Consider the following 60,948-nt stretch of genomic DNA (forward strand, 5'->3'; position numbering starts at 1 on the left):
AATAGAAATTAGTGTGATGCACAGATATGTTTACCGTTCATAAATTCAGTTGGACCTCGTATTAATTGGAATCTCTTGATAACTCGATATGAGAGTTTAGGTACACAAATCAGGCCGTTACGCTAAGTGATTTGGTTTGTTTTTTTAACTATTGATTAATAGAAATTAGTGTGATGCACAGATATGTTTACCGTTCATAAATTCAGTTGGACCTCGTATTAATTGGAATCTCTTGATAACTCGATATGAGAGTTTAGGTACACAAATCAGGCCGTTACGCTAAGTGATTTGGTTTGTTTTTTTAACTATTGATTAATAGAAATTAGTGTGATGCACAGATATGTTTACCGTTCATAAATTCAGTTGGACCTCGTATTAATTGGAATCTCTTGATAACTCGATATGAGAGTTTAGGTACACAAATCAGGCCGTTACGCTAAGTGATTTGGTTTGGTTTTTTAACTATTGATTAATAGAAATTAGTGTGATGCACAGATATGTTTACCGTTCATAAATTCAGTTGGACCTCGTATTAATTGGAATCTCTTGATAACTCGATATGAGAGTTTAGGTACACAAATCAGGCCGTTACGCTAAGTGATTTGGTTTGTTTTTTTAACTATTGATTAATAGAAATTAGTGTGATGCACAGATATGTTTACCGTTCATAAATTCAGTTGGACCTCGTATTAATTGGAATCTCTTGATAACTCGATATGAGAGTTTAGGTACACAAATCAGGCCGTTACGCTAAGTGATTTGGTTTGGTTTTTTAACTATTGATTAATAGAAATTAGTGTGATGCACAGATATGTTTACCGTTCATAAATTCAGTTGGACCTCGTATTAATTGGAATCTCTTGATAACTCGATATGAGAGTTTAGGTACACAAATCAGGCCGTTACGCTAAGTGATTTGGTTTGGTTTTTTAACTATTGATTAATAGAAATTAGTGTGATGCACAGATATGTTTACCGTTCATAAATTCAGTTGGTCCTCGTATTAATTGGAATCTCTTGATAACTCGATATGAGAGTTTAGGTACACAAATCAGGCCGTTACGCTAAGTGATTTGGTTTGGTTTTTTAACTATTGATTAATAGAAATTAGTGTGATGCACAGAGATGTTTACCGTTCATAAATTCAGTTGGACCTCGTATTAATTGGAATCTCTTGATAACTCGATATGAGAGTTTAGGTACACAAATCAGGCCGTTACGCTAAGTGATTTGGTTTGGTTTTTTAACTATTGATTAATAGAAATTAGTGTGATGCACAGAGATGTTTACCGTTCATAAATTCAGTTGGACCTCGTATTAATTGGAATCTCTTGATAACTCGATATGAGAGTTTAGGTACACAAATCAGGCCGTTACGCTAAGTGATTTGGTTTGGTTTTTTAACTATTGATTAATAGAAATTAGTGTGATGCACAGATATGTTTACCGTTCATAAATTCAGTTGGACCTCGTATTAATTGGAATCTCTTGATAACTCGATATGAGAGTTTAGGTACACAAATCAGGCCGTTACGCTAAGTGATTTGGTTTGGTTTTTTAACTATTGATTAATAGAATTAGTGTGATGCACAGATATGTTTACCGTTCATAAATTCAGTTGGTCCTCGTATTAATTGGAATCTCTTGATAACTCGATATGAGAGTTTAGGTACACAAATCAGGCCGTTACGCTAAGTGATTTGGTTTGGTTTTTTAACTATTGATTAATAGAAATTAGTGTGATGCACAGATATGTTTACCGTTCATAAATTCAGTTGGACCTCGTATTAATTGGAATCTCTTGATAACTCGATATGAGAGTTTGGGTACACAAATCAGGTCGTTACGCTAAGTGATTTGGTTTGTTTTTTTAACTATTGATTAATAGAAATTAGTGTGATGCACAGATATGTTTACCGTTCATAAATTCAGTTGGACCTCGTATTAATTGGAATCTCTTGATAACTCGATATGAGAGTTTAGGTACACAAATCAGGCCGTTACGCTAAGTGATTTGGTTTGTTTTTTTAACTATTGATTAATAGAAATTAGTGTGATGCACAGAGATGTTTACCGTTCATAAATTCAGTTGCTCCTCGTATTAATTGGAATCTCTTGATAACTCGATATGAGAGTTTAGGTACACAAATCAGGTCGTTACGCTATGTGATTTGGTTTGTTTTTTTAACTATTGATTAATAGAAATTAGTGTGATGCACAGAGATGTTTACCGTTCATAAATTCAGTTGGTCCTCGTATTAATTGGAATCTCTTGATAACTCGATATGAGAGTTTAGGTACACAAATCAGGTCGTTACGCTAAGTGATTTGGTTTGTTTTTTTAACTATTGATTAATAGAAATTAGTGTGATGCACAGAGATGTTTACCGTTCATAAATTCAGTTGGTCCTCGTATTAATTGGAATCTCTTGATAACTCGATATGAGAATTTAGGTACACAAATCAGGGCCGGTTACGCTAAGTGATTTGGTTTGTTTTTTTAACTATTGATTAATAGAAATTAGTGTGATGCACAGAGATGTTTACCGTTCATAAATTCAGTTGGTCCTCGTATTAATTGGAATCTCTTGATAACTCGATATGAGAGTTTAGGTACACAAATCAGGTCGTTACGCTAAGTGATTTGGTTTGTTTTTTTAACTATTGATTAATAGAAATTAGTGTGATGCACAGAGATGTTTACCGTTCATAAATTCAGTTGGTCTTTCGTATTAATTGGAATCTCTTGATAACTCGATATGAGAGTTTAGGTACACAAATCAGGTCGTTACGCTAAGTGATTTGGTTTGTTTTTTTAACTATTGATTAATAGAAATTAGTGTGATGCACAGATATGTTTACCGTTTATAAATTCAGTTGGACCTCGTATTAATTGGAATCTCTTGATAACTCGATATGAGAGTTTAGGTACACAAATCAGGTCGTTACGCTAAGTGATTTGGTTTGTTTTTTTAACTATTGATTAATAGAAATTAGTGTGATGCACAGATATGTTTACCGTTTATAAATTCAGTTGGACCTCGTATTTATTGGAATCTCTTGATAACTCGATATGAGAGTTTAGGTACACAAATCACGCCGTTACGCTAAGTGATTTGGTTTGGTTTTTTAACTATTGATTAATAGAAATTAGTGTGATGCACAGATATGTTTACCGTTCATAAATTCAGTTGGTCCTCGTATTAATTGGAATCTCTTGATAACTCGATATGAGAGTTTAGGTACACAAATCAGGCCGTTACGCTAAGTGATTTGGTTTGGTTTTTTAACTATTGATTAATAGAAATTAGTGTGATGCACAGAGATGTTTACCGTTCATAAATTCAGTTGGACCTCGTATTAATTGGAATCTCTTGATAACTCGATATGAGAGTTTAGGTACACAAATCAGGCCGTTACGCTAAGTGATTTGGTTTGGTTTTTTAACTATTGATTAATAGAAATTAGTGTGATGCACAGAGATGTTTACCGTTCATAAATTCAGTTGGACCTCGTATTAATTGGAATCTCTTGATAACTCGATATGAGAGTTTAGGTACACAAATCAGGCCGTTACGCTAAGTGATTTGGTTTGGTTTTTTAACTATTGATTAATAGAAATTAGTGTGATGCACAGATATGTTTACCGTTCATAAATTCAGTTGGTCCTCGTATTAATTGGAATCTCTTGATAACTCGATATGAGAGTTTAGGTACACAAATCAGGCCGTTACGCTAAGTGATTTGGTTTGGTTTTTTAACTATTGATTAATAGAAATTAGTGTGATGCACAGAGATGTTTACCGTTCATAAATTCAGTTGGACCTCGTATTAATTGGAATCTCTTGATAACTCGATATGAGAGTTTAGGTACACAAATCAGGCCGTTACGCTAACTGATTTGGTTTGGTTTTTTAACTATTGATTAATAGAAATTAGTGTGATGCACAGAGATGTTTACCGTTCATAAATTCAGTTGGACCTCGTATTAATTGGAATCTCTTGATAACTCGATATGAGAGTTTAGGTACACAAATCAGGCCGTTACGCTAAGTGATTTGGTTTGGTTTTTTAACTATTGATTAATGGAAATTAGTGTGATGCACAGATATGTTTACCGTTCATAAATTCAGTTGGTCCTCGTATTAATTGGAATCTCTTGATAACTCGATATGAGAGTTTAGGTACACAAATCAGGCCGTTACGCTAAGTGATTTGGTTTGGTTTTTTAACTATTGATTAATAGAAATTAGTGTGATGCACAGATATGTTTACCGTTCATAAATTCAGTTGGACCTCGTATTAATTGGAATCTCTTGATAACTCGATATGAGAGTTTAGGTACACAAATCAGGCCGTTACGCTAAGTGATTTGGTTTGTTTTTTTAACTATTGATTAATAGAAATTAGTGTGATGCACAGATATGTTTACCGTTCATAAATTCAGTTGGACCTCGTATTAATTGGAATCTCTTGATAACTCGATATGAGAGTTTAGGTACACAAATCAGGCCGTTACGCTAAGTGATTTGGTTTGTTTTTTTAACTATTGATTAATAGAAATTAGTGTGATGCACAGATATGTTTACCGTTCATAAATTCAGTTGGACCTCGTATTAATTGGAATCTCTTGATAACTCGATATGAGAGTTTAGGTACACAAATCAGGCCGTTACGCTAAGTGATTTGGTTTGGTTTTTTAACTATTGATTAATAGAAAATAGTGTGATGCACAGATATGTTTACCGTTCATAAATTCAGTTGGACCTCGTATTAATTGGAATCTCTTGATAACTCGATATGAGAGTTTAGGTACACAAATCAGGCCGTTACGCTAAGTGATTTGGTTTGGTTTTTTAACTATTGATTAATAGAAATTAGTGTGATGCACAGAGATGTTTACCGTTCATAAATTCAGTTGGACCTCGTATTAATTGGAATCTCTTGATAACTCGATATGAGAGTTTAGGTACACAAATCAGGCCGTTACGCTAAGTGATTTTGTTTGGTTTTTTAACTATTGATTAATAGAAATTAGTGTGATGCACAGAGATGTTTACCGTTCATAAATTCAGTTGGACCTCGTATTAATTGGAATCTCTTGATAACTCGATATGAGAGTTTAGGTACACAAATCAGGCCGTTACGCTAAGTGATTTGGTTTGTTTTTTTAACTATTGATTAATAGAAAATAGTGTGATGCACAGATATGTTTACCGTTCATAAATTCAGTTGGACCTCGTATTAATTGGAATCTCTTGATAACTCGATATGAGAGTTTAGGTACACAAATCAGGCCGTTACGCTAAGTGATTTGGTTTGGTTTTTTAACTATTGATTAATAGAAAATAGTGTGATGCACAGATATGTTTACCGTTCATAAATTCATTTGAACCTCGTATTAATTGGAATCTCTTGATAACTCGATATGAGAGTTTAGGTACACAAATCAGGCCGTTACGCTAAGTGATTTGGTTTGGTTTTTTAACTATTGATTAATAGAAATTAGTGTGATGCACAGATATGTTTACCGTTCATAAATTCAGTTGGACCTCGTATTAATTGGAATCTCTTTATAACTCGATATGAGAGTTTAGGTACACAAATCAGGCCGTTACGCTAAGTGATTTGGTTTGGTTTTTTAACTATTGATTAATAGAAATTAGTGTGATGCACAGATATGTTTACCGTTCATAAATTCAGTTGGACCTCGTATTAATTGGAATCTCTTGATAACTCGATATGAGAGTTTAGGTACACAAATCAGGCCGTTACGCTAAGTGATTTGGTTTGGTTTTTTAACTATTGATTAATAGAAATTAGTGTGATGCACAGATATGTTTACCGTTCATAAATTCAGTTGGACCTCGTATTAATTGGAATCTCTTGATAACTCGATATGAGAGTTTAGGTACACAAATCAGGCCGTTACGCTAAGTGATTTGGTTTGGTTTTTTAACTATTGATTAATAGAAATTAGTGTGATGCACAGAGATTTTTACCGTTCATAAATTCAGTTGGACCTCGTATTAATTGGAATCTCTTGATAACTCGATATGAGAGTTTAGGTACACAAATCAGGCCGTTACGCTAAGTGATTTGGTTTGGTTTTTTAACTATTGATTAATAGAAATTAGTGTGATGCACAGATATGTTTACCGTTCATAAATTCAGTTGGTTTTCGTATTAATTGGAATCTCTTGATAACTCGATATGAGAGTTTAGGTACACAAATCAGGCCGTTACGCTAAGTGATTTGGTTTGGTTTTTTAACTATTGATTAATAGAAATTAGTGTGATGCACAGATATGTTTACCGTTCATAAATTCAGTTGGACCTCGTATGAATTGGAATCTCTTGATAACTCGATATGAGAGTTTAGGTACACAAATCAGGCCGTTACGCTAAGTGATTTGGTTTGGTTTTTTAACTATTGATTAATAGAAATTAGTGTGATGCACAGATATGTTTACCGTTCATAAATTCAGTTGGACCTCGTATTAATTGGAATCTCTTGATAACTCGATATGAGAGTTTAGGTACACAAATCAGGCCGTTACGCTAAGTGATTTGGTTTGGTTTTTTAACTATTGATTAATAGAAATTAGTGTGATGCACAGATATGTTTACCGTTCATAAATTCAGTTGGACCTCGTATTAATTGGAATCTCTTGATAACTCGATATGAGAGTTTAGGTACACAAATCAGGCCGTTACGCTAAGTGATTTGGTTTGTTTTTTTAACTATTGATTAATAGAAATTAGTGTGATGCACAGATATGTTTACCGTTCATAAATTCAGTTGGACCTCGTATTAATTGGAATCTCTTGATAACTCGATATGAGAGTTTAGGTACACAAATCAGGCCGTTACGCTAAGTGATTTGGTTTGTTTTTATAACTATTGATTAATAGAAGTTAGTGTGATGCACAGATATGTTTACCGTTCATAAATTCAGTTGGACCTCGTATTAATTGGAATCTCTTTATAACTCGACATGAGAGTTTAGGTACACAAATCAGGCCGTTACGCTAAGTGATTTGGTTTGTTTTTTTAACTATTGATTAATAGAAATTAGTGTGATGCACAGATATGTTTACCGTTTATAAATTCAGTTGGACCTCGTATTTATTGGAATCTCTTGATAACTCGATATGAGAGTTTAGGTACACAATCACGCCGTTACGCTAAGTGATTTGGTTTGGTTTTTTAACTATTGATTAATAGAAATTAGTGTGATGCACAGATATGTTTACCGTTCATAAATTCAGTTGGTCCTCGTATTAATTGGAATCTCTTGATAACTCGATATGAGAGTTTAGGTACACAAATCAGGCCGTTACGCTAAGTGATTTGGTTTGGTTTTTTAACTATTGATTAATAGAAATTAGTGTGATGCACAGATATGTTTACCGTTCATAAATTCAGTTGGACCTCGTATTAATTGGAATCTCTTGATAACTCGATATGAGAGTTTAGGTACACAAATCAGGCCGTTACGCTAAGTGATTTGGTTTGTTTTTTTAACTATTGATTAATAGAAATTAGTGTGATGCACAGATATGTTTACCGTTCATAAATTCAGTTGGACCTCGTATTAATTGGAATCTCTTGATAACTCGATATGAGAGTTTAGGTACACAAATCAGGCCGTTACGCTAAGTGATTTGGTTTGTTTTTTTAACTATTGATTAATAGAAATTAGTGTGATGCACAGATATGTTTACCGTTCATAAATTCAGTTGGACCTCGTATTAATTGGAATCTCTTGATAACTCGATATGAGAGTTTAGGTACACAAATCAGGCCGTTACGCTAAGTGATTTGGTTTGTTTTTTTAACTATTGATTAATAGAAATTAGTGTGATGCACAGAGATGTTTACCGTTCATAAATTCAGTTGGACCTCGTATTAATTGGAATCTCTTGATAACTCGATATGAGAGTTTGGGTACACAAATCAGGTCGTTACGCTAAGTGATTTGGTTTGTTTTTTTAACTATTGATTAATAGAAATTAGTGTGATGCACAGAGATGTTTACCGTTCATAAATTCAGTTGGACCTCGTATTAATTGGAATCTCTTGATAACTCGATATGAGAGTTTAGGTACACAAATCAGGCCGTTACGCTAAGTGATTTGGTTTGTTTTTTTAACTATTGATTAATAGAAATTAGTGTGATGCACAGATATGTTTACCGTTCATAAATTCAGTTGGACCTCGTATTAATTGGAATCTCTTGATAACTCGATATGAGAGTTTAGGTACACAAATCAGGCCGTTACGCTAAGTGATTTGGTTTGTTTTTTTAACTATTGATTAATAGAAATTAGTGTGATGCACAGAGATGTTTACCGTTCATAAATTCAGTTGGTTTTCGTATTAATTGGAATCTCTTGATAACTCGATATGAGAGTTTAGGTACACAAATCAGGTCGTTACGCTATGTGATTTGGTTTGTTTTTTTAACTATTGATTAATAGAAATTAGTGTGATGCACAGAGATGTTTACCGTTCATAAATTCAGTTGGTCCTCGTATTAATTGGAATCTCTTGATAACTCGATATGAGAGTTTAGGTACACAAATCAGGTCGTTACGCTAAGTGATTTGGTTTGTTTTTTTAACTATTGATTAATATAAATTAGTGTGATGCACAGAGATGTTTACCGTTCATAAATTCAGTTGGTCCTCGTATTAATTGGAATCTCTTGATAACTCGATATGAGAGTTTAGGTACACAAATCAGGCCGTTACGCTAAGTGATTTGGTTTGTTTTTTTAACTATTGATTAATAGAAATTAGTGTGATGCACAGAGATGTTTACCGTTCATAAATTCAGTTGGTCCTCGTATTAATTGGAATCTCTTTATAACTCGATATGAGAGTTTAGGTACACAAATCAGGTCGTTACGCTAAGTGATTTGGTTTGTTTTTTTAACTATTGATTAATAGAAATTAGTGTGATGCACAGAGATGTTTACCGTTCATAAATTCAGTTGGTCCTCGTATTAATTGGAATCTCTTGATAACTCGATATGAGAGTTTAGGTACACAAATCAGGTCGTTACGCTAAGTGATTTGGTTTGTTTTTTTAACTATTGATTAATAGAAATTAGTGTGATGCACAGAGATTTTTACCGTTCATAAATTCAGTTGGTCCTCGTATTAATTGGAATCTCTTGATAACTCGATATGAGAGTTTAGGTACACAAATCAGGCCGTTACGCTAAGTGATTTGGTTTGTTTTTTTAACTATTGATTAATAGAAATTAGTGTGATGCACAGAGATGTTTACCGTTCATAAATTCAGTTGGACCTCGTATTAATTGGAATCTCTTGATAACTCGATATGAGAGTTTAGGTACACAAATCAGGCCGTTACGCTAAGTGATTTGGTTTGTTTTTTTAACTATTGATTAATAAAAATTAGTGTGATGCACAGAGATGTTTACCGTTCATAAATTCAGTTGGACCTCGTATTAATTGGAATCTCTTGATAACTCGATATGAGAGTTTAGGTACACAAATCAGGTCGTTACGCTAAGTGATTTGGTTTGTTTTTTTAACTATTGATTAATAGAAATTAGTGTGATGCACAGAGATGTTTACCGTTCATAAATTCAGTTGGACCTCGTATTAATTGGAATCTCTTGATAACTCAACATGAGAGTTTAGGTACACAAATCAGGCCGTTACGCTAAGTGATTTGGTTTGGTTTTTAACTATTGATTAATAGAAATTAGTGTGATGCACAGATATGTTTACCGTTCATAAATTCAGTTGGACCTCGTATTAATTGGAATCTCTTGATAACTCAACATGAGAGTTTAGGTACACAAATCAGGCCGTTACGCTAAGTGATTTGGTTTGCTTTTTTAACTATTGATTAATAGAAATTAGTGTGATGCACAGAGATGTTTACCGTTCATAAATTCAGTTGGACCTCGTATTAATTGGAATCTCTTGATAACTCGATATGAGAGTTTAGGTACACAAATCAGGCCGTTACGCTAAGTGATTTGGTTTGTTTTTTTAACTATTGATTAATAGAAATTAGTGTGATGCACAGAGATGTTTACCGTTCATAAATTCAGTTGGACCTCGTATTAATTGGAATCTCTTGATAACTCGATATGAGAGTTTAGGTACACAAATCAGGCCGTTACGCTAAGTGATTTGGTTTGGTTTTTTAACTATTGATTAATAGAAATTAGTGTGATGCACAGAGATGTTTACCGTTCATAAATTCAGTTGGACCTCGTATTAATTGGAATCTCTTGATAACTCGACATGAGAGTTTAGGTACACAAATCAGGCCGTTACGCTAAGTGATTTGGTTTGGTTTTTTAACTATTGATTAATAGAAATTAGTGTGATGCACAGATATGTTTACCGTTCATAAATTCAGTTGGACCTCGTATTAATTGGAATCTCTTTATAACTCGACATGAGAGTTTAGGTACTCAAATCAGGCCGTTACGCTAAGTGATTTGGTTTGTTTTTTTAACTATTGATTAATAGAAATTAGTGTGATGCACAGATATGTTTACCGTTCATAAATTCAGTTGGACCTCGTATTAATTGGAATCTCTTGATAACTCGATATGAGAGTTTAGGTACACAAATCAGGCCGTTACGCTAAATGATTTGGTTTGTTTTTTTAACTATTGATTAATAGAAATTAGTGTGATGCACAGATATGTTTACCGTTCATAAATTCAGTTGGACCTCGTATTAATTGGAATCTCTTGATAACTCGATATGAGAGTTTAGGTACACAAATCAGGTCGTTACGCTAAGTGATTTGGTTTGTTTTTTTAACTATTGATTAATAGAAATTAGTGTGATGCACAGATATGTTTACCGTTCATAAATTCAGTTGGACCTCGTATTAGTTGGAATCTCTTGATAACTCGATATGAGAGTTTAGTTACACAAATCAGGCCGTTACGCTAAGTGATTTGGTTTGTTTTTTTAACTATTGATTAATAGAAATTAGTGTGATGCACAGATATGTTTACCGTTCATAAATTCAGTTGGACCTCGTATTAGTTGGAATCTCTTGATAACTCGATATGAGAGTTTAGTTACACAAATCAGGCCGTTACGCTAAGTGATTTGGTTTGGTTTTTTAACTATTGATTAATAGAAATTAGTGTGATGCACAGATATGTTTACCGTTCATAAATTCAGTTGGACCTCGTATTAATTGGAATCTCTTGATAACTCGATATGAGAGTTTAGGTACACAAATCAGGCCGTTACGCTAAGTGATTTGGTTTGTTTTTATAACTATTGATTAATAGAAGTTAGTGTGATGCACAGATATGTTTACCGTTCATAAATTCAGTTGGACCTCGTATTAATTGGAATCTCTTTATAACTCGACATGAGAGTTTAGGTACACAAATCAGGCCGTTACGCTAAGTGATTTGGTTTGTTTTTTTAACTATTGATTAATAGAAATTAGTGTGATGCACAGATATGTTTACCGTTCATAAATTCAGTTGGTCCTCGTATTAATTGGAATCTCTTGATAACTCGATATGAGAGTTTAGGTACACAAATCACGCCGTTACGCTAAGTGATTTGGTTTGGTTTTTTAACTATTGATTAATAGAAATTAGTGTGATGCACAGATATGTTTACCGTTCATAAATTCAGTTGGTCCTCGTATTAATTGGAATCTCTTGATAACTCGATATGAGAGTTTAGGTACACAAATCAGGCCGTTACGCTAAGTGATTTGGTTTGGTTTTTTAACTATTGATTAATAGAAATTAGTGTGATGCACAGAGATGTTTACCGTTCATAAATTCAGTTGGACCTCGTATTAATTGGAATCTCTTGATAACTCGATATGAGAGTTTAGGTACACAAATCAGGCCGTTACGCTAAGTGATTTGGTTTGGTTTTTTAACTATTGATTAATAGAAATTAGTGTGATGCACAGATATGTTTACCGTTCATAAATTCAGTTGGACCTCGTATTAATTGGAATCTCTTGATAACTCGATATGAGAGTTTAGGTACACAAATCAGGCCGTTACGCTAAGTGATTTGGTTTGGTTTTTTAACTATTGATTAATAGAAATTAGTGTGATGCACAGATATGTTTACCGTTCATAAATTCAGTTGGTCCTCGTATTAATTGGAATCTCTTGATAACTCGATATGAGAGTTTAGGTACACAAATCAGGCCGTTACGCTAAGTGATTTGGTTTGGTTTTTTAACTATTGATTAATAGAAATTAGTGTGATGCACAGAGATGTTTACCGTTCATAAATTCAGTTGGACCTCGTATTAATTGGAATCTCTTGATAACTCGATATGAGAGTTTAGGTACACAAATCAGGCCGTTACGCTAACTGATTTGGTTTGTTTTTTTAACTATTGATTAATAGAAATTAGTGTGATGCACAGAGATGTTTACCGTTCATAAATTCAGTTGGACCTCGTATTAATTGGAATCTCTTGATAACTCGATATGAGAGTTTAGGTACACAAATCAGGCCGTTACGCTAAGTGATTTGGTTTGGTTTTTTAACTATTGATTAATAGAAATTAGTGTGATGCACAGATATGTTTACCGTTCATAAATTCAGTTGGTTTTCGTATTAATTGGAATCTCTTGATAACTCGATATGAGAGTTTAGGTACACAAATCAGGCCGTTACGCTAAGTGATTTGGTTTGGTTTTTTAACTATTGATTAATAGAAATTAGTGTGATGCACAGAGATGTTTACCGTTCATAAATTCAGTTGGACCTCGTATTAATTGGAATCTCTTGATAACTCGATATGAGAGTTTAGGTACACAAATCAGGCCGTTACGCTAAGTGATTTTGTTTGGTTTTTTAACTATTGATTAATAGAAATTAGTGTGATGCACAGAGATGTTTACCGTTCATAAATTCAGTTGGACCTCGTATTAATTGGAATCTCTTGATAACTCGATATGAGAGTTTAGGTACACAAATCAGGCCGTTACGCTAAGTGATTTGGTTTGTTTTTTTAACTATTGATTAATAGAAATTAGTGTGATGCACAGAGATGTTTACCGTTCATAAATTCAGTTGGACCTCGTATTAATTGGAATCTCTTGATAACTCGATATGAGAGTTTAGGTACACAAATCAGGCCGTTACGCTAAGTGATTTGGTTTGGTTTTTTAACTATTGATTAATAGAAATTAGTGTGATGCACAGATATGTTTACCGTTCATAAATTCAGTTGGACCTCGTATTAATTGGAATCTCATGATAACTCGATATGAGAGTTTAGGTACACAAATCAGGCCGTTACGCTAAGTGATTTGGTTTGGTTTTTTAACTATTGATTAATAGAAATTAGTGTGATGCACAGAGATGTTTACCGTTCATAAATTCAGTTGGACCTCGTATTAATTGGAATCTCTTGATAACTCGATATGAGAGTTTAGGTACACAAATCAGGCCGTTACGCTAAGTGATTTGGTTTGGTTTTTTAACTATTGATTAATAGAAATTAGTGTGATGCACAGATATGTTTACCGTTCATAAATTCAGTTGGTTTTCGTATTAATTGGAATCTCTTGATAACTCGATATGAGAGTTTAGGTACACAAATCAGGCCGTTACGCTAAGTGATTTGGTTTGGTTTTTTAACTATTGATTAATAGAAATTAGTGTGATGCACAGATATGTTTACCGTTCATAAATTCAGTTGGACCTCGTATTAATTGGAATCTCTTGATAACTCGATATGAGAGTTTAGGTACACAAATCAGGCCGTTACGCTAAGTGATTTGGTTTGGTTTTTTAACTATTGATTAATAGAAATTAGTGTGATGCACAGATATGTTTACCGTTCATAAATTCAGTTGGACCTCGTATTAATTGGAATCTCTTTATAACTCGATATGAGAGTTTAGGTACACAAATCAGGTCGTTACGCTAAGTGATTTGGTTTGTTTTTTTAACTATTGATTAATAGAAATTAGTGTGGTGCACAGAGATGTTTACCGTTCATAAATTCAGTTGGACCTCGTATTAATTGGAATCTCTTGATAACTCGATATGAGAGTTTAGGTACACAAATCAGGCCGTTACGCTAAGTGATTTGGTTTGGTTTTTAACTATTGATTAATAGAAATTAGTGTGATGCACAGATATGTTTACCGTTCATAAATTCAGTTGGACCTCGTATTAATTGGAATCTCTTGATAACTCGACATGAGAGTTTAGGTACACAAATCAGGCCGTTACGCTAAGTGATTTGGTTTGTTTTTTTAACTATTGATTAATAGAAATTAGTGTGATGCACAGAGATGTTTACCGTTCATAAATTCAGTTGGACCTCGTATTAATTGGAATCTCTTGATAACTCGATATGAGAGTTTAGGTACACAAATCAGGCCGTTACGCTAAGTGATTTGGTTTGGTTTTTTAACTATTGATTAATAGAAATTAGTGTGATGCACAGAGATGTTTACCGTTCATAAATTCAGTTGGACCTCGTATTAATTGGAATCTCTTGATAACTCGATATGAGAGTTTAGGTACACAAATCAGGCCGTTACGCTAAGTGATTTGGTTTGGTTTTTTAACTATTGATTAATAGAAATTAGTGTGATGCACAGAGATGTTTACCGTTCATAAATTCAGTTGGACCTCGTATTAATTGGAATCTCTTGATAACTCGACATGAGAGTTTAGGTACACAAATCAGGCCGTTACGCTAAGTGATTTGGTTTGGTTTTTTAACTATTGATTAATAGAAATTAGTGTGATGCACAGATATGTTTACCGTTCATAAATTCAGTTGGACCTCGTATTAATTGGAATCTCTTTATAACTCGACATGAGAGTTTAGGTACTCAAATCAGGCCGTTACGCTAAGTGATTTGGTTTGTTTTTTTAACTATTGATTAATAGAAATTAGTGTGATGCACAGATATGTTTACCGTTCATAAATTCAGTTGGACCTCGTATTAATTGGAATCTCTTGATAACTCGATATGAGAGTTTAGGTACACAAATCAGGCCGTTACGCTAAGTGATTTGGTTTGTTTTTTTAACTATTGATTAATAGAAATTAGTGTGATGCACAGATATGTTTACCGTTCATAAATTCAGTTGGACCTCGTATTAATTGGAATCTCTTGATAACTCGATATGAGAGTTTAGGTACACAAATCAGGTCGTTACGCTAAGTGATTTGGTTTGTTTTTTTAACTATTGATTAATAGAAATTAGTGTGATGCACAGATATGTTTACCGTTCATAAATTCAGTTGGACCTCGTATTAATTGGAATCTCTTGATAACTCGATATGAGAGTTTAGGTACACAAATCAGGCCGTTACGCTAAGTGATTTGGTTTGGTTTTTTAACTATTGATTAATAGAAATTAGTGTGATGCACAGATATGTTTACCGTTCATAAATTCAGTTGGACCTCGTATTAGTTGGAATCTCTTGATAACTCGATATGAGAGTTTAGTTACACAAATCAGGCCGTTACGCTAAGTGATTTGGTTTGGTTTTTTAACTATTGATTAATAGAAATTAGTGTGATGCACAGATATGTTTACCGTTCATAAATTCAGTTGGACCTCGTATTAATTGGAATCTCTTGATAACTCGATATGAGAGTTTAGGTACACAAATCAGGCCGTTACGCTAAGTGATTTGGTTTGTTTTTATAACTATTGATTAATAGAAATTAGTGTGATGCACAGATATGTTTACCGTTCATAAATTCAGTTGGACCTCGTATTAATTGGAATCTCTTTATAACTCGACATGAGAGTTTAGGTACACAAATCAGGCCGTTACGCTAAGTGATTTGGTTTGTTTTTTTAACTATTGATTAATAGAAATTAGTGTGATGCACAGATATGTTTACCGTTTATAAATTCAGTTGGACCTCGTATTAATTGGAATCTCTTGATAACTCGATATGAGAGTTTAGGTACACAAATCAGGCCGTTACGCTAAGTGATTTGGTTTGTTTTTTTAACTATTGATTAATAGAAATTAGTGTGATGCACAGATATGTTTACCGTTCATAAATTCAGTTGGTCCTCGTATTAATTGGAATCTCTTGATAACTCGATATGAGAGTTTAGGTACACAAATCAGGCCGTTACGCTAAGTGATTTGGTTTGGTTTTTTAACTATTGATTAATAGAAATTAGTGTGATGCACAGAGATGTTTACCGTTCATAAATTCAGTTGGACCTCGTATTAATTGGAATCTCTTGATAACTCGATATGAGAGTTTAGGTACACAAATCAGGCCGTTACGCTAAGTGATTTGGTTTGGTTTTTTAACTATTGATTAATAGAAATTAGTGTGATGCACAGATATGTTTACCGTTCATAAATTCAGTTGGACCTCGTATTAATTGGAATCTCTTGATAACTCGATATGAGAGTTTAGGTACACAAATCAGGCCGTTACGCTAAGTGATTTGGTTTGGTTTTTTAACTATTGATTAATAGAAATTAGTGTGATGCACAGATATGTTTACCGTTCATAAATTCAGTTGGTCCTCGTATTAATTGGAATCTCTTGATAACTCGATATGAGAGTTTAGGTACACAAATCAGGCCGTTACGCTAAGTGATTTGGTTTGGTTTTTTAACTATTGATTAATAGAAATTAGTGTGATGCACAGATATGTTTACCGTTCATAAATTCAGTTGGACCTCGTATTAATTGGAATCTCTTGATAACTCGATATGAGAGTTTAGGTACACAAATCAGGCCGTTACGCTAAGTGATTTGGTTTGTTTTTTTAACTATTGATTAATAGAAATTAGTGTGATGCACAGATATGTTTACCGTTCATAAATTCAGTTGGACCTCGTATTAATTGGAATCTCTTGATAACTCGATATGAGAGTTTAGGTACACAAATCAGGCCGTTACGCTAAGTGATTTGGTTTGTTTTTTTAACTATTGATTAATAGAAATTAGTGTGATGCACAGATATGTTTACCGTTCATAAATTCAGTTGGACCTCGTATTAATTGGAATCTCTTGATAACTCGATATGAGAGTTTAGGTACACAAATCAGGCCGTTACGCTAAGTGATTTGGTTTGTTTTTTTAACTATTGATTAATAGAAATTAGTGTGATGCACAGATATGTTTACCGTTCATAAATTCAGTTGGACCTCGTATTAATTGGAATCTCTTGATAACTCGATATGAGAGTTTAGGTACACAAATCAGGCCGTTACGCTAAGTGATTTGGTTTGGTTTTTTAACTATTGATTAATAGAAATTAGTGTGATGCACAGAGATGTTTACCGTTCATAAATTCAGTTGGACCTCGTATTAATTGGAATCTCTTGATAACTCGATATGAGAGTTTAGGTACACAAATCAGGCCGTTACGCTAAGTGATTTTGTTTGGTTTTTTAACTATTGATTAATAGAAATTAGTGTGATGCACAGAGATGTTTACCGTTCATAAATTCAGTTGGACCTCGTATTAATTGGAATCTCTTGATAACTCGATATGAGAGTTTAGGTACACAAATCAGGCCGTTACGCTAAGTGATTTGGTTTGTTTTTTTAACTATTGATTAATAGAAATTAGTGTGATGCACAGATATGTTTACCGTTCATAAATTCAGTTGGACCTCGTATTAATTGGAATCTCTTGATAACTCGATATGAGAGTTTAGGTACACAAATCAGGCCGTTACGCTAAGTGATTTGGTTTGGTTTTTTAACTATTGATTAATAGAAATTAGTGTGATGCACAGATATGTTTACCGTTCATAAATTCATTTGAACCTCGTATTAATTGGAATCTCTTGATAACTCGATATGAGAGTTTAGGTACACAAATCAGGCCGTTACGCTAAGTGATTTGGTTTGGTTTTTTAACTATTGATTAATAGAAATTAGTGTGATGCACAGATATGTTTACCGTTCATAAATTCAGTTGGACCTCGTATTAATTGGAATCTCTTGATAACTCGATATGAGAGTTTAGGTACACAAATCAGGCCGTTACGCTAAGTGATTTGGTTTGGTTTTTTAACTATTGATTAATAGAAATTAGTGTGATGCACAGATATGTTTACCGTTCATAAATTCAGTTGGACCTCGTATTAATTGGAATCTCTTGATAACTCGATATGAGAGTTTAGGTACACAAATCAGGCCGTTACGCTAAGTGATTTGGTTTGGTTTTTTAACTATTGATTAATAGAAATTAGTGTGATGCACAGATATGTTTACCGTTCATAAATTCAGTTGGACCTCGTATTAATTGGAATCTCTTGATAACTCGATATGAGAGTTTAGGTACACAAATCAGGCCGTTACGCTAAGTGATTTGGTTTGGTTTTTTAACTATTGATTAATAGAAATTAGTGTGATGCACAGATATGTTTACCGTTCATAAATTCAGTTGGACCTCGTATTAATTGGAATCTCTTGATAACTCGATATGAGAGTTTAGGTACACAAATCAGGCCGTTACGCTAAGTGATTTGGTTTGGTTTTTTAACTATTGATTAATAGAAATTAGTGTGATGCACAGATATGTTTACCGTTCATAAATTCAGTTGGACCTCGTATTAATTGGAATCTCTTGATAACTCGATATGAGAGTTTAGGTACACAAATCAGGCCGTTACGCTAAGTGATTTGGTTTGGTTTTTTAACTATTGATTAATAGAAATTAGTGTGATGCACAGATATGTTTACCGTTCATAAATTCAGTTGGTTTTCGTATTAATTGGAATCTCTTGATAACTCGATATGAGAGTTTAGGTACACAAATCAGGCCGTTACGCTAAGTGATTTGGTTTGGTTTTTTAACTATTGATTAATAGAAATTAGTGTGATGCACAGATATGTTTACCGTTCATAAATTCAGTTGGACCTCGTATTAATTGGAATCTCTTGATAACTCGATATGAGAGTTTAGGTACACAAATCAGGCCGTTACGCTAAGTGATTTGGTTTGGTTTTTTAACTATTGATTAATAGAAATTAGTGTGATGCACAGATATGTTTACCGTTCATAAATTCAGTTGGACCTCGTATTAATTGGAATCTCTTGATAACTCGATATGAGAGTTTAGGTACACAAATCAGGCCGTTACGCTAAGTGATTTGGTTTGGTTTTTTAACTATTGATTAATAGAAATTAGTGTGAAGCACAGATATGTTTACCGTTCATAAATTCAGTTGGACCTCGTATGAATTGGAATCTCTTGATAACTCGATATGAGAGTTTAGGTACACAAATCAGGCCGTTACGCTAAGTGATTTGGTTTGGTTTTTTAACTATTGATTAATAGAAATTAGTGTGATGCACAGAGATGTTTACCGTTCATAAATTCAGTTGGACCTCGTATTAATTGGAATCTCTTGATAACTCGATATGAGAGTTTAGGTACACAAATCAGGCCGTTACGCTAAGTGATTTGGTTTGGTTTTTTAACTATTGATTAATAGAAATTAGTGTGATGCACAGAGATGTTTACCGTTCATAAATTCAGTTGGACCTCGTATTAATTGGAATCTCTTGATAACTCGATATGAGAGTTTAGGTACACAAATCAGGCCGTTACGCTAAGTGATTTGGTTTGTTTTTTTAACTATTGATTAATAGAAATTAGTGTGATGCACAGATATGTTTACCGTTCATAAATTCAGTTGGACCTCGTATTAATTGGAATCTCTTGATAACTCGATATGAGAGTTTAGGTACACAAATCAGGCCGTTACGCTAAGTGATTTGGTTTGTTTTTTTAACTATTGATTAATAGAAATTAGTGTGATGCACAGATATGTTTACCGTTCATAAATTCAGTTGGACCTCGTATTAATTGGAATCTCTTGATAACTCGATATGAGAGTTTAGGTACACAAATCAGGCCGTTACGCTAAGTGATTTGGTTTGGTTTTTTAACTATTGATTAATAGAAATTAGTGTGATGCACAGATATGTTTACCGTTCATAAATTCAGTTGGACCTCGTATTAATTGGAATCTCTTGATAACTCGATATGAGAGTTTAGGTACACAAATCAGGCCGTTACGCTAAGTGATTTGGTTTGGTTTTTTAACTATTGATTAATAGAAATTAGTGTGATGCACAGATATGTTTACCGTTCATAAATTCAGTTGGACCTCGTATTAATTGGAATCTCTTGATAACTCGATATGAGAGTTTAGGTACACAAATCAGGCCGTTACGCTAAGTGATTTGGTTTGGTTTTTTAACTATTGATTAATAGAAATTAGTGTGATGCACAGATATGTTTACCGTTCATAAATTCAGTTGGACCTCGTATTAATTGGAATCTCTTGATAACTCGATATGAGATTTTAGGTACACAAATCAGGCCGTTACGCTAAGTGATTTGGTTTGGTTTTTTAACTATTGATTAATAGAAATTAGTGTGATGCACAGAGATGTTTACCGTTCATAAATTCAGTTGGACCTCGTATTAATTGGAATCTCTTGATAACTCGATATGAGAGTTTAGGTACACAAATCAGGCCGTTACGCTAAGTGATTTGGTTTGGTTTTTTAACTATTGATTAATAGAAATTAGTGTGATGCACAGATATGTTTACCGTTCATAAATTCAGTTGGACCTCGTATGAATTGGAATCTCTTGATAACTCGATATGAGAGTTTAGGTACACAAATCAGGCCGTTACGCTAAGTGATTTGGTTTGGTTTTTTAACTATTGATTAATAGAAATTAGTGTGATGCACAGATATGTTTACCGTTCATAAATTCAGTTGGACCTCGTATTAATTGGAATCTCTTGATAACTCGATATGAGAGTTTAGGTACACAAATCAGGCCGTTACGCTAAGTGATTTGGTTTGGTTTATTAACTATTGATTAATAGAAATTAGTGTGATGCACAGATATGTTTACCGTTCATAAATTCAGTTGGACCTCGTATTAATTGGAATCTCTTGATAACTCGATATGAGAGTTTAGGTACACAAATCAGGCCGTTACGCTAAGTGATTTGGTTTGGTTTATTAACTATTGATTAATAGAAATTAGTGTGATGCACAGATATGTTTACCGTTCATAAATTCAGTTGGACCTCGTATTAATTGGAATCTCTTGATAACTCGATATGAGAGTTTAGGTACACAAATCAGGCCGTTACGCTAAGTGATTTGGTTTGTTTTTTTAACTATTGATTAATAGAAATTAGTGTGATGCACAGATATGTTTACCGTTCATAAATTCAGTTGGACCTCGTATGAATTGGAATCTCTTGATAACTCGATATGAGAGTTTAGGTACACAAATCAGGCCGTTACGCTAAGTGATTTGGTTTGGTTTTTTAACTATTGATTAATAGAAATTAGTGTGATGCACAGATATGTTTACCGTTCATAAATTCAATTGGACTTCGTATTAATTCGAATTTCTTGATAACTCGAGATTAGAGTTTCATAATCATATTTTAAAAGGTGGTAACTCGAAATTTAGTATCTGCGAACCAGTACAACGCCAAGTTCACCTCTATAAGTCAAATTCTTCTTTATGTGACCCCAATAACTTAAAGCTATCGCTCTATGCTTAATTGCCATTGTTGCTAATGCGTACTGTAATTGCGTTTTACCATGTGTAGCATTCTATTTTTATTATCCATCTTACTTAATTTAATTAACTTTCAGAACGTCGAGTTATAGAGGATAAATAAATAAAACTTCGAGTTATAGAGGTTGAATGAATATAACTTCGAATTATAGAGGTTAAATAAAAAAAACTTCGAGTTATAGAGGTTGCATGAATATAACTTCGAGTTATAGAGGTTAAATGAATAAAACTTCGACTTATAGAGGTTGAATGAATATAACTTCGAGTTATAGAGGTTAAATGAATAAAACTTCGACTTATAGAGGTTGAATGAATAAAACATCGAGTTATAGAGGTTGCATGAATATAACTTCGAGCTATAGAGGTTGAATGAATATAACTTCGAATTATAGAGGTTAAATGAATATAACTTCGAGTTATAGAGGTTGAATGAATAAAACATCGAGTTATAAAGGTTGAATGAATATAACTTCGAGTTATAGAGGTTGAATGAATAAAACTTCGAGTTATAGAGGTTGAATGAATAAAACTTCGAGTTATAGAGATTGAATGAATAAAACTTCGAGTTATAAAGTTTATATAATCACTTTTCATGAGGAACGCGGAACCTCGATGTCTCGAATTTTTGTTGTAGCAACCTTGATAACGCGAACTTTTATTACTAGAAAAACTCAATTTTTTGTCTATTTCCTTCAGTTTTGAATTATTCGGGTCCCAGTGTATATCAGTTGCTTTCAAAATTTTTCGTACAATGGAGACAGTTGAATAGTCAACATTTATGAACTGATAAACTCCACACTTAGATTTCTGCGCTACAAGAAAAGGAAGAATGATTAGTTTACCTATTGGCATACTTTCGTATGTCTTTCACTGTCTTTAAGTTACTAAAATTGAAAAAAAAATACTAAGGGAAAATGTAGGCCAAGTCTTATCCGATGCTGAACGTTAAACTACAATTCAATCAACAAAATACCGAATATCATTTGCAGGAACATGAATTTGCAAGTAAATTCAGAGAAAACTAAATACATTTAAGTTCGTCGAGATCGTAATACGGCAAATTATGGATGCGTTAAAATATCAAATAATACTTTTGATAAAGTGGATACTTTCAAATATCTAGGATAAATATTTACAGACAAAAACCACATTCACGAAGAAATTAAATGTCGACTAAAAAGCAGAGAATTCGTGTTATTATTAAGTTCAAAATATCTTGTCATCGCGAATTCTGTCGAGGAATTTGACGTTTAAAATATATAAAACGATAATCATGCCTGTTCTGTATGGTAGTGAAACATGGTAGCTCACTCTGCGAGAAGAACACTGACTGACAATATTTGAGAACAAGATCCTGAGACGAATATTCGGACCCAAGAGGAACGAAAATGGGGAATAGCGGAAACTTCATAACTAGGGATGTGCACGAGTCGAGATGAGTCGAGATTTAAGCCTGTCTCGACTTGTCTCCAGAAAATGTTGTCTCGACTCGAAAATATGTTTCTGTACGAGCTACAATATATTTGAAATTTTATTTAAATTTTTCAGGAGTGAAAGTTGAAGTTCAATATCTCATGAACAATCTCAGGGCTGGAATAACCCTTCTGGTGTCCTGGGGCTAGAAAAAATATGTGGGCCCTGCTGACTTCACCTAATACACATTTGTGAAAGTACAGTAGGAAAATTAAGGGAAAATGTTTCATATTTTTGGGCATATTTTATTTTATGTTGATCATTGTATCTTCATGTTTCTTTTTAGATAGACAGTTGAGATTTTGATCAGAGTGGAGGACCCTGTTCATCTTCATGCCAGGGGCCATAGCCCAACTAAGCTCCCGCCTTAATCCGGCCCTGAACAATCTATATTTCTTTTATGTTGGGAACCAAAACCATAACTATTGTATGTAGTTTATTGTTTTATAATTTAGTGTTTACAAAAATCCTTTTAAAAATACCTATCTATAGAAGTGAAAGGTACCTATCTGTACTAGTTCTTGGCTTCCAAGCAGTCCATTTATTGTAATATACTATGTAAAATAGTCTCGTATCATAATATGTGATGTACAACAAATGTTACATTACATATTATCCGTAACTCGTGATATGCTGCAACACATTAAAGTCTCAAAATAGTTAGGAAAGCGAATAATCCAGAAGTTATGTAGTCCTATTACGTTCATGGGAACGAAAACACAATAATTATAACTATGCTAAATTACTATAGACTGCCAATTGCTCATTCAGAGAATTTAGGAAGTTCACTTTATTGCAATAGTTTTATACAAACTAGATGATCAATTATTATTATTATTATTATTATTATTATTATTATTATTATTATTATTATTATTATTATTATTATTATTATTATTATTATTATAGCAACCCGCATTATGCTTTATTTTTTGTTTAATTATCCTTTATTTTTTTCCAAATTATGCTTTATTATGCTTTAATGTTAATTTCAATCATTATTTTACATTAATCGTATTTACTACAGGTTAAATATTTTAAATGTCTTGATATATTTATTAATACAAGTATTTTATAAAACCAGTTACTTTCAAATTTAATGAACTTTCTACTTAATGCAGTGGAAAGAGATATGCTTTACTCGAGTCAGTTTTATCTATCACTTGTGTGCGCCTTAGAGGTGCATATATACAGGAAGGGAAAGTAAAAGATGCCACCAAAAAATACAGAAAGTGCTCAAGTTCAATGGGAACTCATAACAATATAGTGTGGAGTTCTTTCGAATCTACACTTCTCTGATTGAGGGGGTGGGGCGTACTAACTATAAAATTTTCAAATGTTATTTCAACTTTTTCTCACAGAACTCCGCAGTTACACTTAGAAGAAAACTATTGTTTATTCATTGTTGGCAGAAAGTTTTCTTCTTCTTTTCCTTGTTTATTTTATCCACTTCAAAGGATTACACCGAAAAATTAACAGAAATAAAAATAAGCTTTTCATTGTTGCATTATGTTCTCAAAGATTGTTGCATTGTTGCATTGAATTGCGCTGATTAACTGAATTGTTAACTGAATTGAGCTGAAAATTAAATCTTGATCTTTAAAGATTAACTATTAAGTTTACCTTTCTAAAGTATTAAATGCTGGAATTGGTTTCAAGGCTGTTTCTGAGTCAACACTTTCTTCAAAATAATATTAAAAATTATAGAAAGATTTTCGAGACATTCGTGTTGACTCGAGATTTTTATGAGCAGTCTCGTCTCGACTCGAGTCTCAACTCGAAAATTCGAATCGAGAAGTACTTTGTCTCGGTTCGTTTCGAGTTTAACAAAGTGTATCTCAACTCGAATTCGAGTTGAGTCGGGTTGAGATTCGAGACATGTCTCAAGTCGTGCGCATCGCTATTCATAATGGGAAACTACATTATTTCTTGTTATGAACTACGGTTTTTTAAACTATATTTACGATTAAACTATGTACTACGGTTTAAAAAACATTGTTAGGGTCGTCAAGTCTAGGAGGCTCAGGTGGATAGGTCCTGTAGCCAGGATGGAAGAAAGTAGGAACGCTTTCAAAGTTTTAACTGGAAGACCAATGTGAGAACGGCCATTAGGAAGTCCTAGACCCAGATGGGAGGACAATATTAAGATGGATCTCGCAGAGGTAGGAATACAATTACAAAGCAGAAACTAGATCCAATTTGATAAAGATAGAAATCGGTGGACAGCTTTTGTATATATGGTATTGAACCTCCGGATTCCATACGCCATAGAGTTAGTTTAGATGCTGAACATTGTATTCCAGTTGGATAATTATTTCGGAAGTTATTGTCGAATATTAGTCAAGTTTGCTCTTGACCATACCAACTGAGCACGGCTTTCCTTCGATGACACATCGTTAGTCTTATGACGTCATACAAGACACATGTTTAACTGCTCATTACATGATGTGATTGATCCTACAAAAGCTTTTAAAAAAGAAAAGGAAGTTGAACCAGTTGATATGATCTTAATAATAGTCCCCACATTCTGAGCCCTCAAAGTATTGTGTTATAAGAATGGTGATAACCATAGGTTTGAAATCAAACCTTTTTAAATTTCTTTTTTTTTTTAAACTGTCAATTAAATTTCTAGGAAGGTTCACTATTTTTGTGCAGCGGAATCTTCAAATCTCTTCTTCAATATATTGATTCTTTAATTCTTGCATAAATTAGCAGTTATTTTTGCATATAAATTGTAATGGAGATAGTTTATTTTTCTTTTCTGTTGAAAATGAAATCTATATTTTATAAAACATATTTAGAACGTAGTTCATAGATATTCTGCCCCCAAGTTTTTCTGCCCGTGTCCAGCATAAAAACGAGTAACTAACGTTTTTATTTTTCTTTAAATGATAAAGTACCCTGTCTTTTTGTTGTTTTTTTTCGCCCACAAGCAAACAAGCATAACATACCTACCAAAGTGCACCACGAAAGAGCTTACCTTAACTTTCCCTTAAAATACACGAAAAATAAAATAAAAAAAGAGCACGAAAACCCTGGAGACCAGTTGCAATGCGTTTCGATTAATTCATATGAAACCCAATTATAATAATACCATTGGAGATCTTCCCATTGCTGTGAGGCAGAAATGCAAACTGTAATTGTTTCTTGAAGCAAACCACGGAAAAAGTTTTGTAGCCAACGAGAAAATAAGACGAAGCAGATGGTAGTGCCATCTGGCCGTGGGGCTGGTGATTACGTGTTCCGGCAGACTTCACTTCTTAGCCGAAACGATTAAAGCCATTTTATCACATGTTTGCCATTCCATTTAAACAACATATTGGATGGTTATTAATTAGCAATGTAATGGGAAAAAAGGCCTCCGGCGTTTCACTGAATATAATGCATCGAAATTCTGCACACATCAATATGTTGACCACGAAACTATTCAAGCTTATGATGCACGCTTATTAAAACAGTGGCGTTGCTGGTATTTATGGGGATGTTTAAATAAAAGTAAATTTATATACTAGGTAGCATGGTGTTAAAATGTTTCTGATGCCATCTAGCAGTTTGATTCGCCTTATTTACGAATTTGTTACGTGATTAACAAATGTTACCATTAAAAATAGATGAATGTATTTGATTGGATGAATTTAGCAATCATTTGGCTATGAAACAAACGCCAGAGAGATATACTAACCTCGTATACAAATGTGTGATGTTGGAGTGTATAACCCATAGGATGTGATGCTTTACTTTAAAAAAAAATCAACACTTCCAGTGTATCCCTCAAAAAATGTAATAAAGAAATAACGTCTATTTTTAATATTTAATTAGAAATAAATAATCTACACAAAATTTGCAATCGATCAGTGAAAACGGCATCTTTCTTGAGGCTATAGTTCCCGAGAATTCATTGTCGAAAGCTTTGGCTACAAAAGTATAAACCTAGCATTTTAATATATAGATAATAATAATAATAATAATAATAATAATAATAATAATAATAATAATAATAACAACAAAAGCATGACATTCAGCACATCATTATGTTTACATAATAATCCATAATGCTTTATTTCGAAAGGTTGGGTACTCTGTATAAAGTATTGCTTATCCTTTTAAAGAAATAAATGCTAGAGTTGGTTCCAAGACAGATAACTTTCTAAGTGAATACTTCTTTCAAAATAATTAGATTGTTGAATATAGTTGTTCTCGGTCAATCAGTCAGTGAATTCAACGTTGTCCAATGTTTCGAGAACCGACAACATTGTTCTCGTCTTCAGGGTCAAGTATGAGAGACCACAAACAGAAGCCTTAATTACTAAGGTAACCAAGAAAGTTCTGTCGCTTTTTTACCCACCACCTTCGAACATCGATATGTCCCTAAGATGTACCTGGAAGATAAAAAATAGTCCCTATTAGCATCGATGACCCTGTGCCAACGTTCTGGAACGCCATGGATTCCATCGCGGTAGAACTCGTTGGACCGTGAGTCGAAGAAGGTATCAAGTGCATTTTGCACCTCTACTAGGGATTTGAACTGGCGTCCTCTAAGATTATTGTCCAAGGAATGGAACAGGTGATAATCGTACTGTGCAAGTGCAATGTCCGGGAGTATGGCGGATGCCATATTGTTTTCTATCCAAGGCATAGAATGGTGTTCTGGGTCATCCTAGCCACGTTGGGCTTAGCGTTGTCCTGTAACAGGAGGATCCCTTTGCGATTCGTAAGTGCTGGCTCCAGAGTTTTGACTTTTTGTTGAACACGGCTCAACTGCTGACAATACACAGTTACATTGATGCTCCGACAAGTTGGTACCAGTTCCCGACGCACGATGCCGCAAGCAGGCCACCAAACAGATAGGAGGACCTTCCTCTGGTGCAGTGTTGGTTTCGGCTGTTTTGAAACTGGTTCATGGGATGCTAACCAATGATGACGGCGCCGTGGAGCTTCGTACAGGACCCACTTCTATGACATGTCAACATCCTGTCCAGAAATGGCTTCTTCCTCAGACGAGACGGCAAAGAGATATAGGTGTCTGCTCGTGTTGCCTCCTGGCCAGGAGGCAAATCATGTGGGACTCATCGACCCAACTTGTAGTGCTTCTTAAGTTGATGGAGGTGCTGCCGAATGGTTTCTCCACTCACACTGAATTTTAGTCCCAATTCATCACATGTCTGGCCACTGTTCGCGTCAATAGCTGCCTGAAGATCTTCATTTTGTACATATGTTGGTCTTCCGGCACGTGGTGCGTCTTCGAGTGTTTCGTCACCGTCGTTAAACTCGTTAAACCACAGCTGCAGTGTCCGCGTAGTCACGACACCCTCACCAAAGGCCTGGAATGTCTTCCACCCCACCTTAGCGGCGTCTGACCCCAGTTTGAATTTGTAAAGCATACACGCCCTTATGACGCTCGGTGGAGGTCCCATGTTCAGTCTGTTGTTACGAAAGTTCAGGGTGTAACTGAACTGCCACAACCAGGTAGAATGTTGGATATCCATACCAAAAACTGATCTTCGCCTTATCTCCATTTGCATTCAACTCATGATGAGAAGGCCAATTGAACACAGACCTCTACAAAAAGCGACTGAACTTTCTTGGTTACCTTTATAATTAAGGCTTCTGTTTGTGGTCTCTCATACTTCACCCTGAAGACGAAAAAAATGTCGGTTCTCGAAACATTGGGTAACTTAAATTCTCCTGACTGATTGACCGAGAACAACTATATTCATCACGGCACCAGGAAAGCTTCAGTTTTTAATAAGACTGATTTTTTTAAGAGATTCGAGAAAAGACATTTCACGAGCTGTCTCATCTCGTTTCGAAATTTTGAACCAAAACAGCCATTTGCTAGTAGAAGAGAAAATGGTACGTCCCATTGACTTATAGAAAACAGAGTGTTTTGAAGAAAAACTTTAATGGATTGTAATAAATTAACTAATTATTACTTACGTATTTATTTATACTTTATAAGTAATATAGTATGAAATAATTATGTGATATATATTTAGTTTTTATTTTTCTTTCACTGATTGCAGATTCTTCTTCCTAAACGACAAGGACGAGAGACCGCTGTCTATCACCGTCACTCCGTGCACCTCCAGCCTCCTTTGGACCGTTAGATTCAGGCCACAAGATGATACATCAGAAGGTAAACATAATCTCTTACACTTTTTATCAAATACATCAACGACGGAAAAGTTTGTTAAACCTGGTTATAACACAGAAAATATTTTTAAAGGAATACTCAAGAGTGATAGAGAAAATGAAAGCTCTTGTTTAATAAAGAAAAGAGTTTAAATTATGAAGGTAATCCTAGGCACACTTACAATTACACTGCAATTGATACTATTTGTCCCAAGGATCTTATAAAATAGAGGATCTGCCCATATATATCTTCATCCTATTAAATAATGAAGCCAAAAAACAACAGAGCATCGGCACGTCTGATTGGCTACTCTCGTTTTCGCCATCGTCTGATTGGCTATTTTCGTTTTCGCCATCGTCTGATTGGCTATTTTCGTTTCCGCCATGTTTGTTGGCTCAAAACATTGCGATCCTATTGGGTGGAGTGGGCAGAGTAGGGGTGGCGAAACTGTGATGTATGGCTTCAAAATTTTCTTGTAAGGGCAGATCCTCTATTTTATAAGATCCTTGACTTGTCCTTTCTGCTAGCTCTCTGCACACACGTGGTACTCAATGCTGTGTTGCCAGATTTTGAGTCGGGTATTGAAATACGAAATTATTCACTGGAAATACATTTCGGTTTTATAAACTTAAATGACACAAAATAGAACTAAAAGGAATGCTTCCAATAATCACTAGGTCCACTACTCAAGTTGACATTCGGCTAAAACAATGTGCATTTGTTTATATTCAAACTGGCAACGTGCGGAGAGAGTGGAATGTTTACCTCTGCAGAGCGAGAGAAATGAGCCACTATAATTGGCTGAACGTGTTGTTTCCATAGAAACAGTTCTTCTTGATATGACCACGTGCATGAAGTAAAAAACAGAGGAAAGCAACTGTCACAAGGGACAAGTTGTGTCAAATGAAGTATAGACCCTTAATCATCAGAGGACTAGCTCAGGAAAGGAATGCTCCTGGAAGTAGGAACGAAAAACACAGTTCTGATTGGTTGGCGTTATCCATTTCTTACCACGTTGCATTCAAATACCATAAATCAAACGATTGTTGTTGTCGATCTTCATAGCCGAGTGGGCTAGAGCTATAGGCTAGTAACAAAAACCTCTTTTGGCGTGAGTTCAAACCCGGCTCGAGGATTTTTTTTTACATTTTATAACACTTTTTAAATTAAAATAATATTCAAAAAAGTGATTTACTTACTTTTGTGCAGATAAATAGTAGTAGTAGTAGGAACGGGTTAGAAGCCCCGCAGGGCTCGTTTTGTTCCCCTTGTACTCCATGATATAAATTTTGTGACCAACAACTGGCTAGGATAGCGCGTAAAAACAGCTGCCTAGAGTAGCGCACGAAAAAACGTACTTCCGGGAACATTACTCTCCTGAGCGGGTCGTATCATCAGAGGAGGGAATGAGAATTTTAACCCTTTTGACACCAGTGGCTACCTATCGACCGAACAATATCTAACACTGATAGTGCCTCCGGTCAGTTTGTCGACTATTCTTTTCAAAAGTTCTTTAAGTCAATGGATGGAGATTCTATTTGCACAGAAACAGAATCAACGTAAGTTGTACAAGTAACGCAAATCCATTCTCCAACCGAGAATGGAATGTCCAATGAAAAACGCTGAAAGAGATAATTAGCAAATCAAGATGTCCGACACAATTCTGAAATATCTGCAAAATGGCTGATAGAAATATGCAATTACGCTATTATTCCATTTACTCTGCACTGGAGAATGGCTGATAAATTCGCTTTTGACCTACAACTATTGAATACCGCTAGAAATAGGATGGCCACAATATTTTGGGGCTGAGGACCAAGATTCTTCAGTGGTGTAACTAGAATTGCACGATTTTTGTTACAATATTACTAAAATATTAATTAAACATTTACACGGTATATTTCAAACGCAGAGAGGGTAATTTGACCCCTATCGTCCCTAAATGACGCTTCTGGACGGTCATGGGCATCAAAAAAAGTTAAAGGGAGAAAAATATATCTTTTAGACCAATATTCTACGTAATTTACAGAATCAGGGAAAATTTAGCGTCGGCGATGCTTCGTAGGTGCCCCGTGACTCTGGTCCTGGGTCCAGTTATAATTAACTATTCCGTATATAGTAAAGTATAATGTATCACATTTTTATTATTAAGTAAAAATTCATTTATAACTTTTGTAGTAGTTTTATTTCATTTCATTGCTTTTATTTTTCGTGTAAGCAATCATAAGTTTAGGGCGTAACCACAGTAAATATGCAAAATATTTGTTCTCAGAGATAATGATTAAGAATTTTAAAGTGAAATGAAATGGAATCTTTAGCTTAACATCCCACGAATATGACCTTGAGGATAAAGGAAACGGATCAATAATGAAAGGGAGTGATTATGGTAATAGAAAGAGAAAGGATAGTTTACCCCTAGCACTGGTTAGACCCAATGGTGCTTCACTTCCTATTTTCCGAAATTGTCATATCGCTTACTAAGTCATTCACAAAAAATCAGGGGAGTCAAGAGTGAATGTGAGAGAACTTATCTACGTATAAAAACATTGTGAGAATATAATAAAAGGGAGATATTTAAGGGTAATTCCTATTATCTTGTCTCCTTGTAGTGACGTGCTGATCAACAGGAAACTAAAGCTTGTACCCAACAATCTCTAGCAATGAGCCTTATACGTTGGTTTTTGTCCCCTGGAATTAGCCCGACATTAAATCAACATGTAATACGCGGATGACTAAAAGTCTTTTTGCTTTGTCCTCTTACGGACTGCTTTGAAGTGAGGTCATTATCTGTTTTCCCACGACTAATCATCATTCAATTTATCAGCACTATTTAGCATTGCTTCTATAGCATTGAAACATTGAACCGTAAAATAAAATATATTCGATAACATTGGAGCATGGGACCATAAAATAAACTATGTTGGATAACATTGAAGCATACGACTATAAAATAAACTATGTTGGATAACATTGAAGCATACGACCATAAAATAAACTATATTGGATAACATGGAAGCATACGACTATAAAATAAACTATATTCAATAAGTTTGAATCATATGATTATAAAATAAACTATATTCGATAACACTGAAGCATACGACCATAAAATAAACTATATTGGACAACGTTGAAGCATACGACTATAAAATAAACTATGTTGGATAACATTGAAGCATACGACCATAAAATAAACTATATTGGATAACATTGAAGCATACGACTATAAAATAAACTATATTCAATAAGTTTGAATCATATGATTATAAAATAAACTATATTATCACTAACACTGAAGCATACGATTATAAAATAAACTATATTTGATAACACTGAAGCATACGACCATAAAATAAACTATATTGGACAACATTGAAGCATACGACTATAAAATAAACTATGTTGGATAACATTGAAGCATACGACCATAAAATAAACTATATTGGATAACATTGAAGCATACGACCATAAAATAAACTATATTCAATAAGTTTGAATCATATGATTATAAAATAAACTATATTCGATAACACTGAAGCATACGATTATAAAATAAACTATATTTGATAACACTGAAGCATACGACCATAAAATAAACTATATTGGACAACATTGAAGCATACGACCATAAGATAAACTATATTCAATAAGTTTGAATCATATGATTATAAAATAAACTATATTCGATAACACTGAAGCATACGACCATAAAATAAACTATATTGGATAACATTGAAGCATACGACTATAAAATAAACTATATTCAATAAGTTTGAATCATATGATTATAAAATAAACTATATTTGATAACACTGAAGCATACGACCATAAAATAAACTATATTGGATAACACTGAAGCATACGACCATAAAATAAACTATATTGGATTACATTGAAGCATACGACCATAAAATAAACTATATTCAATAAGTTTGGATCATATGATTATAAAATAAACTATATTCGATAACACTGAAGCATACGACCATAAAATAAACTATATTGGATAACATTGAAGCATACGACCATAAAACAAATCACATTCGATAACTTTGAATCATAGGATTATAAAATATTACTTTCTACTACAATTACTTTCTACAAGATAAACAAACGCTTATTAATTTGCGGTATAATATATTTATTATAATATAAAGGTACTGATAACATCATAAGCCGTTCTTTTACATCAAAGAGGGAAATACTAGAACTTATCAAGTATGCAGACTGTTGAGGTGTTATTGCTGAAACCGACTTCAATCGCCATCATCGTCATTCTTTGTACCTAAAAGAACTGTAATAAATGCTATCGGAATTGGAAATACTTAGTAATTAGTGCGTGAGTCGAGCTTAATTATATGAAATGAGTAAATCTGTATATATATATATATATATATATATATATATATATATATATATATATATATATATATATATATATATATATATATATATATTAAATCTACTATCATTGGCAAAGAGCATTTGTTGCTTTGCTTTTACAAGCCCCAGTGTTAGTTGCATCTAATGAAAGAGCGCTCAGCAAATTAAAGTAAATAAAAAAATTACATACCGAAGACAATGACGGGCAATCGACTAGATTCCCTTATGATACTGTGTACAGAGAAGAATGTTGTATATAATCTTAATAAAGAGAGATTGTCCACAGATGGGTACTCCTTAAACCACACCGTATCCGGATAATTTCAGCATGATTTTTTGTTGATTATCCCAGTTCGACAAAAAAATTATATATATATATATATATATATATATATATATATATATATATATATATATATATATATATATATATATATATATAAAGCGTAAGATATAAAATTTCGTATGTACATAAATGCTTGTTTGGATCAAGAATTTGAATGAATACACATTGAACCAAGAACATAACTTCACTGCAATTGTAAATGCAAAATTAATTTTTGTTACTAGAAATGTGTTATAATTAGGTTACAGAATATATGAGTTAAAAGTAAACAGAATTTCACATACAGGGGGTCAGATGATTCAGTGGTGCTGTTCCGACTGGTATAGTGGCTAGCACGTACGCCTTTGGTGTATAAGGGTCTCGGGTTCAATTGCCGGTGTGAGAGTCTCTGGAATTTTAATTGTCCTCGTTGATTCTGTGTTCGTGTCCCTGTCATTATAGGTTACTGAAAGAACAAGTAAAAATAAAGTAAAACCTACTCATAAGTAGTAAATTAATTAGGTAATAACTGAGGAACGTTTGATAAATCAGTTAACTTTATAAAAATGATAGGACGATTACCTTTGATACATGGTGTCCCTGGTTGAATCCCCGGCTAAATACGTTTGTGGTGGACAACATCGTGTCCTTGGGTTTTCTCGGGGTTCTCCCACTTTCTCATTCCACCAATTCTTTCATCATCTGGGGCCGCGGTGGCTCAGTGGTAGAGCGTTCACCTCTGGTGCTTGGGGGTTCCAGGTTCAAACTCTGCTCCCGCCAAGTGAACTTTGTGGTGGACAAACACCGTGTTCGTAGGTTTTCTCGGGGTTCTCCCGTTTCCTCCCACTTTCTTCATTCCACCATTTCATCATCACCGTCTTCTTTAGCCTAACCGGCATAATCGTGGGACGTAAAACTCAATTCTTTCATCATCTGTTAGTTGCCTGAATCATCCATCTCCAGGGCATAATCGTGGGACGTTAAACTGAAAGCTTTTTATCTCTCACACAAAAGATATATTGTTAGTATCGTATTTTTATTATAAATTTAATAGAGAACTCAGTAACGTCTTTCCTTTTCACTCTCGGTGTTCAAATATAAAAGTCACAGGATGTTCATTTTTGTAGAAGTCTCATCTGTTAGTAAATAAACAGTCTTCTGTAAGAAGAGGGTATTTTGCAAATTAAAAGTTTATAGCAAATTGAAAATAGAGTTACCATTCTTGAATATTTACCTAATCTTGGTGTATGTATTAGTATTTTTATAGTATTAGCAACGTCTCTTAGAAATGAATCACAAATCGTAAGAATAATGACTTCAACCTTAGCTTGGTAGAAAATTCAAATTTGCAATAAATTTTCCTAAGCTCTCTTTATCTAATAAGCTCTTCAAATGTGTATTTTGTTAAGATATCTTCATATTAGTATAATTAAAATATTTTCTTTTCAGAAATATTTGTGTTGCACATGTAAAATATATACGAGGGTCGACCGAAAAAACCGGACTTTTGTTTTAAAAAATAAATTTATTAAGTTTTTTACAAAATACTTTCAGTCTCCTTCAAAGTAATCTCCATTAGATGCGATATAATTCTCTAGTCTTTTTTCTCATTGTTTGAAGCATCTCTGGAACTCTTCAACTTTGATATCGTCTGCGAAGTCTTTTTACACCCTCCAAATCATCAAAACACCTCCTTTTTTAGAATTTTCATTCACGGGAATATAGAAAAAGTCTCACGGGGCTAGGCCTGGCAAATACGGAGGGTAGAGAATGATAGCCTACTCGTGACAGCACAAATATCCAAATTCTGTGTGAGCAGGCGAGGAAAAAGCGGCAACACATCTCTTTGCACCTCCTAATTCCCTCACTTCCTTCCGAGCTAAGATAAATAAAAATTGAAATTACATGCCATTCTTGTTCAATACATGTGTTCTAGCAAATAGTGCCCTAATGCAGCACCTTTAGATTTTACCTCCCCACAGGGGTGCTTATTCCACCCAAGTACATCGGTACAACTCCCAAATATCTATTTGATTGTATCATTTTCAATGAAAAATTACATCCTCCATATTAATCTTATGGTTCCCATCTGTGTCCTAAAGCACGCCTGTGGTCATTCCTATACCCCGAACTAAATTTTCTGAAAGAAAGCTTGCTAGTCAACAGATACGATAGCCACCTCAAGGCATTATAAACTCGATCTCAGGAATGAACCCTATGTCGTCTATGATTCTAACAGCGATCGATGGGATATCGTAAAATCTTATAATGTACAAATGTTAACTCAAAATCATAATTTTTGACATACGTTTATTGGTTATTCCAATCACGAATTGTGGGACCAGATGAATTAAGAGACGGTAAATTCCAGTCTAGGAAGCCTGAATTGAATATGCTGGGATTTCACGGGACCACAAATCACACAGAACCTTCACCATATGGAAGCCACAACATCACGGAGATCAATATAGGTAATGACTGTAATCAGTGGCGGATCTACAAGGTACTATGATAAATATATCATGAATTTGCTACAAACCTTCAAAATAAATAAATAATATCTTTAAAAAAATTCACACTCGAAAAACTGGGGGCCCAGCAACCTGCCCCGGGCTAAATACGCCACTGACTACAGTATGTATCTACAGAGTTTATTGATACTGTTGACAGAACTGGGTTACTGATAAGCTGCTTGTCAATCTACCTCTTATTCCTGTATTGTGTCCTAGTATTAATGATAGTGGAAATACTTGTTTGTTGTCTCAACAGATGGCGGTGATTCTGATGCTGAGACGCTGGAAACGTACCGTGGAAAGGAGCTGCAAACATTTAGCCTGTCGAGCGCTCGGAAGGGCCTCTATGTGATCGAAATGCAACCTCTTGAACGGGAGACCTACGTCCACTTTTACGCAACAATTGGTAGCCATAGTCCTCTGCAACAGCCCCAGAAACCTCGATTACGCATTCAAAAGAGGCAGCGGCGGAAGCTATTGACCATTCGATGGGAACCAAGGTGAGTGGGTCAACTGAACATTTTTTTTTAATGTTCTAGTTACAGCCATTCTTTGTATTGGAAGTAATCAAATCGGCACGGTTCCATGTTTTTAGGTACCTTTCGATATTGAGAAGGATGATCAGCTGCGGCATTCGAAGCCAGGACCTCGCTATTGCGAAGGAAGAACTCTAACTGCTCATATATACTGTATGTCTAAGGTTTATATTATATACTGGTCTACTAAATTTATTTTAAATAGGGCTGTCCAACAAAAAATCTTTAACTTAAAGTGTTTTCCAGGATGTCAAACCCCTGATTTCTTTTCCCTAATTACAGTCAGCGGCAAAAGTTCTTTCTGTTTGATTAAATTAATTTCGTAAATAACTTCAGAATGGAAGAACGATTTGAGTACAGTTTTGAGTAAATTAAAAAGAATGTAATTTTCTATACATTTCAGCCATACCACCGTTATTCCCAAAATCAATTTTACCAAACGGAAAAACTTTTGTAGCTGACTGTACGTTGTCCATGAGAAGGTATGCTGAAACGTGCAGTCCAGCTAATGGAAAACAGTTTGCATTCGGCCTCAGGAATTCACACCTGAAGTTTGTGTAGTTACGGAACATCCTTGCTTGTACTATACACATAGATAGACATATATATACAAGGTGCTTTTTTTAACTTGAGAAAAAATGTTAGAAAGTAAAATTATTTTGGAGGGAGAAATTTACTTGTAATAAAATTAACCCCCTCTTCTTCTGGCGGTTTGGTCGTGAGAGGCAACTTTGGAAACTTAAATTGGGACTCCTATTTTTCGTACACTTAATTGCCTGTCGCATTTGGATCATCTGAATTTCCACCGAATGCAGAGCAATCTCTTAAGTCACCTGTCAGGGGTGGAGATAACATTTATAGCAAAAGATAGCTACTGTTTGTCACAAATTTATTCTAGAATGAAACAAGAAGACTCTCGCTTGAAGAGACCTTAGTGAAGTTAGGTTTCACTGATCAGTTGATTTTAAGTTTAGCGTCTGCCTTTCAGTAGCGAGACTATACGAGACATGGACTTACTTATTAATGTGGAATCCGAACCACATGACCCACTGAGAACCCGGGTCTTTCACGCCAAAGGCGCGTATGCTAACCGTTTAGCCACGAAGAAGCTCTAAACCCTGTTCGGCGTAAGCTCTAAACTGCGATAAACAAAGCCAATTAAAACTAAATCTCGCTGATTTGCTATTAGCCTACAAAAGTTTGTACTTCTCCGCAAAATAGTTCATATGATTTGATTATTACTTTTACTATGAATCTCCATATAAAACTACTACATTATTATAAATGACAAAAATATAGCATGGATTATCTAATACTGCAATCAAGTGCGGTTAATGAAACAATAGAAATAAACACTAATCATGCGCAGTAATTATGGCGCCAACTCAACTGTGAAGGCGTGTTCTGCTTTTAAGTCTGAAAGATGTCTCACATGAATCCCAGTTCAGAGCGTGTTGTGGTGAAACATCAACAAGGTAAACCTTTACTCACTAAGCAACAATTGTTTACCAGCGAAATTCAAATATCTATTTTTTAATCTTTCGAGTTTTTTTCTTTCTTTTCTGCTGCGTCTGTAAGTATCTGGACAACACGAGCCAGTATCGTCAAAATACACGTGTATAATTTGCTTCTCCCCGTGGGGAGTGGGAGTGATACATCACTAGCCAATCGTATGACAAGCGGAAGGATACAAATATTTTGTTTATCGGAGAATTAGAGCTTACGCTGAACAGGGAATAGTTTTCAGTGATTACAGAATTCGAATCTGCAATAAAAAATGGAGGTCCTCATTTAAGTTTTCGAAGTTATTCCTACCTGAGGGTAGGGCGGCTTATTTTATCTAAGATGAATTTCCCCGTCCAAAATAAAACTTTTTATGGTAAACTTTTTTTTTTTCGTGCAATTGTTAATTCTCCGGGTATTTTGCAGTTTCAAGTTAAAAGTCTCACTCTATATATATCAAATGATAGAAGCTTGCTTACAATATTCTGCTCAAGTCTTCTTCTTCTTCTTCTAGTAGTAGTAGTAGTAGTAGTAATAGTAGTAGTAGTAGTAGTAGTACAACAAAACAATCTCTTTAGATTATGTGATTATTTAATACATTAATAGCTAATAAGTTAATAAGCGTAACTGCTGTTTGTCTCCCTTTTGCTGCATTCTTCATTTCGCTCATGCTGACTACTAGAGCCATCTGTTGCATTTTCTAGGTACTATTTCGAGGAATGGAGTGCATGGTAGGTTCAATCTTTAACTGCTGATATAAAATCGTTTCTGAAGCTAATTACAACCTATAAATATATAATGATTTTTAATGTTTTATTATTGATTACATAATCATGTTTATTGATTCATAATACAAACTTGGCAATATTGTTTATGTTGAGGCTAACTCGTCGCGAAAACTTATCATAAAAATCATGGTCTCTGAAAGTGTGTCCATTTATAGAGGTCAGTGTCCATATACTAGTTACCTTTTATTAGTGGCCAATGGATGGTGGACTGGACTAATACTACTCAAAGATGGGCTGACGAACGCAGTATTATTTTTGAGGAGGTTAATTTGGAATCACGATATATTTTACAGAAAGAATACAGAGTGGATATAGAACAATAGAAAGTTCCCTGGTTAGTTCCACCAGTTGAATCAGTGGCGGCTCGTAAGTATATGATATAGTAGTGCCAAAACGTACCCAATAAATAAGCGCATATCCCTAAAAAAAAAAAAAAAAAAAAAAGTACATTTAAAGGCACGAGTAACATTATTTTATTAGTCACACACACACACACACACACACACATATATATATATATATATATATATATATATATATATATATATATATATATATATATATATATATATATATATATATATAGAGAGAGAGAGAGAGAGAGAGAGAGAGAATTATTTAGAATGAAGTTATTTCTCCCGACAGTAAACTTATTAAATTTATTATAATCATAAAACAGGTTTTGTCCAGCTTGCGACCCCACCCCAAACAACACACGGAAAACAAAACAAAGGATTGGCTACATCACAACCATAAATTCGAACTGTTTTTCAAATATATGTAAATGTTAAATTGATGCAGTCTTTCCTTATTATTGATCACTTGCTTAACACACAATTTTAAATTAGGCATTTGCTTTCCTAAATTTCCTGCTTTCAGTTAGTTTGTCGTCATATGATAAAGATGAAAACGGATATTTCAGTAAATTGCTTGCCGCATTCATCGTAATGTATTGTTCTAGTTTCACGAAAAATAGTTACAAATATAGAGAAAGAAGAAAACAGCACTACACTTAAATACTCAGCATCAAAACTTCGCAAAAATATATAATTGACAAGTTACATACACACACCACATTCAACACCACAAACACTCAGGTGCACAATGTGTTTATGTTTCAATCAGGTGAGGTCACACCTGGGTTGACAACACAATAACGAAATAAATTCCAAATTGATTTTTGGGAGGGTCAAATCTAGATGGTACACTCATGTCCAAAATTATTGTCGCATGTCTATAAATATGTTGTTGTAGGAATATAATTTGATAATCAATTCGCCCGGTATTTCTTATAATGTTAGTATGTGTATAATTGGCAAAGACATGTATGTGGCAAATTTCATGTCAAAAGAACAGTAAATAAGAACAATAAAACGAAAACAAAACTTTCTTGTCTATTTAGCAACATTTTGTTTTACTCATTCTAATTTTCGTATTTATAATTTTTTTCTTATAAAATTTACCGCAAATATACATTTCCCGATTATACACATAGTATCAGTATTAAAAGTTCCCTGCAAAATCATTATCAAATTATATTCTTAAATAAAGACAGTTATAGATATGCGACAATCATTTTGGAAATGAGTGTGGATATTGATATGCAATAAGTAACTAATTTGGAAACACTGCAATAGGAACAAATAAATCGGAAGTCACGTGTTAGAATTCGAGGCGACTTAACTAAAAACTAAAGCCCCCTTTCCTAGAGCATCAAAACATAAGACGAAATAAATATCCCGCTTGGAGCCACCTTCAATCGTGGCACAAAACGCTAGTTATTTCTCCGTACTTTCCTCCTGCTCTCCAACCAACGAGCATGCGCACAAACCATTTTTAGAACAGTCGGGAGAGCACAGCAGAACTTGGCACGAACAGAGTAGAGATAGTCCTGTATGTACTGCTATCGTGCGAGTAATTCTGAGCGCATTCAATCACCGAGCGCGACTCAAACCAGCTTCTCGTGAGCAATGATGACGTTGCAAGTAAAGTATTGTGCATGAAATTAAAAATATTGTTATTTAGTATGATGCAAATATTATTTATATTATTCTTTGTATTAATTGTGGTAGTGCCACGGCACATTGGCTCCCCTTCAGCGGCCGCCGCTGAGTTGAATACCAGAAAACGGAAAAGTGCTTTTAAATATATATAGGACCTGTGCGCAGTAATGATTTTAGAATGTGCCTGGGGGAATTCATACGTAATCCCTCGCGGGACCAAATCTCAAACCATGCTAAATGTGGGCTACCAATATTTTTACATTACTACTTTCTTTGCCCCCTGCCCCGTGTACTGAGATCTCCTTTCCTTGAGGAAGATTTGCTTGAATAATTTCTTTGCTAATTGTTTATGACTCCATAGACTGGAAGGTTGTTACAACAGACAAACAAATAATACTTTATTGATTTCGTTATTCAGAGTTTGCCTTGACGCCTACCATGTACTCGGCAGAGCTTAGGGCAGGAGACAGAGCAGACCAGGATAGAAGGCGTATACCGAGTAGAGCACGATAGGTTGCCTTGTCGGTATGAGAACGCGCGTAATCCTATTCAAAGATAAGGTTCGGGAGATTGTCCAGCAGCGACGTACCGCTAGCATTTTTAGTAGGTAGACGCTCGATCGTTTACGTTCGTGTACCCACCCCCGTATAGTTTCGTTCTTTAGTAAATTTAAGCAGTATATAAGAATGTAAAGTGAATATATGCTATATAGTCTATTCCTGTATACTGTAGTGGATGGAAAGCATTTGCATATTTTGTTAGTACAAGTAGTAGTCGTTTTAACCATTGAGAGAAAAAAGTGTATTAATTAGTTTGTCTGTAAGCATATTGTCATTATTTAAGAAATAAATAAGGAAATATTAGCGTAAAATGTTGAATTATTATTTTTCCAGTTCTTTTCAACTAACCTTACTAAAGCGTTATGTCCAACGTATTCTCTGTATATGCCTGCTTCTATGGTTTTGTATAATCGCAGGTTGTTATTATGCAACCAGTGTATTTGTGCTATTGCTTACCTAGATCTACAGTAAACCGATAGTGAAGCATATTACTGCCTTATGGAATTATATGAAAATGTCTAAAGTTATCATATACAACCCATACATTCCTGGAGCCCAAAGAAGGTTGAAGGCCCAAGCTGAATTTTTTGGTTCGCTTGTCCTTCTACGGACACACAGACAACCTATGTCCGAGATACAATGAATCTTATCGTTTAATACCACCGCCGTCACAACTGCAATTTATCCTAACAATTGTAGAGCACGATCAGCAATCATAAGAGAGAAATACGGACACATAGACCTGCACCGAACAATCGATTCGGGACTCACATGGGACTACATTGACCTTGGTCGTAGACCTGTCAATCGGATGACCCGAATGATCCTTCCATCTGAAACTAATAGTACTTTAGAGAGACTACAATTGTTCAATTTTCTACCGTACCTGATGTGCTGGGTCCTTCAAAATAAGATTAGCATTCCCTCTGATTCAGTGCATTTTTGTTCATGCTGTAATTTAAAAGTTTTATCATTTTGGAAAATGAAGCTGACTGTTGTCCTTGCTTTGCAGCACTGAACAATAAATGTAACATTAGAATATTTCATTTAACATGTAAATTTGAAATACTGGTATTTGAAAAAATACAGAAATGTAATGTTATTTGAAGTTACAAAGTCGTATAAAGATAAATGGTCCACCCTGTATATAAATCGATTGAAGAGAGCCCGTTGTTATGACCTCTGGCAAGGATCATCTCTCGCTAATCTCATCTTTGGTATAACCGGTCCCGAGTCCAATTCCCGGTGGGGAAACTCGATCGAAAAGTGTAAAAGTTTTTCAACGCCAGCCTGGGTGAGATTTTCCTGGGTTTTCCGCATTCACTCTAGGCATCCTCTTTCCTCGGATAGTGTGATTGCCAAGGGATGCCATCCCTCGTATGTGACGGGCTAACATGGATGTGGATGCCGAAAGCTAAGAAATCTAATTCCTAATCCTAATCCAAATCTGTCAAGGATCAAACTTCAACTGCGACATCCGCAAAATAACTCGCTGATTGGGCCCCCCACAAATACCTTTGCATCGAGCTCAACTTACTGTTTGTCCTCCCCTGCAATACCCTCTTGCACCAGAACCACGAAGTGATTTGTTACGGTACTGAGCTATGTCGAATGTTTCCGTGACTGAGTTACTAAATCTCCGTGAAAGTAAGGTCAAACAATAATTTAACCCCGCGTGGCATTGCGAAGGCAAAATAAGAAACGAATTCCTAACAAGAGTTCAGTATAATAAAGAGCGTATATCTGAAGCATTTTTCCCCAATTATACTGACAACAGACTGGTAGTAGCTTCTGCGAGTTCATTCTCTGCCTTGATTTTCTTCAAATTACAGTAAAGCCATGATTATCCACGGAACTGGGTGGTAAGGGTACCACTGATAGCGACAATCGCGGATAACCCGAGAAAATACTAAAAGATGAGGTTCCAACACGAAAAAAATAATATTTCAGCATAAAAACTATATTTTATTGTTTGAAGAACGTAATTAAATCTTTAAAATACGTATGTACAGTACACTAGAAACCTTTGATTTACGTCTAAATCATTAAAATAAAGAACAGTAACCAAAAAACAATATTATATTGTAAACAAAAAGTGTTCAGTTACGTCTTTTTTTATATAAGAGAGAGAGAAGAAATCAGTCACTCGTTTTTGCTTCTTGCTTTGGAAATCTCTTTCTTTATTCTATGTTGTACTTCGCGGCACTCGCGCATAGTCGTGGTTTTATTGTATTTTAATCTGCTATACCAACCCTGATTCCAAACTTACCCCTGTTTTTTTAGTGGTGAAACTTCGCCACTCAAGTGACTTCTGCTACCGGATATGCTTTGGAGTCAATTTGGTTGCATAACCACCACGGGGCACAAAACAAAATTTATAACAAGGATTCCGAGTCGATTCCATCCATGCTTTCTTTCTTAAAGCTTGTTATGTCTATATCGTTTTATTATTATTATTTTAAAAAAAATAAAATGAAAATGGAATGAAATCTTTCAGTGTAACGTCCCACGATTATGCCCTTTACACTAAGGGAGACGATGATTAAGGTGAGTGAGTGAAGGAACGATTGGTAGAATGAAAATGTGAGAGGAAACCCGAAAAAAACACGGACACGATGTTATCCACCACAACGAGGATCGAACGAGGGACACCATGCACCTGAGGTAAGCACTCTACCACTGAGCCATTCTTTTCCATTTTTTAAGTGACAGAAATCGAAAGAACATTATCTCAACATTCCCCACCACAGTGATCAACATAATATTCCAAAAAGATGACTTGGTCCTTCGTATATTATTTATAATCATTGTCAACAGTAATTAGTGGTTTTTATCCTACTGTAACACAATATTTTATTTATTTATGTACTATGTATGTAAAAGTATCCTACTTGTATTCGCTTAATATAGCTTAAAATTTTTCTTGTTTATTTATTTTGAACTCAATCTAATGCTTGCCGTTATTTTTAACAGCTCCATTGACCCCCACCTAATGCACTACTGCCTGGTTGTGAATACTCGCCGTGACTACTCGACGTTGTGTGAGGCCCGAGGAGAGAAGTATGGTGTTATTCCGCCAGATGTCTCACAAACCACCGGCTTCGATTTCCCAAGAGAACGAGTAGACATCCACAAAAGTGAAATTGCCAGTAAACTTGTCAAGTTTAATTCAAGCCAAAAGCTCCACGAAGACATTGTGGTAGGATGTGTGGGGAAAAAGACTCATTTCACAATCCGTGATTTGGAACACGGCAAGGTGTACTATTTTAACTTGTTTGCAGTGAATAAGCGAACTAACTTGAGTTTCCCGTACGCACAGACAACTCTTAAATATGACAGAAAATCTCGTCCATCAAGCTTAAGAGACGGTAAACCTGCGACTGTGAATTTGCGACAACAAGATGGCCGTGCCATCTTTAAATTTAAAGTTGGTAAAATGGTGGACGAACTTCTTTTCTCCGTTATGCCATGTGGTGGTGCTGTGAACGTTGAGGTAACAAAACAAAAGACTTCGGTTATTCCGAAACAGCGAGTGGAAGGCTACCAAAAAGTAAATCTTCACCAGCCTGATAAGGGGCGCTACATCCTCCGCGTAACAGCGGTTGACCAGGAAGAACTGAGGAGAATCGTTGGGGTGGAAGTGATAGCCACGACGAAAGTAGGACGATTCCCTTTCCCGGATATGCCAAACGAAACCAAAGTGATTGAGTATGAGAGCTTAAGGACTTGTAACTCTGTGACTGTGGGATGGCTTCCGTCCACCGGTCCTAGAATTAAAGAATATTGCATTTATGTAAGAGAAGAAAAGCGACAAAAGAGGCTTTATTTTAAGAAACCAAATCAATGTAACCTTGATAAAAACTTGAAACGAGATGCGAACTTTGTGGTGATGCATTGTGTTCCACAAAACCCTGACGATGAGAGGTAAGACTTTCTAAAAAAAATAATTTATTCTCTTCTTAATTTATTACTTTATTTAATTATTTATGTGAAGCAAAGGTGAGTACTTTTCCTCAATCGTCCTCACTTTCACTCTTATTTACTCAAATGAGGGAAAGTGACAGCTGCCCGTGAGGACAAAATGGGTAACGGCCTTTATTCCTTGTGATGTCTTAATAGGTTGACTGCCAAGGTATTATCATACGCCTTGCTGCCGAAGCCACATTACTTTCTTTCTTTTTTACATTATCAGTTTCATATTATCCCACAGTTGCAAAAAATGCAAACTTTAGTAAGAGATCCAAGTTGATGACGTATTTATGCCCGAGTACTATCTTTGGTACTGATGACAACCCAGATAAAAATTTGCTCTTTTCCCATGAGTACCAAATTTGGCATTCGGGTATAATTACGTCATCAACTTGCATATCTCACCAAAGTCTGCATTTTTTGCAATTGTGGGGTCAAACGAAACTGTAAGCATAATGTGCATTTTCAATAAATTACTAGCAGAAATCAACATTATAAACCTCAATTCGAGCAGTAACATACGAACAGAATACTCTTAATCTCTAATGTAATAATTTTCTTTAAAATAGATATTTGAACGCTAAAGCTACCGTTTTAAAGAGTGATTTTTACTCTGTTCAAATGCATGATAAAACCCATGAAATTGAGTACCGATATAGGCTCACGTGAAAGAAAGGAAAACAAGTGGCGAATACCAAATTGGTACTCACGGCAACCGTGGCAAGTAATGTGAGTACCATTATTGCTACACATGGCAGTCAACCTAGACATAAAAAATATATAGTTAAGAATGCGTACACAAAACAGGAGCTGATACTTATAACACATTATATCATTACTTATGTTATTAACTTGTTTGTTATTAAATTTAATAGTAACTCTTTGTTATTAAATTTAGAAAAATGAAGTTATGCAAATTTTCACAAGCTGTTGTCAAAGATAACTTTAGCCAATAAAATTGGTATTAACAACTTAGAGCTTAACATTTAGACAGCCCCCAGGAATTTTAACAAAATCGTAGACTCTCACCTTGGGGGCTTTGGTGACCCCTCTATTTATCACAGAGTCATAATTCATACATCGGCCGCAATTTCCAACAAGGTAATATTCATGCAATTCCCGCCATTTTCATAGAAGAAGAAATACAAAAACTATAAAAATATGAAAAAGAGAACTATGAGGGACCCTGGTAACCTTTGCAGTCACTCTACGCTGACAAAATGATGCTAATGTCAAGGCCAGACAATTGTGACACTAATATTAAAAAAGTGATATCCATTGCTGCAATACAAAGCGTGATAAAAATTCATAACAAAATTCCTTTTAAAAAAACGCCCTGCGTATCATTTTCGAAGGACTGTTACAGACCTTCGCTTTGGCAGCCCTGGTGATCCCCCTAATTATCACAGAGTCATGATTCATACACCGTTGCTTATACTGGTGGAAAGCTTCATCCCTCAGGAATACATTGGTACCAAATCATCTTTCTAGCTTAATTAGATGCTAAGCTGTTGGTGTTTGTCGTAAAAAAAAAAAAAAAGAAAAAAGAAAATAAATGTAATTAACGTCAAAAAACTGAAACTCCAAAAATTGGCCAACTTTGCCCCCTCGCTACTTATCTCATATAAACAAAGAATACAAATACAGGATATTACCATGTAGTATACCCTACTTTATAGCTTCATATATCAATTTTTATGAGCGTACCCCTAAGGGGGAATGCCCCCCAAGAAACTCGATGAAAGAACGAACAAAAAACATGACCTTTACCCCCTTCCTCGCCGTGATACCCCCCACATACATAAAATGCACACCGACGGAAAGCTGCATCCTCAGGAATACATTCATACTAAAATCAACTTCCTAATTGAGCTATTGAGGTTTAAAACCCCTACAAAGCAGTAAAACATACTCGTATTTAGGGATAATAATTGATAGACATGCGACTTGCGAATTGGATGTCAAAAGTTTAGAAAAAAGATAGCTCCTATAGGAGACGTTATGCATCGGTTTGGAATGTGAACGCCACTTTCATACATATGCTTTCATCAGCTTTTTCTTCAGTTTGTCTCAATGTTTCCTGTTAAAACTTGTTGTTTTTCTTCTAGAGTCTATGTTTCATATTCATATAACGCCACACGCCATACATATGCTTTCATTAGCCTTTTCTTCAGTTCTCTGTCGTTGTTTCCGGTTAAAAGCTGTTGTTTTTTTCTTCGAAAGACTTCTAAACTATTTTGGATATTACATCTTGTTATTTCAGTCTTAAAGTAACAGAATTCAGGGATCTTTTCCACCGGATGATCTCCTGTTTTGATCTTTTTTCTGTTTCTTATCTTGTGCATCTCATAATTTTCATTTTCCTGTTGGTGATCTTCATGGTGAATTTGTTGGTAAGTATTTATGTGTCTAAATTTTTTCACACTGTTTATCAGTTACACGATATCATCCATAAATCTAAGCGTGTGTAATTTCTGTATAATGCCATTGTAACCGCTTTCCGGATCTGTCCCCTGCTGTCCCACCTACGAGTACTTTCAGGAGACCTGAACTTACCTGGTTAAGACATCAAAGAGGGATTACAGAACTCTTCTCGGGTTACATCTCCAAAAAGGAATTACAGAACTTTTCCCAGATTGCCCTCCGGTCTCAACAATGATATGAGCATCAAGCACCGAGAGGTTCGGATGTCTCGTCTCAAAATCCTCACAGTAATCCAGATGATAGCTCAGATCGCGACACAACAATATCATTCACACATGCAACGAAAACACATAAATAAAATAATGCTATACTTATGTATAAAATGCACTACATGTAAAAAAAAATATAGAAGAAAAACAATCACAACACTAGACACTGATATGGATATAGACACTTGACTATTTCTACAAAGAAAATTACACTTCACCACCTGTTTCTACCTGTATGTTCCTTTTTTTCTTCTCTCGAATAAACTTAGTGTTTTGTGTTGTTTAGAGAAAAAGATCGAAAAATCGTTTGTCCAAATAGAAAAAATAAAAATAAAATAAACTTACGTGAAAGCAGACATCCATAGTGATTCCAACAAACAAGCATGAATCTACATATCAAGAAATTGTGATTTCATGACATGCATAAAGAAAATTCGTTATGCCATGAGGTCACAGTAATCTCTATTTGCCATGCGAAAAATCGAGACTTGATTTGATAGTACTCGGGACAAAAGTAATTTCATTCTGAAACAAAGTTATTGTTATTAGCGTAAGCCTAGTATAATATTTGTTATTTGCTTTAACAAAATATAAATGTTGTAGGGTTACCATAATGTGTGGAAATTATCTGTAAAAGATTCATTAATAAAACGTTGAAAAGTATACAACGTTACACAGTATACAAAGTCTACGTTTTTCAAAGGTCTGTAAATCACGGAAGTTGACTCTTTTAGTCCAAACTTTCCTGAAAACAATCGATCATTACGTCATGTACTGACCAAAACCACAGGTGGGGAAATATGAACTACACGTACACACAAAATGCAATCTTCTCATACAATGCAAAAGTAGAAACGTGAAAAGACGCCCGAAGCTATAGACGTTTACAAAAATGTTTCTATACATAAATATAAACACTTCAATACTCAGTAATATACACATATGTTTCCTGGAACATAACTACATATCGACTTCGGTGTTCCACCTAAGAGAAAGATGCGTAAACACACAAGATTCAAATGCTGTAGTAGCATCGTAAAAGTATGTCTCTACGAGACAAAATACACAAGACCAATTAAAAGAAAAACATGGCATGCAAACACAAAAGTATAGTCAACGACATTACGACTTTCTGGTCGTGCATGAAACATCAAAACTAAATTTCCTACAAAACAGTTATGATAAAATTTCCTAGGCATCTTCGCTACAAAAAATATTCAAAACATTCTTATTAAAACATTAAAATTCAAAGTCATCGAGAATGTATGATAATTGGCAGAATACGTTTATTTTTACGCAATTTATCTCAATATTCAAATAGTTTCTGGAACATACTCTAACTAAAAATACATCTTTTCACAAAATTAGTATGAAAAAAAACATTAAAACGTATTAGCATTCAAGTGTCCATAATATAATTACGATCCATAAACGCTAAAAGATTCAGTAGAATGTTACTAGACAATAAAATATACTTAAAATATTTAACACAAGAATACACATACTTGGTTACGAATCACTGTGAAGGAAGAAAAGAAACAAAAACTATATTTTACGAATGATGGTAAAATACAGTTAGCTACGGAATATCCAATGGATTAGCCAAGTCCACTTTGCAATAGAACTGCAATTTCAGGAAATGCTCCTCCCTGTAAAAGAATATATATATTCCCATAAAATATCCTACCCGAAGAAGTTCCCTTCGATCGCCAAGAAGTCTAAAGAAGATGAAAAGAACGTTAATTGGAAATTACAAGAAAATATTGAAATTCAAACATATTTCACATACACATAAATATGGGAGAAAGACGACTGTACACTATCACAATACCTGTTCATATAGTTCCTTCTAAAATAAAAAGATTACTACTATTACATAAATCATGACGTATGTATTTTTTCGAATTTTTACTTTCTAAACTGTTTTCACAGATTTCGATGTTAAGTCCCTATGAAGAAGTAATCTCTCATAATATTTTACATTCATTATCACCTGTTATCTATTTGACAAAAGTCATTTAATGTAGTTCCATTATTATCGAATTGGCAGTATTGTTCTGGTATTAAATCGAGGAATCATTTAATGTAATATTACGAAATAATTGATATGGAAAGAAAACGGCTTAAAATAAAATTGCAGTATTTTAGCGATTCCTCTTTAGAAACAACCTTAAAATATCAGGTTAAAAATAAAAACAATGTGTTAAAGTTGTGATGAATGTTTCCTTCATTGATAAAACGCAAGGAAATTCATTTAGTTAATTTACGTTAAAAGGTAGCTGTTGGTTTTGTGTATTTGTTTAATAGTTTATATAAAGACTATTCTTGGGTAGTGTGATGACAGAACAATATTATATTGATTTCATAAGTAAAAGTTAATGCCAATGTGTTTGAGATTTTGGTAGAAGAAGAAGAAATAAAGCTGCAACAAGTCCCGAGTCTGTTTGCGTACCCTAAGCAGAATGGTGGTCACAGACTCTTTCATGACAACTGTGTTGACATTTTGACTGCCTACCAATTGGTACAAAGTGAGCGTAGAGACTCGAGACTTGCTTCATCTTGTTTCTTTTTACAATACCTTTCCAATAATATACTATTACTTGACCCTCTTACCATTTGAAATTTTTAGTTGGACGCTGTCTGCGACACTCCGGGGGACTCTGGGACGCAACTTTTTCATTCAAACTGTGTGCCCTGAAACTAACGCGATACGTGTTCGCCAATTTTTCTATCCACACAACCCTTTTCAGGAAAAGTGCCTTGTAATTATGGCACGTGCTCTACTTACTCCTGCTCTTGCGAACATTTACACCATCTTGCATAAAAACGGACGCCATTGTTTGCTTCCAGGGTACTAATATTACACATACTTTCCTTTTGTGCGTATTCAAGTACTTTCCTTGTGAGATGCCCATATGAGGTGTACGAACTTAGACAAGTTCGGTGTGAAAGGTTCAGAAAGAGATCTGCAGTAACCGGTGGGGGCATTTGCTAGTGTTAAAGAAAACATGTGTAGCTGTTGGTATTGCTAATACGAAGGATGATCAAAAGAAGGTTACAAAGTATAAAACCATTATGCTATTCTGAATGTTCTGTAACTTAACTAAAATTTATTTGTAGATTAATAACACCTCTGTCTTGGTTCAGATTTGAAGATTTGGGATTCTGATCATGCATACCCGAGGAGCGGACATTAAAAATGATGAGTCGTCTGAAAAATTGGTCAACAGTAGAATTGAGGTCAGTGGTGCTGTGCCTATGGACCAAAAACGCTTCATCTGCTGATATTCGTAGGCAGATTGTAGAGGTGTATGGGAAGGGCTAAATTTCAAAGCAACATGGAGGGAAGAGATATCGTGCCTTCAAAGAAAGGCGGACCAATATTGTTAATGGCAACCCTGGACATAGCGGCAGACCCAATACTTCAGCCACTGACGTTACGCTTGGAACAACTAGAGCACCAATTCTACAGCTGTGACCCACCCCCAGTGACTTTCACCTTCTCCCTGTTCTAAAGCAAAAAAATGCCACCATTATTTGGCATGTGATTAAGTCAAAATCGCTGCCTCACGGTAACTACGAAAGCTTGACATTGATTTCTGTGCAAATGGTATAGGAAACTATCTATGCAAATTGTATAGAAAACTATCTATGCAAATGGTATAGAAAACTATCTATGCAAATGGTATAGAAAACTATCTATGCAAATGGTATAGAAAACTATCTATGCAAATGGTATAGAAAACTATCTATGCAAATGGTATAGAAAACTATCTATGCAAATGGTATAGAAAACTATCTATGCAAGTGGTATAGAAAACTATCTATGCAAGTGGTATAGAAAACTATCTATGCAAATGGTATAGAAAACTATCTATGCAAATGGTATAGAAAACTATCTATGCAAATGGTATAGAAAACTATCTATGCAAATGGTATAGAAAACTATCTATGCAAATGGTATAGAAAACTATCTGCCGTTATGATAAGCGATTGAACAAAAATTGTCATTATATCGAGGACTATTGTTGAGTGTCCTCTATCTTCCAGCTGTTTCTCACTCATAAGCCATAATACCTTTGTAACCTTCTTTTCATTCATACTTCATATAATAAGTAAGCTACCCTGTTAGATGACTTTTAAGGAATAAATACTTTTCTAAAAATTTATCACTTAAGTTTATTGTCTAGAGACATCCAGGCGAGAGTTTCCATACTTTAATTATTTTTAAAATATCTCTTTTTCAATTTTCAGGCACGTGATTACGCAAAAGCTCTCGAGTTTGAAACCCGGCAAGAGTTATATAGTGCAAGTAACTGTGAAGAAGGCCCGAGGAAAGAGTCTGTCCTATGATCTACTCCAAGTCTACACAAAGCCTATCTGCACCTAACCATTGTAGCAGAATAGAAAGAGTATTTGGAACTCTATGTGTGTAGTTCGTATTCACTATTTTGTGTTCATGTGTATTTAGATCGGGCCCTTTAATTGGCCAGTGTAATAATTGTCTAAGTTATCTGTGAAATATTATCTACGAGAAGAGAAAAAACATTTACGAATTGTCCAGACTCTAAAGTCTGGTATGAGAATATACCAGGTATAACTACAGAGCGAAATGACGTATTAAGAACAAGTTAATGTACTAATCAAGAGCCAGGAAAACTTCGAACACATTTGCTGAAGAAAATGAAAAAATAAGAACGCAACAAAGAACACAAATTGTTACATTAGAGACATACGTATACAACCTGTTTATCAGATGATAACGCACACTGTTTACATACATTCAGAGTGATAAATGTCGTTAAGCATTATCGCAATCTGCGTGCCAAGCAGCCACAGATTCTCACTTTGAAGTCGATGCTTAGCCTATCAGACCACGTACCACAACTTCAATTGTTGTCATAGATACACGCTCATTAGTACAGACTAAGTTGTCTGACTAGAACAGAAGTTGTGCTACAGCCAATGTGCTCCTTAACCGGAGGACCAAACTATTTAGCATCCACGAAGTGTCAAGCAGGGTACAAATTGGACACAAACGTATTTTTGTTGTAATATGTGTTTTGTTGTGAGAATTTATAAAGTCATACTTTTCATCACTTTGGTACTCAATTTCTTCTTTTAAATTCTCAACATAATCCTCATCAGACGAGAAACCATTTGCAAGAAGCTCAGATTCTATTTCTTGTTCGGTCAGAGCAGCATAGTTCATTCTGGAACTTTAGCTAGGTATTGCACGATTACCCTCAATATCAATGACAAGTTCAATGTTTATTAATGCAATATCACATGATTCTTCTCAGAATTTATGTTATAAAGCAGCAGTACCAGTCCAAATGTTAAAAAAAAGCGCATTGCAATAATTTAAATTATTTTCACGGAGTGCCAAGTGGGGTACATTTTGGACCCCAATCCAAAAAAAAAAAAAAAAAATTACGAAAAATAAGACTTTGTATACAAAAATTACTTTAATACTATATTCTTCTTTTATTTAAAGTCAGCTATAAGAAAAATGGAAAACTAACAGTCATTACTTGCAGAGCTATCATAGAAAAATAAAAGTAGGGTACAATTTGCACCTCGCTTGGCCTGTCAAGGGTTACTGTCAAGGGTCAACTGAGCACCGACCTCATGTGTAAGAATGTGTGGCTAGTCGGGGCCATACTGGAAAGCCTAATGTTTAGTAACCGGTGTGATGAGTCACACATCTGCACCTACACGAAAGATAAGTTGCTCCTTCCACTCGTAATATAAAACATTGTTTACCTCTAATTTTGGAAATTCTTTGACAGTTTGACGGGGTATTCTTTGACAGCAATTTACAATAATGATTATGTAATAATTTTATAGATATGTTGTGTATTTTGTCCCTCTAATTTAAAAGTGTTCACTGCAACAGGTTGAGACTCTTTATGATCTTACTATTATTAGTGAAACAGAGTTGATCTCATAATAAGAAACGGTTATTTTCTGCTACGATGCGCTTCGAAACATTGTTCGCTCTTAACACGTCACGGATCCCATTTTTAAACGTGGTAAATGCTGACAAATTGTACTTTACATTTCAGTAATGTTGCAACGAAACTAGCAAATATTCCCAAAATGTTGTTGTTACAACAAAACCCAGTGTAATGTAAGAAATACAGTAACATTTTATACGAAGACTTATTACATTTAGCTCTAATATCAACGTATTCCTCGTGTCATACGTTCCGATGGAATAACGGTGGAATAACAACAGAATTGCCAGTGATTCCACATATGTTCACTAAAAAATCTTACAGTAAAATATGAGTGCTTAATGAACATGACGAGTTTGAAATAACAGTAGTACATACTTCTAACATGTTATGAAAGTATTCACATCTGTATATTATACATAAAATTATATTTTTGTGGCCAAGAAGTTATGCAACCAGAAAGGACATAATGTAGATAAGGTTGCATAATATTTCAGGTGCATATTAAAGTATCCATGTTCATTTTTCAATTAGAAGCTTAAACATTTATCACAATTCCACGTCCGAAATATTAAACCAGACAAACTCTTGCACAGACCTTTAGGCTGTGGATTTCTGGAGAGCGTGAAAATCACAGTTTCGGTTTGGGTCTTTCTAAACGTTAGTGGCAGGAAAATTGATTTCTTTTAATACATTGTAAACAAGGAATCGTTCTTGCATATCAAATTCTTTGGTTCCGGCTAGTTGTATGTTTACGATTTCTTTGGTTTTCCAATTTGATTCCACCAAACAAGGATTCGATTCTTTCTCTGAATTCAATCCTTTGGTTGTCATGAATAGAATAATTCCGAGATCCTATATGATTCTGCGATATGTTTCTTCCGTTCAGCCAAGCTAGTCAAACTATTTTTATGAACTAATAAGCTGCTATAAAGTTGGTTTCGGTAGGTAGAAAGGCGGGGGGGGGGGAATAGAAACCTAGAAGGAGAGATTGCCATGTTTTGAGAGATACACAAAAAACATCCATTTCTTTCTGATAGGGATGCGCACGAGACGAGTCGAGACAGGATTTTCCTGACAAAATTCGAGTCGAGACATCACTTTTACAGCACATTTTCGAGACGAGACAACCACTCGTCTCGTGCGCATCCCTACTTTCTGATTTCTTGCTCCTGTTTGTTATATGGAAGCGAGGAACAGAAAAATGAAATAAGGTTTGGCTGTTTGTAAACGTGTGCAGTAAATTCATTAGCTTGTTCGTCAGCAGTTTTCCCCTTCTCAAGTCCGACTCCAATCATATTAGTCCATCAACTAGGTCTACTCGTCTGCTCTCCGTTCCATTAACAAAATCCACTGACTCAATCAGTTCCTGTTTTTATATTTTTCTGAGTATTTTGATCCCACCAAAGTCAATTCCGTAGATTTGATCCTTTCATTCCACTGAGGGACTCTTCTTTTTAGAACGAATCCTTGCAGAACTACCCAACACTTAAATATGTTTCCTTATATGCAGAACACATTTACGTTATAACGAGCTGATTTAGAGAAATTGTTTTTTTTTCTAAACAAAAATCAAAGAAAGATAGTACAAGATGTCCTCTTTTCGTAGAATTTGTTCTGTTCAAAACTGGTGGTTAATTTTTTCAGACGTCATGAAGTTGTCTTTTTGCTGCCTTTGACAAATTGGCAAATTATAAGACAATTGCTCCAACGGTATGTTCATATAACGCCAGTCTGTTTGTTGTCTCCTTTTTATAAAACTGCAAAGTAAAATCAGAATAAGTGATAAACTGAAAAATCTTCTTAGCTTCGTAAGCATTTCTTGAAATAAAAATTATGTTTTCCTTATTAATAATTTTTCTATATTTCGTAATAAGTTTTATGTGAAAATAACATTTTTACTCAAAACACTAGGGGTTTCATATTCTACGAGTATTGTAGGCATCCGTACTCTGAAGATACTAATATTAATGCTGACTTGTATGACAAAGCCATTTCTCGCTTCACTGTGACACTCGTTGACAGACAGACAATCATCATAGCGTTTCTTTTTTTTTTTTTTTTTTAACGCTCACTATATTTTGAATATCGAAAGACGAATGTCCAATCACATTTGTTGACCCATTTTAAGAATCAAAATCATTTTCGCCGTCAGCTTTCATTGACATCTGTGTGATTTGGTTACCTGTTATAAAATTCATAGAAATGAAATGAAATCTTAGAGTTTTACGTCCCACGATTATGCCGGTTAGGCTAAAGGAGACGGTGATGATGAGTAATGAATGAAATGGTGGAATGGAGAAAGTGGGAGGAAACGGGAGAACCCCGAGGAAACCCACACACACGGTGTTTGTCCACCACAAAGTTCACTTGGCGGGGGCTGGGATCGAACCAGGGACCCCAAGCACCGGAGGTGAACGCTCTACCACTGAGCCACCGCGCCCCCGTAATTCATAGAAATGCGGAAATATAAAAATGGTGAGTTAAGTTGAATCTTAGACGGTAGTCTAACTTTGTGGAAGCACACTCGCAGACCGCTCAACTGCTGAAGGAGGACCGAACAAAATGGAGCAGAGAATTTAGAGTTGTAGTGGTATGATGGAAAAAAAGAGGGGCGTGAAACAGAACCAAGAGTTCCGAGTTCCGCTAATGTATACTTTATTTCTCAATACCACTCATTCTAGCTTTGGAACTTCTTGTATAAATTAACAGACAAACTCTGACCAAATCATATATTAACTAAGAAATAATAGCGTTAATATATTATTTAACGCTATTATTTATTAGTTAATATATGCTTTGGTCAGAAGTTGTCTGTTAATTTATTTCTCAATGTCGGTATAAATGCTCAGGAAGTAAAATCGATTGTGGACTAATATCGTGGATGGGTTTCAATGCGAAATGTTCAAATCTGTTTCATTGGTTCAAGCTGATTGAATGTTCAATCGATTCAATACGATAAACATGACGCACTGAAAAAAATCAGTAGACCAAAAAGATTGAATAGACATTATACATGCCTTAAACCCTTAGGATCTAAATTCAAAGACTGTTAAATGAAACAACCTTTGTATTAAATAACAAAATGATTAAAAGTATTAATTCGCGGTGGATATAATGCTTTAAGATATATTTTTTAATTTTAAAGTTTCCATATTTCATTCGAAATTGGTTGTTTCTAACTACATCTGTATTAATGATTGAAATTTTTTTCCAGTTCTTTTGTTTTTGACACTCTTCTACTGACGTTAGTGTCGCAGGCAATGGCCAATAAACTGTCTTTCAGCAGCACAATGATCCCTTGTGCTTTGTGAAGAGGAGTGTCCAATACAAAATATGATTAGGAACAGAGAACTTGTGCCAAGTTAACAACTACACGTCTGTCACTTTTTACGGGTGGAGGCGCGGAGATTCAGTAACACCAGCAAAATGTCATTCCTTGCAAACAACTTTAAAGACCCGATATATATAAAGAAAAATGTTTATGGAGCTTATGTTAAATTTATTCACCCTGGCCCCTTCTATAGGAAAAATAATTATATAACGTTAAGAATAGATCATAATTAGATAGCGATAGCAAAAGAAAACAAGCATATTTCACTTATAATGTTCATGCTTGAAGAGAATTCCTATATCTCAAATAACTCTATGTACGTGTGAATAAGTATAACAAGTCTTTCCAGCCGAGTGGATTGATATTCATCCAGTAGCGTCATTTCAGATTTGACTTGGGGGGGGGGACAAGACCCCTTGATATAATTAAAATTTCGCGTTTTTCACTGACTTACTACTATTCTATTGATAAAATCTATATAAATCTCAAACTTAGGGGGGCAAATGACCCTCCCTGCCCCCCTTAAATGACGCCACTGTATTCATCGAATGTAAAGGAATAAGTTCGTATTCGATCCGGTAGACATTAACCTCTGAGGTATCAAGTGGACGAGCAGGTACTTACTGAAATATTCCGAGCACTAATATTTCAATTGTAAAAAATTAGAGTCGATGTGCAATGCGAGATCATGGTTTGAGATTCTGGCACCTAGCACTAGCTACCATTTTCCTTACAGTGGGGGAACGGTGACTCAGTGGTAGATCATTACCTCTAGTGTGTGTGGCTCCTGGTCCGATCTCCTGCCAAGTAAGTTTGTGGTGGACAACATCGTGACCAAGGGTTTTCTATAGGTACTCCCGTTTCCTCCCACTTTCTCACTCCACTAATTCTTCCATCATCATTCACTTGCCTAAATCATAGTCTCCCTTTCTTCTGCACTCACTAAGTGCACAATTTGTTAAATTCCCTTTCCTGAGCAAAACTCTCGCAAAGAAGCTACCCTTTGGCTAGCACTTGAGGAAAGAAAATAAATGACGCAATGTCGAATGTATTTAATTAAATCAAATATATGCAAATATTTAAATATTGTAAGGTAAACTAAGTTCCTTATTCAGAATACGTTAAATATGATCCACGGCCAATCTGTAGGTAAGGCTCAACCCATCCATGGCCTCAGCACATGAGTAAGGAGAAGTACACCGCTATGTTTTGATCGCCTTCACCCCTAATGGGGCGTTTACACTTAGTCGATTTGCGTTCGATTCAGTTGAATTGACGTCACTTTCAACTTAATCGACCGTGTAAACGGGACTTCAACTTAATCGCTTGTTGATCGAAGGCGACTAATCGACTGGCAACTGAATTAAAAGACGTTCTATTTTCTGTGGTTGAAATAATTGAACACATCCATCAATCTGATTCGGCCTAGTTGCTTCGATTTAGTGGCAAATGCAGCGAGTCGATTTAGTCGTGCGACTAAATCGACTAAGTGTAAACGCCCCATAAGTCTCCCTAGCTACCCACTTAACATGCTGGGTAAATTCCTGAGTCGCAGGCCAGAGTAGAACGGGAGAATATATCCCACCCTCACTGGGAATCTCCCTGGATGCTCTGCTTGGTGACTAGAAGCCTTGGTGACTAACTTAATTGATATATTGTACTCTTTCTATAGTTTAATTAAAGGAGACAAACAGTCAGAAACTGGTTTATAGTTAAGATTTTGCAGTGAATTCAAAATTTCAAACACTTTAACGTGAAGTTTAATGCGTGTTTTGTTGACTCCACACAATACTTTTTTCTAAATATGAAAGAAATAGGCTAGTCGATAATTGCTTCTTAAGGTAGCACTAAATGCTGACAGATAGCTAATGTAGGCCAAGAACGTAATAACCAAATAGTTATTTACCTTCACTTGTACTTCACTGAGAACTTCCTCTTGGCTAAGTGGTTAGTGTGCCCGCCTTTGGTGCAGGTGACCAACTTTGCGTTAATTATTAAGTTTCTGTAATTCAGATTTTCTGTAATGCTTGGTTTCCGCTAGATGTAGCTAGTTTTTTGCAAAAGGTTGAATATTGCAGAAGTGTAGGTGGCACATTGGACTGGGGTACTGAAATCAAGGTGGCAGCAAAAGAGTTAAGCACAAAATTCTAATATTATTTTTAGTTATTCTGTAACTGGTTTTTAAAATTACTGAATGTACTGTCTGCTTCTTGACCGTGTAATCTGTAAATGAAACGTACCGTAACTAAGAGTCAATAAAGTCTTTCTCTGAGTCAATAAAGAAGTGGAAACTACTTAACCTATGAGTACTGGAGTAGATCTTATGGAACTACCAAACAAAAACACAAAACTTGGCTGTTATCGATTTCCAAGTGCCTTTACATATCTACAATGTCCAAATATGAAGCCATACTTCTACAAATACATATAAATATAAATAAATATATTACCAAATAAAGCTAAGCAAATGGACTGATAGTTTTAAGAGAATAAACTTTTATAATTAATATAAAAACGAAGGAAGGCTATTTTGTGCCAGTATTAATAAATGATGTAAATAAGTTATGATCAAAATACATATTGTTTATCAATGAAAGTGACTGTGTATGTATTATTCACACAACAGAAGAGGCTGCATAGTTTTAAGGATAATTTTGTATTTGTGGAAATATAATTTGTATGCAAAATATAAAATGTATTGTGAGTTTTATTTTTTTTTTTTTTTTTTAGCCTAAACAAACGTAGACTGAAAATGAGATCCGTGCTAAGTTCCAAAAATGGAGAAGTTTGGTTTAAGAGGCCCCATCACGGCGAAATTAAAATACCGCTAATTTTACAGTATTTCTGTGATATCTTCAAATAGATAAAAGATAATCAAAAAGTGGAACAAGACCTCCCTAGACAATATTATTTTACATGAGATACCGTTATCACAACTCACTTATCTACTTTCGATTTCCAGCCATTTAGAAAATCAGCATTTATTTTCGCGTTTCTAAATGCCTGCAAACGGAAAGCTACTAGGTGACTAGTGATAACGGTAACTCATGCAAAATAATTTTGTCTAGCGAGCTCTTGTTCCACATTTCCATTATCTTTTATCTATTTGAAGACATCACGGAATTACTGTAAAATTAGCGGTATTTTAACTTCGCAGTCATAAAGCCTCTTAATATC

General features: G+C 34.8%; 1 protein-coding gene across 1 annotated transcript; it reads left to right on the forward strand.

Moving 5' to 3' along the window:
* The first annotated feature begins 29,039 nt into the window (after positions 1-29,039).
* Positions 29,040-60,465, forward strand: nord (neuron derived neurotrophic factor nord). The gene is made up of 4 exons (XM_081760471.1): positions 29,040-29,207; positions 36,682-36,925; positions 44,789-45,739; positions 52,732-60,465. The coding sequence occupies exons 2-4, from the start codon at positions 36,783-36,785 to the stop codon at positions 52,865-52,867; spliced, it is 1,230 nt and encodes a 409-aa protein (XP_081616597.1). The 5' UTR covers positions 29,040-29,207; positions 36,682-36,782; the 3' UTR covers positions 52,868-60,465.
* Positions 60,466-60,948: the final 483 nt, after the last annotated feature.

Source organism: Thermobia domestica, chromosome 5 (assembly GCF_964235325.1).
Source record: "Thermobia domestica chromosome 5, izTheDome1.hap1.1, whole genome shotgun sequence".
Classification (NCBI taxonomy): Eukaryota; Metazoa; Arthropoda; class Insecta; order Zygentoma; family Lepismatidae; genus Thermobia; species Thermobia domestica.

Excerpts from the sequence above, each read along its gene's own strand:
- nord (XM_081760471.1), top strand. The coding sequence starts at position 36,783 with ATGCAACCTCTTGAACGGGAGACCTACGTCCACTTTTACGCAACAATT. Across the intron at positions 36,926-44,788 it reads ACCATTCGATGGGAACCAAG|CTCCATTGACCCCCACCTAA; the intron begins GTGAGTGGGTCA and ends TATTTTTAACAG. Across the intron at positions 45,740-52,731 it reads CAAAACCCTGACGATGAGAG|GCACGTGATTACGCAAAAGC; the intron begins GTAAGACTTTCT and ends TTCAATTTTCAG.